Raw genomic sequence first — 72,030 nt, 5'->3', positions numbered from 1 at the left:
GTATGTACATCCATTAGGACTGGTGTAATATGCTGCTGGGGGCCGCTCCCAGTCGTAAGTCTAGCAGCTGCATTCTGGATTAGTTGTAGTTTCCAAGTCACCTTCAAAGGTAGTCCCTATTGTGCATTGCAGTAATCCAAGTGGGAGATAACCACACTGGCAAGACAGCGTGCAGGTGGGTAGGGTCTCAGCTGGCCTACCAGAAGGAGATGGTAGACAGCTGCCCTGGACACAGACTTGACCTGTGCCTCCATGGACAGCAAGCAGGGAGTCCAAAATGACACACAGACTGTGCACTTGGTCCTTCAAGACTACAGAGTCCCCGACACCCGCCAGCTCCTGTCCCTCAGAAACAGTACCTCTGTCTTGTTGGGATTCAGCCTCAATCTGTTAACTGCCATCCAGCCAACCACCTCCAGATACTCACACAGGACATTCAGTGCCTTCACTGATTCCAATTTAAAGGAGAGGTAGAGCTGGATATCACTCACAAAAAAACCCTGTTGATCTCTCACAGTGGTTTCATATAGATGTTAAAAAGCATGAGGGAGAGGATGGAGTACTGAGATATCCCACAAGTGAGCACTCAGCGATCCGAACACTAGCATTAGTAAAGATAGATAGAAAGATGATAGATGGATAAACATACTATTTACAGAGTACTTTAGAAAAGGATTGTTTCTGGCCGTTTTTGTGAAAACTTTAGAATCACAGCATGAAAACTAATTGTTCTGGCAATGCTTGATTATTTAATTTACTTAGCCTTTCCAAATCCACAAAATGTTCCTGAGACATTGTAGTCCTTAAATAATTAATAATTATTAATTAACTTAAGTTTGCTAAATGACCTCTCTGCAGAAGCTACTGTTCCTGGAATTCCTTTCAATCAGGACTGGAATTGAAAGGTAGGAAACAGGTTGAATTACTGCCCCCCCCCCAAAAGGTACGGTAATTGCTTCAGGTAGGCATTCAACAGCAAAATTTCCACATCAGTTGATTGTGTGACAACCACAAGGGGGGGAGGAGACGTTGAGTATTCTTCATGAACGTTTGCTTGTGTACCATTGTATTTTGCGGTCATATTTGCCCCATTATTGTAGGCTTGAGCTTGACAAACACTGACCATGTTTCATTTAATGTTATGAAATGAGCAATTTATTCAACTTTTGTTGCTACAACCTGCCTGCCAACTTGAGAAATCTTTCTTGAATCTCACACTCTATTTCTTTAAAAAGTATATATCTCAAAATAAATGTTGCTTGTTCAATATGGGAACAATCTGGCTTAGAATATACTCATATTGCAAAGTATTTTGCAGATGGCCTCTCAAGCAAAACACGTTGCTTCAAAAGATTCAATCCTTCCATTCTGTTCTGTTGCTTTTGTTGTGTTGTTGTATATTATGTTGGAATCCACCCACAGTGGCTGGAGCAACCCAGTTAGATGGGTCAGGTATAAATTGTTGTTGTTGTTGCCTTTTTAAGGTTTGGGGATCCTATGGGAAAGTTTCCACCACTTCCCATTAAAATCCCAGCCTTCAGCAGATACCAGTGCAGCCTTAGACACAGAAGTGATAATTTTGACTGCCTAGTTCCAAAATAATCAACATGGAAAGCAATATAAAGCTACTTTTGTTGACTCCAGACAAGGCACTCTTGTGCATGTGCTTCTCCATTAGTGCCCTGAAATTTTCAGGATGCTTTCTGGGAAAATTTGATTGCAGGTATCTTTTAGGAATGTTTTAGGCTCAGGGATGAGACTCTTTGTGATATACTTTTCTATTTGCTTTTGAGTTGGAAACTGAATTGTGATACATCCTATGCAAAGGTGGATCTAGGGGAGCATGTCTGGTACAGTTACATCAGATGCAGAGCTTCTGGGGTGCTGCAGCAGGTGCCCCAACAGAAGGCAAGAGACAGGGGGTGCTGAGTTTTGGCACTGCCACTGAAATTTGAGGTGCCAAGGCCTTCATCGCGATTACTCCTCTCACCTTCTAAGATCACTTCCCCATTTGTTTGTATGTCTTTTTCTTTGTCAGTCTCATTTTCTGAATATACCCCACTATCAAAATACTGTGCAAGGTTATCCAGATCAGCAGCTCCTTGTTTGGAGATAAGGTTGCCATCAGTTTCTTGCTCCAATTTCATGTTTGAGTATACTGATGAATTTTTTTTAAAAAATTGCAGTTAATACAACCTGAAAGAGCATTTTTTGACCCCCCTTTTCACTTTCTACAATATATTTTTCTCTTTCCTTTGGAGATGGAAACTCGCTTGTGATACAGCCAGTATCACAACTTACTTTATGATTCCTCTACTCACCTTCCAAATTCAGTTCCATATGTCAGGCATGTCCAACTTCAAGTATCCAGTATCAAAAACTGGCAGTGATTGACCCCACTCTCCCATAGTCGTTCTTCATATCTTCACTTTAGGGGCAAGGGATAAGGCGTTGTTGGTGAAAAAACCCTTTCTTAGCACAGATTCGTGGTAGATTCCATCATCTTCTTGCATGTATTGCCCAAATGGAGATGACACCTGATTAAGCCACAGGCCACTCTGCATGGAGGAGGAAGGAAAGGCACTCTCCTTTTATCAGCCTCGTCCCAAATGCAGAACATCAGCACCCTCGCACCCCACTTTCCTGCTCTCCTGAGGGGGACCACTGCACGCTCTTCTCGCCTCATGAGTGAGGCCATGCAGCACCCAGCGAGGACCGCCCAGCCAAGGGCGGCTTCCTTAGCAGAGCAAAGCGAGAGAGGCGTAAGCTCTGGAGCTCACAGGACAGCAAAAACGGAGGCACAGCTCTCTCCCTCCTGCAGATGAGCCCCTCACAAGCCCCATTTAACTCACTGGTGCACACTCTGGAGCTCATGGGAGGTGAAAGCAGAGATCAAGCTCTTTTCCTCCTGCAGCTGCCTCGTAAGCCCATGGGATGGTGAGAGCCCCAGCTGTGAGGGAGGAGCAAAGGCTGCCTGGCCATAGATAAATTGACCAAAATCCATCCAGCGATCGACCGTTAGATTGTAATCGATGTGTTGGACATGTCTGCCGTATGTCATATGTCTGTATGTCTCACATACTCAGTAAATCATGCAGTTCAAGTTGGAATTAACTCTTTATTATCAAAAACATTATCTTCACAGACGGCTGTGTATCAGACCAATGAGCACAGCAACTCATTTCCTGTGGGTCATACTCCATGTAATCAATTGCTGAGACTAAAGATCCCTGACTCCCTACACCTGTCTATGTCTCCTGCTCTCCAGGGTTTTTTTTACAAGCAATCAGAGACTTCCGCCCTTTTCATCCCTCTCCTGGTTCTTGTGGGGAGGTTGAAGGGGAACTTGTCATAGCAGCAGGAGGAGACACAAATGACTCTTCAACAGTCTGGCTCATCTTTGCCTTTTGACCTCCCTCCTACCATTTGCCATCTTCAGCTTCTGGATTTCTTTCTGCCATAGACTCTCCCAGCTCACTAAGAAGCTGTGGTGTCCCTCAAGCTTCTGACACCTCCTCTTCCCAGTCTTTCCCCTGTGACTTATGTAGGAATGCAGGGGCCACATTTCACCCTCACCACACAGGTTATCCACCCTTGGTTCATATTACAAAAGGGCTCTATATTCTCTCAATTCTTTCTCTCTGTTGGCTTCCCTTACTCAGCCAAGTGAGCAGGCTGGTGATTTTAGACAAAATTGTGAAACCACGTTTCTTCAGCAAGTTCATTATGAGTCTCCTCTTCATCAGCAGGTACACTGGGTGAGTACCACTTTGAGGCAATTAATATTTTGGCTGAAGTTAGATTCCCCACGAGCTTCAGTTGGCCAGAGCTTACATCAGCCTGCTGAACCAGGCTTTCTGTTGCAAAAACCCTGTTGTTGCAATGGCTAACCAGATGCCTGTGTAAAGCCTAAAAGCAGGACTGGACAGCAACACCACTCTGCCCACTTGTGAATCCCAGCAACAGACATTCAGACAGCAGCATAGCATGGGGGATCAGGGGACTGTGGCCCTGGGTGCAAATTTCTGAGGGAGTGCAACAAAGGCACCCTCATGACAGGTTCCCTTATCAAGGTCACAGGCACAGGGAGGCAAGCCATGCCTGGGTTGGGCCTTCAGGGCCAGTGAAGGGATACCTGCACATGCCCCGCCCCTGGGCCGGTTGGGAGGGAGGGAGTGGGAGGAAGAGGAAGGTCAGACAGCACTGCCAGAACCACGTGCATTGCCCAGAGTGCCTCACTGCAAGGACAGGAGGGCAAGGCGGCACAGCAGCGCTTATGGCTTCACCTTTCTCCTCTCATTACAATACTTGTTCTAGTCTGAATCAAAAACCCTCCTCCAACAGGAACGATGCCAGAACCCTACCTTTCTATCCTGCTTTTTCCACATACCTTCCACCTTATCCAGTCTCCTACTATGGGGACTAAAACCTTGGCCTGTCCCATCCCCAGAAGACACACTGTCAGATCCTGCCTAATCTGCTGTTGCCTGGCTATGCCTTGGCTGGTTTACAACACTTCTTTGTGAGAGCTAAAGGCTTCTTCACTGGAGAGGAGGGGCTGCTTTTTCTGAACTCTAACACCTCTCCCCCATCTGCAGATTCGACCCCTTGTACACTAACTGAGTCTGAGCCTTCTACTGTGTCCAAGGGGCCATGTTCTTGACACCCTGGTTAACTCTGCATTCCAGCAGACCACCAGGGAATCAGCTGCAAGGTCATCAACATGGGATAAAGCATCCCCTAACACACTCTGCTAAATTAGAACGGGATAAGGAACAACTGATTGGTTCAAAATTGGGAAAGGAGTACGACAAGGCTGTATATTGTCTCCCTGCTTATTTAACTTATATGCAGAATTCATCATGCAAAAGGCTGGACTGGATGAATCCGTAGCCGGAATTAAGATTGCCAGAATATCAACAACCTCAGATATGCAGATGACACAACATTGATGGCAGAAATTGACGAGGAATTAAAGAACCTTTTAATGAGGGTGAAAGAGGAGAGCACAAAATATGGTCTGAAGCTCAACATTAAAAAAACGAAGATCATGGCCACTGGTCCCATCACCTCCTGGCAAATAGAAGGGGAAGAAATGGAGGCAGTGAGAGATTTTACTTTCTTGGGCTCCATGATCACTGCAGATGGTGACAGCAGTCACGAAATTAAAAGATGCATGCTTCTTGGAAGAAAAGCAATGACAAATCTAGATAGCATCTTAAAAAGCAGGGGCATCACCTTGCCGACAAAGGTCCATATAGTTAAAGCTATGGTTTTGCCAGTAGTGATGTATGGAAGTGAGAGCTGGACCATAAAGAAGGCTGATCGCCGAAGAATTGATGCTTTTGATTTCTGGTGCTGGAGGAGACTCTTGAGAGTCCCGTGGACTGCAAGAAGATCAAACCTATCCATTCTTCAGGAAATCAGCCCTGAGTGCTCACTGGAAGGACAGATCGTGAAGCTGAGGCTCCAATACTTTGGCCGCCTCATGAGAAGAGAAAACTCCCTGGAAAAGACCCTGATGTTGGGAAAGATGGAGGGCACAAGGAGAAGGGGACGACAGAGGACAAGATGGTTGGACAGTGTTCTCAAAGCTACGAACATGAGTTTCACCGAACTGTGGGAGGCAGTGGAAGACAGGAGTGCCTGGCATGCTCTGGTCCATGGGGTCACAAAGAGTCAGACATGACTAAACGACTAAACGACTAAACAACAACACAACCACACTCTGGAACCTTTTGGAGCCATTAAGTGGCATAGGCGGGCCATTCGAATTGGTCCCACCTCCCTGCAGAGGGGAAGGGTCATAGAGAAGTCCAGTTGCACCAGGAAGTGATCCAACCATGGTACTTCTTTTGTTTTGCTTTTTCTTAGATCATCCACACCCATAGAGGGGAACACTAGGTTTAAGGCATCATGATCTTATACACCTCTATCATCTTGTCATTTGCCTTTCCTCTAAACTAAAATGCCCCAAATCTTGTAATCTTTCCTCACAGGGAGTTAGTCCTTCCCCTTCAGCATCATGATTCCCCATTTCTGAACCCTTTCCAACTCTACAATATCCTTTTTGGGTGGAGGCAACTGTACACAATATTGCAAGTACACTAATTGCAAGTAATCCAATCCAAACTCCTTTATTGGCATTAAACAACAAATATTTGTATACTGGTATTGTGATATCTTTCGTTTTATATTCAGTTCCTCTCACAGCGAGCCTAGGTAAGGAATTTGCCCTTTTCACAACTGCTGTATACAGAGCTGGTCTTTATTAACCTCTATCCAATACGACTTCAAGATCTTGTTCCCAGTCAGTCACTGCCTGTTCAGACTCCATGAGGGGATATGTGAAATTAAGTTTTTTGGTCACACGTCAAAATTCAAAGGTAAGATTTACAAATAGGAATTAATAACACCAGTTCAGTGAAAGGAGAGGTGCATGGAGAAAGAGCTTCAGGCAGAACTGAATTTCATCAGCATACTGATAGCACATTACTCTAAATACCTGACTGTCGTTATCACATAGTTTCAAATAAATGGTAAAAACAAGGAGGATACAATGGAAGCCTGAAGGACTCCAGAGCACAAGTTCTAAGGGGTCAAACAGAAATATATTATTACTCCTATCAGAAATCAGCTGTGGAAATGGGATCGGAATCATTTTATCACTATACCTTCCACTCCTGACTCACAGAACGGGTTCCTTAGCGTTGTTAATCCGGGAGGATTGTTCTTTCAGGGCTCTGCCAGCACCATCAATCCCTGTCATTGAATGTGTCAGTCTCGTGTGGGGTACCAAGGAGAGCTTGGCTGTCTGGCTGGTGTATTGACCACCTAGCACACCAGCAGCCACCCTGTCAGACCTGCTGGAGGTGGTGGTAGGCTGGGCCTTGGAGTTCCCAAACTTATTGGTTTTGGAGGACTTCAACATCCATGCCGATGCTGCCCCCCCGGACTCTGGACTTAGTGCCTTCCATGGCTACACTAGGGCTCTCCCAGTTTGTTTTGGGCCCCACTCATCAAGCAGACCACATGCTGGATTTGATCTTTGGTGCAGGCATGTGATCATGTCCCCCCCCCCCCGTGGAAGTGCCATGGAAGTGCCATGGTATGATCATTATGCTCTGAAAGGCAATATTGACTTCCCGCTCCTCCCCTGCTTTGGGCTTGCCCACAGAGGCTGATGGATCCTGATAGATTCCATCATGCAGGACCCTGCTCCCTCTGGCGACTCATTAGATGACCTTATCAAGGACTGAAACAACCGGTTCTTGGCAGCCATAGATGAGATCGCACCTAGGCCCACCACTTTTCTCCTTGACCCGTGCCCGTCTTGGCTGATTAGAGCATGTCCAGACATCGTGCGGGCCCCCCTGGTTGAAATCATCAATTTGTCCCTTGGCACGGGGATATTCCCAGGGGAGCTGAAGGAAGCAGCGGTGTGTCCGCTCTTAAAGAAAACTTCATTAGATCCTTTAGATCTATCCAATTACTGCCCAGTTTCAAATCTTTAATATCTGGGTAAGGTAATTGAGAGAGCGGTTGCTGAACAGCTTGGTAGGTTTCTGGAGGAAACATCAGCTTTAGATCAATTTCAGTCCAGTTTCTGTCCTGGTTTCGGGACCAAGACGGCTTTGGTCGCCCTAACAGATGACCTCCGTAGACAACTGGATTGAGGCGAGTCGGGACTGCTGATTCTTTTAGATTTGTCAGCAGCCTTTCACATGGTCAGTCCTGATCTTCTGGACCACTGCCTTGCCGACGTGGGGATTCAGGGCACAGCCTGACAATGGCTGCGCTCCTTCATCTCTGTCAGGGACAGAGGGTGGCGCTAGGGAGGGAGATGTCATCAGGCCACTCCTTGTTGTGTGGAGTGCCGCAGGGCACAATACTTTCCCTGATGCTTTTCAACATCTTTATGCACCCCCTCGCCCAGATTGTCCGGAGCTTTGGGCTGGGTTGTCACCAATACACTGATGACACTCAGCTCTATCTGCTGATGGACGGCCACCCCGACTCGGCCCCGGACACACTGACCAGGCTTACCGCAGGCCTGCATTCTGCTCATCATCGGGTGCGATTGCACAGGGAAGTCAAGGCAGACCTCCAGATGTGGCTGGAATTCCTGAGGGAGTTCAATGATGTATCCTTGTGGCAGGATACCTTGAATCTGCAATTTGATTTTCAGGTCCATTCGGATACTGCTGGCTCATTGGGTTTGGGGCTCTATTTCCGTGGATGCTGGTGCACTCAGACCATTGGCAAGACACTGCTATTACCCGCGATTTAAGCTTTCTTGAGTTTTTCCCCATTGTAGTAGCAGTGCACATCTGGACCAAGGAGTTCAAGTACCGGTGGGTCTGTTTCTCGTCAGATAAGCAGGCCATGGTGAGCATTTGGGCAAGGCAGTCATCCCGCTCCAGCAGAGTCTCTGCCCTCTTGCGCACGTTTGTGCTGCAATGCCTCAGGTTTAATATTGTGTTTTCCGCACGTTTTATTCCTGGCGCTAATAATGATATTGCTGATGCCCTATTCTGTTTTCAGATGGAGCGCTTCAGATCCCTGGCTCCAGGTGCCCAGAAGCTTTTGGAATATTTCCCAGTCCAACTTTGGAAACTTGGTAGCAGCTAGTTTTCCAGGGAGTGGTGGCATCTATTTCTCCTTCTACTTTGAGGTCTTACAAGAAGGCCTGGATGGACTTTTTAGCTTTCAGAGCACAGCTCACAACTAGTCCTAGCACAGATTCACCTTCTACACAGCAGGTGTTGCAGTATTTGGCTCACCTGCGTTTTTATGGGTCCATCTGAAGTCCATCTGAATTCAGTCGTCTGCCATTTCATTTTTCTATAAGTCCCTTTACTCCTGAGACCCTTGTGCAAAGTTTGTGGTGCACAAGGCTCTGAAGGGCTGGGCCAGATTGCGGCCAGCTAGGGTGCCAGGAAGACAGCCGGTTGCATTGGATATTATTTGCACTATGCGCAACATGCTGAGGCTAATTTGCTGGTCTACTTATGAAGTGAGACTCTTTTGGGCAGCATTTCCAATTGCATTTTTTGGTGCACTGTGTGTGGGTGAAGTGGTGCTGGAGTCAGCAGGTGGAGGGGCTCCTATGGGCTTGTTTTTGCAGAACATTCAGCTGTCTAGTGCTGATCTGAGGCTCACTATTCACAATTCAAAAACTGATCAGTTGGGTAGAGGCGCCTTGATGAGGCTGCCTGCCACTGGTAAGCCCGGCCCTTGTGCAGTTAAGGATGCCAAGAAATATTGTCACTTCGCCCACCTGGGGATGGTCCCTTCCTGGGGATGGATCCTTGTTAAGGAGGCATCAATTTGTTGCTCTAATGTGTAAGACTATCACAGCGTGCCGCCTGTCGGCCAGTGAGTTCACACCTCATTCCTTTCGTATTGGGGCAGCTACTACCGCTTCACATTGGGGCCTGTCCGTTGACAGGATTAAGGACCTAGGCCGCTGGAAATCTGAAGCATACAAGGCTTATGTTCAGATGTGGCGTTGAGGTGCAGTTGCTAATGTTATTTTGTTCATTCCTAGGTCTGCCTATCCTCCACGTCTGGATAGTTGGGCACAGCATTGTCCACTGGGTCAGCAAGAGGGCGGCATAGTCTGAATTTGGATGCAGGTTCAGGCTCCCTGACCACATTAGCGTCTTCTGGGTGTCCAGACGAGGAATGCCTTGGGAGGGGCTTCTCCCAATGGTGCAGACGAAGGTGTCTGCAGAGGCACGCCTGCGGTGGTGGTGGTGCAATTGGCGGAAGCCCCTGGCTGAGCTTGCGGTCCCGCTTGCAGGAGGACTTTCAAGAGTTGAAGGAGGCTCTTCCTTGACTCAAAATTTGGTCACTGATGGCAGTGACATGTGGCAAGGTAGCCAATGCCCAGCTGCCACTGGGAGGGCCAAGATGAGCACCCAGAGCACAGTGGCCCAAAAAGTTCTGGCCTTGGGCAGGGATTGTGAGCTGTCACCCAGGCATTACCTTCCGTGATGCATCCCTTTACAAGCTTGATGGGGTTCATCTGTCTGTGATTGGGAATGATTTTTTTGGCTGACCTCCGTGTCAGAAGGGTTAAGGGATTGGTTACAGGTGTGAGTGGTTGTCGGCGAGCACGGGGCTCGTGTGGAGGATAGGCTCTGGTTCAGGTGATAGGGATACGCTCTCACCATCCCTATGTGAAGGGTATTCCATTAAAGGAATCCAGGGACTCAATGGTTTGGTCAACCCAGTGAGGGGGTTTTGCCCGTGCCAGAGTCCAGGGGGACATCTGGCTGGTGGACATAACCTGTTCCCAGCTTTCCGCCTATGTGGATGTTCACCCTAGGCTGACCTATGCTAGTGCTCTGGGTCAGCGCTACCTGCAACGGTGCAGGCAGCTAGTCGAATCAGGGCCTATGCAAGCACTCACATGCTGTAATAAATAAAGTTGTGGCCTAAATTCTGCCAAAAACCAAACCAAAATTTGAGTCTTGTCAGAATTTGTTTAAAGGGAAGGTTTAAAGGTCTGAAATTACTATTTATTGAATTTATATCCCACCCTTCCTCCTCAAGGGGCCTAGGTCAGCAAAGAGGCATAAGATTGAAAAACAAAAATGAAGTAGAAACAGATTAATACATTCTAAAAACAATTACAATTCAAAACATACTTCCATCCAACAATATTGAGTGTGCCAGGAACAGTATTAAGTGATGGCCCCACTTAGGACTGAACCTAAGTATTTCCTGCTTAAACATTGTGTCAGTCAAATAAGAAAACTGGTTCATTCCTATCATGTAGGCATGTTTCTCTTGTGCAGCTTCGGGTTGTGTTGTCCAACCTGTTTTCAGTTGCTCTCCCACATGCTTCTCTGGTGTTTGTCTTCCTCTGGGGGCTATTCTTTAGAATGTGTGATTGTCCATGGACCCCCCCCCCCAAAAAAAACTTCATCCGAGCATGGAGCCATTGTTGTAGAGCAAGCCTTGAGTAAGATCGGCCCTATCAGCCCTACCACAGAGATCTGAAACTTTTATTTTCTCTCTCTTCTGAGCCTCAGGCAGCCACCCCTGTTAGGAGAGGAAGTGTCTGACACACACAAATCTCTGGGTCTCCTCACTTTCAAATTGATCCGTAGACCCAGAAAGCAGTGGTGCTGTGTTCGCATCCCTTTGGGGACCACATCTTCCACATGTGATCTGCAGCAACTGGTAGTAAGAGGCTTACTGCCTCTCATACTGGAAGGAAGGTAGCCATCATGACTACGTTTAAAAAGATACTGAGAAGGTACAAAACTGACAATGCAAAGGAGTGGTTCCATGGATACAAGCAGGTTCCAGGTTCACCTGATTGCTGGGAAGATAAAGAGATGTGTGTGTGACATGCCAATTGCTCATTACTTTGTTCCTTGTTGGGAATATGTTTGCTCCACAGGCATTGTGATAAAACAGAACTGGAGAAAGACTGGAAGGAATTCACTTCTTTAAAGTTCCAGTTAACTAACAATGAGGGTGCAGTTGGACTGGAAGAGGCATCTGGCTGGCTGCCACAGAAGTCCTAAAAATGATTGCATCCACAATCAAAAAGGAGCTTTGTGTTCCAATTTAAAAAAATAGGATTTCTGGGACAGCATGCACTCTCTGTTTCCATAATATCCCACCACTCCTTCCCAGCTGGAATTCTCAGGCACCTTTCCTTCGCCTATAAATTTCCCCAAGCCAGCTTCTTCTTCCACAGCTCACCTGATGGTTCGTTTCAAGTGCTCCTTGGCTTTTGATCGCTCTGGCATTATGAAGGCTTTCCTGAGTATGTGCGTTCTCTTTGTCCTAGTTTCTTCTGGTGAGTAGGAATGTTTCTCTTAATCATATCTGGATGGATGTTGGCAGGGGTCAGAATGGAAAGACTGAAATAGGTTTTTGGAAGAGAAAAGGAGCTGAAAATATGGATAAGAATAGGAGGATCTGAGAATCTGGACTCTAAATTTTGGAGAGGGGAGAAGACCAGCAAACTTCAGTTACATGTTCTAAGTTACAGACCTCATTTTGAAGTCTGGAAAGGAGCACTGCTTTTATGTTTATTTTCTTTTGACTGGGAGCTTGGTTGAGTTGAATGGGTTAGAGGTGGATTAAAGGAGCCAAGCAAACATGGTTCTGAGTGTTAAAAAGAGTGAAGACTATGGTTCATTCACAAGGATTTGTGAATGACCCATAGAATCTCAACTCAGTTTCAGCCGTAAGGAATCAGTGGCCCAGCAGAATAAAGGGACTGCTCCAAATTGCAAACAACTGAACTCAACCACAAGGCAGTGAGTCATTATTTCTTGCCATTCAGAGTAAAACAAGTGTAAATAGAAGAGTGGAGTATTAGGAGTTTAGATTGGGGCACAAATGTGTCCAACATGCATTATGGACATGAACCTCATACAAACCTCACATTCAGATGGTGTAGCAAATTTTGTAAAGGTGGCTGTTACACTAGTAGAGGGTATTTCTGTTACTTGAGGTCAGCTCAACAATGGGACAGATTCTTTCATATTTTTTCTTCCTGAAGTAGTGATTGGTGACACCAAATGGAGAAATGGGGAGTGGGTGGAATAAAACACAGGGATCTCAGGTGCTGCTTGACTTCAAGGTAAACAGTTGCGCTTCCTGTGCTGTTCTGGCTATCCTGTTTGGGATTGATACACTGTTCATGAAGACCTCATGCAGCCTGTAACAGGTTGCGTACCTGCCATCCCTGTGTTGGCAACTGGCAGTGTTTGGGAAGGAAGGTAGATGGGGAAGCATCTCCTGCTGCACCTTTCTTCCCATAACCTCCAGGCCCTCCCCATCTAGCCAACAGCTATTTGTTGGGCTGTTGGTAGTATACTTACCAGCACCAATAATGTGGCTGTGTATGGAAGTGTGTGATAGGACTTATGAAATCCTATCTAAAATGTCACTGCTCAAATGGTTGGTGATGGCAAGAACTGAGAACAACACTGGGACTATGAGAGGGAGGTTTGAATCTTCTTATCACCATGTGTTGAGGTGCAGGGAAATGTGCGTGAATGGGAATAAGGCTGTGCATCTGTCTGTGTCTGTGTATATTTGTGTGAGAGAGAGATAGAAGAGATGGTGTTTGTGTGTGTGTGTGTGTGTGTGTGTGTGTGTGTGTACACATGTGGAATCTTGAGATAAGTAAGATTCCTCGTGTCTGTTAATAGTGGTTTGCATCCAACAGCTGAGATCAAGGTCAGATTTCTCTCTGTGAATGTATGTAGATGTCATTTCTCAAGGAATGAGAAACCCATGGCACTGATTGTTTCTTACTCTTTCCTCCCAGATGTGTTGCATCAATGTTACTGGTATGTTTACCGTGGAAGGGGAGTGCCAGAGTTCTGTCATAATGGACAGGATAGCTGCATTTCAAATTTTACTCGATATAATTTAGGTGAGTGTAAAGCCTCTTAGTCCAATCAAAGCTGAATGTGTGGGCCCTGGATTATCAGGGAATAATAATAATAATAATGGATGATGTGGATGATGTGCATGTATGAATGCAAAATGACCAAAGACTGTGCTCTCGTCAAAATGTCAAGAAGTGCAACAATCCGGTGACAGCTTACATCTTCAAACTCTGATAGATACATTCTAAAATCAAATGAAGCCACAAGAGATCTATTTTTAAAAGAACAAACATTTATCTATCATCCATCTGTCTGTCTATCTCCCCACAAAGGCTTAATTGCAAAACATTTTTCATTTTGTGAGAGCCAGATTGAGGTGAAATCAAGGGAATCAAAAGAGTAAAGGGAAAAGGAAAGAGCAGGAAATAATACAACCTGCTGGGGCTCTTCAGGAAGTAGGAACAATATTGAGAAAGGACAAACCAACTCTCTTTTCTGTATCTCAGCAATGAATATTGTAACAATGCTGTAACAACAAATAATATTGTAGTGTAACCATAAAACAGGAATTTAATGTTTCTGGGGCATCTTGATTTGAATGAACTAACTCTGTCATGCCATAGTTTGAAAATTGGACTAGAGAGTCCATAGCCACAGGGCCCCATCCTTTCCCCCCATGAATCACTTGCCTGTTTTAAGCAAAGAGTGTAACATGCTAGGTGATTCTTAATTGTATTTCTATTACATCCACAAACTCCTTTAGTATCATTGGGTGCAGCTCATCGGGCGCTGGAGATTGGAATTGACTTAAAATAGCTAGTTGTTCCCTTACCACCTCTTTTCCTTTCTCGGGCTACAGCTCCCTCCTTACATTCTATATTATGTTATCAGCAGGTTAGGCACTTTTCTATTGGGTAAAGATGTTGTCACTCAGCAGCATTTATCTGACTTCTCTGTTGCATCAATATGTATACAGTGGTACCTTGGGTTACATACGCTTCAGGTTACATACGCTTCAGGTTACAGACTCTGCTAACAAATAAATAGTACCTTGGGTTAAGAACTTTGCTTCAGGATGAGAAGATAAATTGTGCTCCAGTGGCATGGCAGCAGCAGGAGGCCCCATTAGCTAAAGTGGCGCTTCAGGTTAAGAACAGTTTCAGGTTAAGAACGGACCTCCGGAATGAATTAAGTATTTAACCCGAGGTAACACTGTATTAGGAAGCATCATATAAATTTCAACTATTAGGGGGCTGGTTTGTAAAATTTTGGTTTTGAATTGTACCCTTTTCTTTTTTTTGTCTCTCTCACAGGTGATATGATATTTGAAACAGAAATGTGGGGATGCACTTCAGATTGTACCCCAGGGGATTACAGCTTTACTACACTAGAAGATAGATATTTCCGCCGTAGAATCCACTGCTGTCAGGGTGATTACTGCAATAACCAATCCGCACCTGGTAAATATCTGCATGCTTTTGAATCTACATACCCTGAGAATGAAGGTCATTTCAGTTTCAGGTTTCATCCTTGGGTACCCATAGAATAGACTAATGCTACTGTTCTAGACCAAGATTCTTCTCCTAGTTTGCATGGGAGAAAACAGCTAGCCTATGTTAACTGTTGATTGATCAAGAGCTTCAGACGACCCCTGAGAATGTGGAGAAAACACCCTGGATAAATTGGGGGATGAGAAAGAGAGAGAGAGAGAGAGAGAGAGAGAGAGAGAGAGAGAGAGAGAGAGAGAGAGAGAGAGAAGGAGAGAAGAACACATGTCCTCCTTGTTCCCTGATAGCCGTGCTGACCCTGGGTGTTATCCTGTTGTGCAGATCCGAGGAGGAAGTGAGGGGAACCATCTGTTGGTACTAACGGCCATCCAGAAAACTACAAAGCAGCACTGCTGAGGGATTGGGTTGAGGGTGCCCTCTGCCAAGGGTTTTTGCGGGGGGGGGGGAGGTCATCTTGTGTGGGTTGAATTGTCTGAGTGCACTCCTTGGTGGAAAGTATGAGAACCAGGTAGCAGATGTGTGCAGCTCCACCTATCCTTTGGTGGGAGATGGCAATTTATGAGAGCGCCTGTTTGCTGTTGGGAACAGTAGATCTCTGTGAGTCTTGGGTGGTAATTAGAATGGCTATTTCAATAAATGATGAGTTTCAATGTCTCCTTGGGTTTGTAATACTAATAATATTTGTACCCCACCCACCTGACTGGGTTGTCCCAGCCAAACTTAGTGTTTTCCAGCTTAAACAAAAACATAATAAAACATAAAATGTTAAAAACTTCCCAATACAGAGCTGTCTTTAGATGTCTTCTAAAGGTTGTTTAGTTACTTATCTCCATGACGTCTGATAGGAGAGCATTCCACAGGGTGGGTACCACTACCAAGAAGGCCCCTCTGCCTGCTTCCCCACAACCTCACTTATTGCAGTGAAGGAGCCACCAGAAAGCCCTTGGAACTGAACCTCAGTGTCCAGGCTGAATGATGGGGGTAGAGATGCTTCTTCAGGTATACTGGTTTGTGGCTGTTTATAGCTTTAAAGGCCAGCATCAAGACTTTGAATTATGCCCAGAAACATACTGGGAGCCAGTGTTTGTGTTAATTTTTTTATTCATTTTCAATAACAATCTTCCAATTAATATCAAATCAAATCAATGCATATTACAATAATAACAATACCACCATTTATATATTCCAATAATAAATAATTTTGGGGAATTCCCATGTTCTAGTTGTCTAGAGATATCCATCCTCATTCATATCTCTCATGTTTCGGCTTTTTTTCCAAATTCAAAACTAATATTATTCATCCTGATTCTCAGTCTAATCAGTCGTTTCTGTGGCTCACATCTTCTGTAGCAAAGTTTTTGTATTGTTAACACACAGCAGGCATTTGTTTTATTCATCTCCTTCTCTGTCCAATTATTTTGGTATTCAGTCCTCTTATCTCTCCTTTGACTGTCAAGTTCTCATTAATGGCAACAGGCTTTGTTCCAAAAATAGAGTTTATAAATGGCAAGTCAACAAATTCTCTCTGATGCCTCTTAATGAGCTGATATCTGCATATGTTTGTATAAAATGCTGTATTATGGGGCATGCTTCCCGGCTCTATATTATGTGAGAATTATTTGAATTCCTCCAAGATCAAAAGGACCCCCTCCAGCTCCTCCGGGCCCTAGAAGAGCTGGCAGGAATCCAGTGCTCTCCGTCCTTCTGTCCACAATTTCTTTCTGTCCACTGGCTGCTCCCACTCACCAATCCGGCAGCCCCACATAGTGTGCTGCAGTAGTCCAAGGGGGAGATAACCAGAGCATGCACCCCTCTGGCAGGAGAGTATACAGGCAGACAGGTTCTCAGCCTGCCTAACAAATGGATCTGGTAAACAGCTGCCCTGGACACAGAATTAACTTGTGCCTCCATGGACAGCTGTGAGTCCAGAATGAGGCCCAGGCCATGCACCTGGTCCTTCAGGGGCTTAGTTACTCCATTTAGGACCACGGAGCCCCCATACATGTCCACCCTCTGTCCCCCAGAAACAGTACTTCTATCTTGTTGACATTCAACCTCAATCCATTAGCTGCCATCAATACTTTTTTTTCCTGAGGGGAAGGAGTGAGTGGAGTTAGTGGTTGGTGACTGATTGAGATAGAGATACTGGAATGACTGGATGGGTGATGTGTTTTGTATGTATTAGCTGAAAAGACAGGGATGAGTCATATAAATATTATCATTTGTGCATATGTAAATCAGGATTAGGCTGTGGTGTGTAGTGTTTAGTGCATGAAGGAGGGGGTCCCTGACTCTAAAGATATTTCATAATGTGTTGCTGTGTTTTTAAAAATACAGTGGTACCTCAGGTTACAGACACTTCATGTTACAAACACTTCAGCTTACAGACTCCGCTATCGCGGAAATAGTACCTCGGGTTAAGAACTTTGCTTCAGGATGAGAACAGAAATTGCAAGGCGGAGACGCAGTGTCAGCGAGAGGCCCTATTAGCTAAAGTGGTACCTCAGGTTAAGAACAGTTTCAGGTTAAGAACAGACTTTCAGAACAAATTAAGTTCTTAACCCGGGGTACCACTGTAATATCATTGCAATGTATTGTAGTTACATTGAAAACTGCATTTTATTTTATTGTGGTTACTCAGTTTCACGCACACACACACACACACACACACACACAGAGAGAGAGAGAGAAATGGATGGCACTGTGGTCTAATCCACTGAGCCTCTTGGACTTGCCGATCGTAGGGTCAGCACCTCAAATCCATGCGATGGAATGAGCTCCCGTTGCTTTATTACAGCTCTTGCTAACCTAGCAGTTACAAAGCATTCCAGCAAAAGTAGATAAATTGCTACCACTGGGATGGAAAGGTAAACAGTGTTTTTGTGCAAATTCAACTGGACCTAACTGTCCAGGGGTCCCTTAAAAAAAACCACACACACACACACACACACACACAGAGAGAGAGAGAGAGAGAGAGAGAGAGAGAGAGAGAGAGAGAGAGACGGTTTTATGTATTGAGTGGTATATAAATATAATAAATACAACATGAAAACAAAATTTATTTATTTGAGAAATTTATATACTGCCCTTCATCAATAGGTCACAGGACAGTTTACAACACAGCAACAAAGTAAACAACATAGTATACCTTCATAACATTATATTCATAAATATAACTCAGAGTATTAAGTCATGTGTAATAATACATAATGGAATATAGTACATAATATATAACGCATAAAGAGCAGCTTTTCAACTTATTCACTTTGACAGCCAGGTAATAATCTCCACATCTCATCCCATTCAAAAAAGAAAAAATATTATCCATTCAGCTCAGATGCAACTATTAAACATAACACTTATTTATCAACAGCATGAAAGAGAAGAGAGAAAGAGAGTGAGAGAAAATAAGTGCAAAAGTAGCTCCTAATCTCTCTCCCCGTATGACAGACCATCTTCAGTTATCTTCTGGGAGCGTTCATTTTCTCACCTAGCCTTACAACCTGGTAAATCTCAGCTTTCCACAAGAATCTTGCCAAGTTGTTGATGCCAAGATGTTTCTTTGTCACCTCCTGCAGTAAGTCCAGCTCTCCTCTCAAGAGTGAAATTCACCCATAGTGTGGGTAGAGTCTCTCCAGTCTATCTCAGGACAGCAGCAACTAAAATTGCTCCCTTTTCTTCATAAACTGGTTGCCAGACTCTTCAACTGAATTGCATCAGTGAATGGTTCTAGAAGCAGAATGCAGTGGAAACACTGCACATATCTCATAGGATTAGACAACTGGAGCCTAGGAATTAAAATAGAGACATCTGGTCTGGATTCATGTGTTGATTCTAATGGTTGCTTTTGGCAGAGTCGGATCCGCCCTACAATGGTTTGGTGTGCCCAGGCTGCATTTCTTCCAGCTTTGAAGATTGTCAGGACTCAGAGACTGTCAGGTGTAGAGGTGAAGAGAATCTGTGCATAGAGTTTGTGATGGCTAATTGTAAGTACTGTGGTTAACCATTGAGTCAGAGGTGGGAGGTGGACACAGTTTGCTAAGGTGTGTGGGTGGGTTGCTGTCTCATTCAATCTGTGGCTTCCTGCAAGAAAACATATAGTATGTGTACGGGAAGGGGAGTTTCCCCCCAAAAAATATTAGCATTCCAATAGCCTTTGCTTTGCATATAATGTGAGCGGGTGGTGCTGTGGTCTAAACCACTGAGCCTCTTGGGTTTGCCGATTGGTAGGTCAGTGGTTGGAATCTGCGTGATGGGGTGAGCTCCCATTGCTCTGTCCCAGCTCCTGCCAACCTAGCAGTTCAAAAGCACTGCGGTGTGAGTAGATAAATATTGCTGCAGTGGGAAGGTAAATGTTGTTGCTGTATGCTCTGGCTTCCGTCATGGTGTCCTGTTGCACCAGAAGCAGTTTAGTCATGCTGGCCTCATGACCCAGAAAGCTGTCTGTGGACAAATGCCAGCTCCCTCAGCCTGAAAGCGAGATAAGCGCCAAAACCTCACAGTTGCCTTTTACTGGACTGAACCGTCCAGGGGTCCTTGACCATCTTTACCTATATGGATGAGACTAGGTGTTGGCAAGATCTACCTTGCCAGGGCTGGATCAGTCCCACGGAGCCCCTCCGTGAGTTGGATAGCGAGTGCGCATGAGCGTACCCACCTGCGATCTCTGGCATTTGCCTGAGTCTGCAGATGTGCAGATGCGATTTCCAGCATCCTCGCAAGTCTGCACATGTGAAGACACAATTTCTGGCATCTGCGTGCGTGATTTCCAACACCGCGGAAGCGAGTCCCTGTGCTGTGACGTGACGCGCCACAGTGCGGTGCAGGAACTCACCAAGCGGGTTGTTCAGTTCTGGCTCATAGCCAGTTCTGGCTCATAGCTCATAGCCAGTTAAACGGCTTCTGTGTCCCATGGGGCGCCTGGATGAGACTATGTGCTTCTGCCTCTGGTGTGTACATGTATATGTGAAAGAGACAAATAATCTGTTTGTTAAATTACAAGCACACACCCACATATATATATACATACACACACAGAGAGAGAAATTTAAAGAGCCTTAAAAAAAAAGCCATGGATTTTGAATTCCATATGCATGTGGGTTGGGCCCCTGCTACATAAGAACAAAGTTGACTTTTATTTATTTATTTATTTATTAGGATGTGATTTTAACATGTTTCTATATGCACAATACAGTTTATAATGATTAAAATGTTCCCATTCTGTCTCCTGCACCCTGTGACCTTGGTATGACTATGCTTTTTTCTCTTTATTAGATGGCTTTTATCGTTCTCATACGGCTTTCAAAGGCTGTGCAACACGGGATTTTTGCAGGCTGGCAAGGACATCAGTGACTTATGATTACACTTTTGACAGAATCAACCAAGCACAATGCTGTCATACTGCAGCACCACCAACCTTGAAGAGTAAAGAAGTCCAACCTTGATGAGTAATTAGAAGATAGCAAAGTCTTCCCCTTTGACATCCATGATTTGCAGCTGCATTGGGGGAGGAGATTGCTTGCCTGATATTGGGAGTGCAGAGAAAGGGGGTTTCACAGGACTGCAGAGTCCCCTATTTGGCATTTAGTGTAGGATGAATGGGATGGAGGGATGGATAAGCTAAAGTAGAAAAGTGGGGCTTGGGTACTCTTCCTCATGATATTACAGTGTATGCTTAAACTTCTCTTGATCATGATCACAATAAAATGGTATGGCAAATAAATCTGTGTTCTGTGTCTGTATTTGTCAAATAAAGAATAAGCTCTTTTTCTCATGTTGAAGCCCTCTGGACCTCTCATGGAAGGGGCACATGAAGAATTTGCCAAATAAAGAGTCTTTGATGGTGTTGGGGATGGTGGTGAAGGGCAGTCTTTGCAGAGGGAAGAAATGGGTATGGTTACAAAAGTCGGGTGGCAAGAGCCCAGGGCGTTCCAGGCACTCACACAAGGTTTGTGCTCCTTTGGAGAACTGAGACGTATCAGAGAATGTTGTGGCTTTAAGAAATGTGGTTTCTTTGCCTATTTAGACCTTCATAGGCCTTTTAAAGTGGCATTGTACCCCACAGCAGTGTGGGCGGCCTTCTAGCAGCCTGCTCATAGAGGATCTCAATTCTTTTTCCTCCTTCTTCCTCCAGTCACCCTTGTTCCAGGGGTAGTTACCCTGGCAACCTTCCAAATCCCTAGTCTCAGGGCAGAGGGAAGCAGTTGCAATGCTCATGTCCCTCAATTGCCATCTATTGTTCTTTGATTGCCATAGCTCAGCCACAGGAATTCTTCTGCAGCTTGCATTCTCCCTTTATATCCCAAACAAGCAAAATCTGGTGGTTTTAGATTAAGGATTGTTTTTTATTTCCTTTGTTTCTTTTTATGGCCTAAAAGAGACAGACATTGTGGGCTTGGATTTAATTTGTTTCTAAACAGTTAAAATAAGATCGGGAAAGGCTCAGGCAAAGGACATCAAATGGATGGCTATTTATTTATTTATTATTTATTTATTTGGAACCTACAGACACTAGATATAGATTGCCAGCAATGTAATTTTCTATTCTTTAGATACGGAATAATGGGTGAGCTTTTGGAAGAAGATGAAGGAAGGGGGAAAGGAGACTTGGTTTGAAAGACCCTAAACCTTTATTTTGTTTTTTTTTATATTTTTATTTTAATGAACATATATAAGTGGATAATACAAGGTCCTTTTGAAGAGGCTGAAGAAAGAGACACACTGCTGAGAGAGATGATTTTTGGGAATGAAAAAGGAGTCTTTAAAAACTTTTGTTTGAGTTAAAAAAAGAAAAAAAATGGAAAAGTTGGAATTAAAGGCTTTCTTATTTCATTTTCTCTTTTCCTATAGCCTGGGAAACTTTGTGAATAAGCTTCAGTCAATGGGAGAAAACAGAAAACAAGAAATCAAAGCAACAGATAAGGGGAAAGCACAGTGTGAGAAAGCAGAGCAAGAGAATAAGGATGAAATATAGTGATACAGTGTGGTTGGAAAAAGAATTGCAGGGGTTTTTCTATTTTGTGCTATTAAGGTAAAGCGGGGAATATGCAGAAGAAATAATTTTGAGGAGATATGGAAGGTGTTTGTAGAATTAGTACTGTTGAAATGGAAAGGGGTCAAACCATTGCAAGTGGTGTTGAAATTTTGGGAGGTCAGATAGTCATAATGAAATGGTCCCAGGGGTTGGGTGCACGTTTCCCCCCTTATTTATTTGTTTATTTATTATTCAGATGATCAGGAGTTTTCTTCATCAGGCATAGGCAAATTCGGCCCTACACATGTTTTGGGACTACAACTCCCATCACCCCTAGCTAACAGGACCAGTGGTCAGGGATGATGGGAATTGTAGTCCCAAAACATCTGGAGGGCCGTATTTGCCTACGCCTGGTCTTCATCATTCTAGAAAGCTGAAGGGCCAGGAAGGAGTTTGAGAGGGAATTGATGCATGAACAGCCTTAATTGGAGGAAAGTATAGGAGCACTTTGCCAAGACCCAGGAACAACAGGTTCAGCACAGTGTCACAAATTGCTAGAATTCTAATAGCACTATACCATAATTTAAAGCACAGTGTGGAAAACAAATTAAATCTCTTCCCCCTCCCAAGAACTCCAAAGACACGTGTCTCCTAAGCTGTGCCAACCTCAATTTCACTACCCTGGATGTGGGAAAATGAGTGCCATCAGGTCACACTAGAATTCAAAGCTCAGTGCTGAAATGGGATTAGATTTCCAGAAGCCCAGGCAATTTAGCCAGATTTCCCTGAGAGTCAGCCACATGAAATTTTGTGAAAGGGGAGAGGGGTGTCTTTCCACAGTTTCCTTTGTAGTACAGTAATAAAATGCACAGTGACTCGAGTGCTAGATGTCCTCGGCCCCATTAAATCCACTTGGCATAAAGAATATGGTCACTTGCCCTTTAAAATAAGTTGGTAATACTTAAGTGCAGGGGTAAAGGTAAAGGTACCCCTGCCCGTACGGGCCAGTTGTGTCACTTAAGAGGCCGGGGGCCAGCGCTGTCCGTAGACACTTCCAGGTCACGTGGCCAGTGTGACGAAGCGAGTGTGGTGAGCCAGCACCAGCGCAACACACAGAAACGCCGTTTACCTTCCCGCTATAGCGGTACCTATTTATCTACTTGCACTTTAGGGGTGCTTTCGAACTGCTAGGTGGGCAGGAGCTGGGACTGAAAGACAGGAGCTCACCCCGCCGCAGGGATTCGAACCACCAACCATGCGATCAGCAAGCCCTAGGCGCTGAGGTTTTACCCACAGCGCCACCTGCGTCCCTTAGAAGTGCAGGGGTAGGGGAGATCAATAACCAGAAAAGCTTGTGGACTTTAGGGGCTGGAATGTACCCTAACACAGCTATATGTCCTTTGCTTTTGTTTCACGAGTGATGGTTCTGAAAGCCAAAGGCAGCGTGAAAGAAGTGAACTTTGGCGTTTGGACAATGAGAGAGAGGGAGAGTGGCAGCATCACAGATCTCCAGGAGGAGTTTTCTTTGTGTAATGTTAGTATTATATATTTATACAATACAAACACACAAAATGCCTCTGAAATGAAAATAGCATTTTTTTTTCTAATTTTGAGGTACTGAACACAAAAACAACAATAAATTTGCCAATTGGCTCCTGTTTCAGAGATACAAAGATGGTCACGTATAAATGACCCAGTGTGCATTGTGTACATAATTTCATTGCCAACAATGTACTTCACTGTATTTCAAACTCCAGATTGCCACATATGGCATCATATTGCATCAGCCAAACTGCAAGTGCAAAAAGGCTGCTGTGCTGGAAAAGAAGATGCAGCAACTTCAGGGCTGCCTAGCCACACTTGGAACAGCATTTCATTTCATTTATTCTATTTCTATGCTGCTTTTCACATGAGTCACAAAGTGGCTTACAAACAAACAATAAATAACAGTAACCTAACAGAACATCACAATTAGAGCATTAATCACTTGGTATAATTGACAATGATCAGTAAAGCAACTACTAAACATAACAAAAGCAACGACCGTCTCTAAAACATTGTTAACAAAATAACTAAAAAAATGAAGCAGCACAACCAGAACAAAGGTCATATTATTAGATTCACAAAGCACTACAGCACTCATAATCCACAAAACAATATTAAAAACATCAACAAACTAAGCACTGCTGAATTCAAATAAACACACACACACGCCCCACCTTCATGACCCACAGTCTTCCAATAAGTTCATCGAAAGATGCAACCATATAAAGCCCACGGCAGCACCTCCATTCTGAAGGTTCCTAGAGGGCTAGATGCGGAATTTGGGTGCCCCCTACAGAGGTGGAATATTGCCCCATGACAGGAGACAAACCCCTAGAGCAGGGGTCTGCAACCCACGGCTCCGGAGCCACATGTGGCTCTTTTACACCTTTGCCGCGGCTCCGACGTCACCTTCCCGCCCGCTACATTGTAAGGGGCATGTACGCTGGTCACTGCATTGAAAGGGGGCATGTATGCTGGTCACTGTTTTGAAAGGGAGTGAAGAACACACACACACACAAAGGTAACTTATTAATTTAACGTTTATTTCTATGAGGAGGAATAATTCTGAGAAAAATGACAAAAAAGTTATTTTTATAATGACGAGTTTTGCGGCTCCCAGGTTTTTTTTCTTCGGAAATGGGTCCAAGTGGCTCTTTTTGTCTTAAAGGTTGCAGACTCCTGCCCTAGAGGAATGTGAAGCAAGACTTTCAGGAACCATGCTGTGTCACTGGGGCTGCAAAATCAATTCCACGCGCTCACCTTCGACACCCATTTTGGGCCAGTGGAGCTAGGTCAGTAGTTGCCAACCTCATGATACACTGAGTTGGCTGCAGAAGATTCCTCTAACCATCAGTGGATGAAGAGACAGGAGGATATGGATTTGGAAGAATTGTTTTCCATTCTTAATGATCCAAGACAACTGATAGTGGATAAGTGTGCTGATAGCCCACTTGCTACCTTCCAAGGAAATGGTTTCAGGGAAAGGGAATTGCAGTGTGGAAAAGGCAACTTTAGAGTAGGAAGGAGTAGGAAGTACTTAAGCCATAAGGTTCCTGCCTTCCAGAGGCAGTGGTGTTGATCGATTGGTTCAGTTCCTACCCTTTGGAGAAAACAAGCTTGCTCCATCTTCCACATGACAGCCATTTGGATATTTGAAAATGGCTATCATGTCTGCTCTCAGTCACCTCTTTTCCAGGCTAAACATACCAAACTCCCTCAAGGGTTTCCAGACCCTTGATCATCTTGGTCAGGTTAACAGTAGGACTGTATGAAATCCAAGTCATGAGATGAGTCATGCATTTTGCAGTAGACTGACTTCTCATCATGACATTTTAAAGGCATTGAAACATAACATTTTATGTACATTACATTTAAAACTTTAGAACCAATGTCCCCACTCTGAGGTTTATGTATATATTAAGAAGCATAGGAGATAAAATTGAATCCTGAGGATATCCTGAGTTTGGCATAGGCCTGGTACAGTACATCTGATTTATATTATTATTTACTGAATTTTAAAACAAAGTGGAAATAGATCAAAACATTTTGTCCTGGGGGCCAAATGCAGCCCCTGCATGCCTCTCCATAGCACTCAGGAGAGGGGGTTGCAGGTGGTACATCACGCCCCTGCCTAAGGCCAAAAAGGGGACCTTGGAGCCAAACAAGTGGAGTCAGAATATTGGGATATCAGAAAAAGTTATCCTCTATTATGTGAAGAGTAGCATTTGCTTTTTGTGTAAGCCTACACAGGCACTCCCCCCACTCAAACTCTCTCTCTCCAGTTCAGACCAAAATATCAAGAGCTGAAGCTCTGGGATGCCTGGAGGTTGGAGGATGTGTGCAAAAGCAGCAGCAGCAGCAGCAGCTGCAATACCATGTGCGTCACCTGCTAGGAAGGGAGGTGGAGCAGCCTAAATAAAGCACCTCTGCACCTCCGCTCTCCTTGGGGCTTCATCCGCCCTCACTGAAGTCCACTTCAGGTACAGTGGTGCCCCGCAAGACGAACGCCTCACAAAACGAAAAACTCGCAAGACGAAAAAGTTTTTCATTTTTGAATCATTCCGCAAGACAAATTTCCCTATGGGCTTGCTTCGCAAGAAGAAAGCCCATAGGGAAATCTCCGGGGACCTCTTTTAAATGCTGGCGGTGGGGAGCAAAGCCTTTCGCTCCCCTCCGGCCTTCAGAAGAGGTCCAGGAAGGCCGGCGGGGGCCGAAAGGCTTTGCTCCCCACCGCCAGCATTTTAAAAGCGGTCCGGGATAGCAGGGAATTGTGCTGCGCTTTCCCGCTATCCCGGACCGCTTTTAAAATGCTGGCCGTCGGGAGCAAAGACTTTCGCCCACCGCCGGCCTTTAGAAGAGGTCGGGGGACAGACTGTCCCCGGACCTGGTCTGAAGGCGGTTTCCATAGGAACGCATTGATTAATTTTCAATGCATTCCTATGGGAAACCGTGCTTCGCAAGACGAAAATCTCGCAAGATGAAAAGACTTGCGGAACGAATTAATTTCGTCTTGCGAGGCACCACTGTACTTCAGGTACTCCTCCCAAGCCACGAGGACTCTCCTGCTTTCTCCCATTATTTCCTGGTATCCTGTTTATTTATTTATTTATTTTCCAGTGCTACAAGCATACACAGTCGCGCTTGCATAATTTGGGAACCCTTGTATAAAATGCCACAACAATTCTTCCCCTGCCCCCTTCTCCTTTGGCCAACATGCCTCCGCCTACTACTAGACTACTACCACTGCTGCCGCAACTTCATCTTCTACTCATTATATGCTAATAATTATTAGTATATAATATTTTTTGTCTTGTTTTCCTCTCTCCCTTTTTGCAGATATAAAAACCCCCATTAATTTATAAATCACCCCTCCAAATTCTATCACAGATCAGGAGACAAGAAAAGACAAGAAATGGAAAATGAAAAAGGGGTCAACACATGCTCTTTCAATTTGGATTTTGTTTTATTTTTTACTTACCTATAGGACTGCAACAAGATAATCCTGTGGAAAACCTCATCCCCAAACAAGGAGCTGTTGATTTGGGTAATCATGCACAGTATTTCGATGAAGGGGCAGATGCAGAAACAGACTGATGGGGAAAGAAATTTGGAAGGAGAGAGGAGTAATCATAATGTAGGCCTTGAAACTTGACAGTGGTTAACCTTGGCTCCTCAAATTTCAGTGGCACCCTGTGCACCAAAATCTGCCCCCACATCTCTCACCTCTTGTTGCATGTCATAGTTGCAGCATATGCTGCAGCACCCCAGAAGCTCTGCACCTGATGGAAACGCACCAGTCATGCTCCCCTGGATCCATCTTTGCACTGAATGTATCACAATCAAGTATCCATCTCAAAAGCAAATAGAAAAGTATATTATGAACAGTCTCATCTCTCTGCCTAAAACATTCCCAGAACTAGCAAGATGCCTGCTGTCTTGGACAGGAGTTGACATCATTACAGAAGTGTCAATTTTGAAGTGCTTCTGCTTAAAACATTTTAACTTTTGTTCCATCTCCTGGTTTAATAACAATGATAGTCTAATAGTTTGTAACACTTTATTATCATCAGGCTTGTCAATCAAAGACTTTTTACAGTTTGCTATTTCTTTTAATATGTCTTTTGATCTTTCACCTTTTTTTGGTAAGCACTTTGCTATATGAAGGAGCCTCTAATAATCATATTCCTAGCACCCCATACTGTATTTAAATCTGTACAATTCTCTATACAGTGGTACCTCTAGTTATGGACTCGATCCGTTCCAGGGTGCCGTTCGCACCCCAAAAAGTCCGTAATTAGAGAGCCGCTTCTGTGCATGCGCATAGCGTGATAGAGGGCTTATGCGCTTGTGCAAAGTGCACAGAACGCTTCTACGCATGCACGCGTGGTGAAACCCGGAATCATACACTTCCGGGTTTGCCACGTTCGCAACCTGAAAAGACACAACATGAACCTAACGCAACACAAGATATGACTGTATTTAACTCAAAGAAGTCAGTCAAACATTAAAATCACTTTTGCATTATCCCAGTCTTTCTAACAAGCTGTCATTCAGCTTCCATCTAAAAGTGGTATTTTGTTGGCCTTTAATCATACTAAATATCAAATTTTGATCTGATAAAGTGCTCAGTTGTATTTCAGTGTTCTTAAAACCACATACTATGGACTTTGATACCCATAACAAGTCTAGTCTTCCAAGGCTCATTCCTGGAGGAAGCTGGAGCAAGAGGAGGCAGGTGGTCAGGAGTGTCTTAATCATTAAGAAAGCTGAAGAGTCAGGAAGAGCAGTGGGCCAAACAGGGAAGCATGAAGAGGCTTAGTTGGAGGAAAGTATAGGCCACGACAAGGAGCACTTTGCCAGCACCCGGGAACAACAGGTTCAGCACAGTGTCACAAATTGCTAGAATTCTAATTGCACTATATCATAATTTAAAGCACAGCGTTGAAAACAAATTAAATCTCTTCCCCCTCCCAAGAACTCCAAGGACACGTCCCCCCTAATGTGTGCCAGCCTCAGTTTCACCACCCTGGGAAAATAAGTCCCAACAGTCTATGCTAGATTTCAAAGCTCAGCACTGAAATTGGATTAGATTTCTGGAACCTCATGCTTTTCCCCCAGATTTCCACAGTGTCTTTCCACAGTGGAGGTGTAGAGAATTAGAGGGCACAATGTACCACATGTGGTGGGGTTGCAAAGAAATAAAGAACTTTTGGGAACTTATATACAATGAATATTTTAAAAAAACTGTTCAAAATAACATTTAATAAAAAACCTGAATCCTTCCTCTTAGGCATAATGGCATCAGACATCCCAAGGGAGAAAAGAAGGATCTTTTTGTATGCAATAATGGCAGCGAGTACGCTGATTGCCAAGGAGATAAAACTCCATCAAAAGAGGAGTGGCAAGTAGAAATGCTTGAATACATGGAACTAGCATATATGACAGAAAACCGGTCAACCCCAAAGTTCAAAACAGAATGGGAGATCTATAGACAATATTTTAAAGAATTTAAAGAATGCTTCGAATAACTCTCAGAATTGAATAAGGTATAAAGAAGTCACACAATATTTAATAAAGACAAAGTTTATTGAAAAATAAAGGCAAGTAATTAAGAAAACAAAGAACCCATATCAAGGAAGTTGGAAGTTGATGGTCGAAACATTTTTGTGAATTTGTGATGTCTTGTTCTACGGCTTTTTGTTCTTGCCCCCACTATTGAGGGGGCTGACAAAATGGGACACATTGACCTCATATGTGATGTTTTCACCCCCCCTTAATAATTTTTTTGGGGGAGTACCTCACCCTCCTCAGTTGGAGAACCTGTCTAGCTGTTGTATACTAGAAACTGGTACCCAGAGTCAGAGGCATGCTGCCCTTGAGCCATCAGGACTAGTAGTCTTTGTGAAGAGTTATTGTCTGTGGAACTAATAAATAATAATAAATGGCTTACACTCGAGTGAGTGTTGAGGTATAAGTGATAGGGTTGCATGGCTGTCAAGTTATCCCCACTTGCTTTGAATTTAATTCTTCCCAGAAGCCAAGAGAGAGAGAGAGAACCCAGAGAATGTCTCAGATAAATAGCTTGGGGGATGAGGCTCATTTTGAAGGATGAGGTTGGTGTGGGTGTTGAGGCCCAAGTTGACATGGCCTTAGGTAAGTGTTGTCAAAATAGATCAGATGACAGAGCGGAGGTACAATCCATTCTACTCTTGCTAGTACTGTGATGCAACAGGGGGACATCTGAATAAAGATTCAGCAAGGGATTTCAACCACGTGCTTTAAAGGCCTTAGAGTCCTAGGAAAACAGGCAGTCCATACTCATTGTGACATTGTGCCAGTGTGGTGTAGTGGTTAAGAGCGGTAGTCTTGTAATCTGGGAAACCAGGTTCGAGTCTCCGCTCCTCCACATGCAGCTGCTGGGTGACTTGGGCTAGTCACACTTCTTTGAAGTCTCTCAGCCCCACTTACCTCACAGAGTGTTTGTTGTGGGGGAGGAAGGGAAAGGAGAATGTTAGCTGCTTTGAGACTCCTGAAGGGGAGTGAAAGGCAGGATATCAAATCCAAACTCTTCTTCTTCTCTTCTTCTCTGGCACAGGTGCCCACTGCTGTAATAATATTATTATATTGTTGAACACCACCCCAATCTCTGAGCAGTGTGAGAGTTTAGGGGTTCCAGGTGTTTAAGCAGGGTGTGTGTTACCTTTGGGAATGAGGAAAAGCAGACAAACCACTTTATGATGGATGGTTTATCATTACAACCTGAGCCTAACCACAGCATTAATTCTTTGAAAGGGTCTTGTTTTGCCTGTATCAACAGCTTTGGATTAAAACAGCGCCCCCTCCAATATCATGGATCTTTGTGGGCACCCCCAATATTTTTTCCAAGCTCACGTCCCTGTTCTATAGTCAGCTTCATTAGATGTCATTGAGTTCTATCAGAGGCTTAGGAAGGTTAGGTGGTACCCGGTGATACGGAAAATTCCTTGTCACACACCCCACACTTATTTATTTATTTTGTCTATTTCATATTTTCTTACAAATGTGGTTTATGGACCTCTGATAACAAGTAGGCAACTGTGGACAGATACTTAAATCTACAGGGTGGATTGTGTTTTGGCTTGTGTTATTTTATTTATATTTATTGTTTATTTATTTAATAAAATTTATTTTAAAAAACCTGCAAAGTGGTTTACCAAAACAAACAAACCAAAAACACCACAGCAGTAAAATCAAGAAAAATTAACAATCCTACTTTAAAACATATAAAAGCTAAAATATTAAAATTAAAATTACTTCAACTTCCTAAGCATCTAGATATGCTTGCCTAAAGAAGAATAGGTGGGGAGTTCCAAAGGGCAGGTGCTGTCACAGTAAACAATTCAGCACACATATTATGTAGAACCTGTAGTAGTGCTTGAAATTCCTGAAGGGGAGGTTTTACTCATTGTGATTTCACCATGCTCTGTGTTATCTGAAAAGGAAAACATTTATTTAAAAAACAGGACTGCACAGCAGCAATCTAGTCTCATCATGATCAGTGGGACTTTTCCTGAGCTGACGGTGCATAAGATGGGCTGCAAACCTATGCACTCCTTGCATCCAACTTGTACCTAAAAATCTGCACAAGCCTGCAGAATTGTAGAGTTGGAAGGGACCCCTGAGGGTCATCTGGCCCAACCCCTGGGGCAATGCAGGAATCTCAACTAGACTATCCCTGACCGATGGCCATCCGTCTTCTGTTTTTCCCCTCAGCCAGGACACACAACAACGGAGACTGGAGGTGGGGGAAAGATAAATTTTGAAAATGGAGCAGATTTCTCAGGCATGGACAGGAACAGCTAGAAGACATTACATAGAGAGGAACCGCACACGGGTATCCCCGCATGCAACATAACAGGCAGGGAGCCAGCTCAGATAGAGAGAACAACATTGGGGGAGGGGAGGAGAAAAGAGTACCAAAGTCAGCCCATTTTATCCTCTTTGGGATGGTGGCGCTAGGGCTCTGGGACCACCCTCCCCAAAATATTTACTTTTCTTCAATGTATTGTTACCACTGTTATTCTATAGTACAGATCCTTTTTAAATTAAACACTTTCTCTAAAATTAAAATGGCAGAAGTAATCAGTAACATAGATATCAATGGAAAGGCAAGAGAATAGTCCCTAATAGATACAAAGGAGGCACAGATACACAAGCACACAGAAGCAAATAATCCAGTCTTGGGGAGAGGGGTGGGAATGTACAGCTTGCAGATTTTAGCCTTGAGATGGGTGACTCAAAGGGCTTAAAAAATAAGTCTTGTGTCTAGGAATATTTGTCTGCAAAAGAATCAGACTGGTTGTCAAAAGTGTGAACTTCATTAATAGACCCTATTTAAAGGAATTGGTCTGTTAGCCACAGAATTGCTTTGCTGATTTTTCTCATCTTCTTTTAATTACACAACTGCTTTTGGGGGGTCCTAGCTTCTTGCAGGGAAGATATGAGTGTGTGACTGGGGGGGGTCCTAGCTTCATGCAGGGGATACTGGGAACAAAGGGGAGGCCGGCCTGCCGAGCGCCCAGGGCGGTGCTGAGCTGCTCCTCCTGGCGCCACGCTTGGGCAAAATGGGGAGGATGCACTGCCATTGTCTCTCATGCTCCACTTTTGGAGGCAGCAGAGGCTTTTCAGAGAGGGAAATTTGGGCCTGAAGGGGGTGAGCAGGACAGGCAGCGGCCTTGGCAGGCTTCCCCAGCAGCCTGGAAAGTCAGGCTATGTGAAGAAAATGAGAGTAGGCCGAATAGATTTGGCCTTGCCTTGCCTTCGCCGAGCCCCCAACCCAGCCGGCCAATCGGCTGCAGGCAGGGGGCGGGGCAAAGGCAAGACAAGGCCTAATCTACTCGGCCTAGTCCCATTTTCTTCACATAGGCCGACTTTCCAGGACCTGGGAAGCCCAGAAGAGGGTAGGGCAGTAGGGAGGTTCATAAAAAACTTTTTTAAAAAATAAAATGCCTGCCCCAAAAGGTCTTGTTTTACTACAGTAGGGATTATATAGCTATATCTGAAATTTCATACACATCAGTTAATATCTTGACCCTGCTCCACTGATTGAAAATTCAGCCTTCACAACATAGGAAAATGGCCAAGTAAACAGCTATTTTCGTGGACGAGGGTCAAGATATTAATTGATATGCATGAAATTTCAGATGTAGTTATATAATCCCTAGTGTAGTAAGATAAGACCTTTGGAGCAGGCATCTTCAAAAAAAAAGGTTTTTTATGAACCGCCCTAGTAGGGCAGTAATTGTTCCTTGATAATTTGTAACCCCTCTCCTTGATAGAACATGGGGTGACATGCCACCCCACCCCCGCTCCTACGCCCCTGGTTCTAGTATTATGAGAAAGGGAAAGAAACTTTCATGACTGCATTGGTGTGAATCCTTATTCTTATTTGTCGATATCTCAGCTACCTTTGAATAAATCTTCCAATATCATGATGCCATTATAGAAATATTAGGAATATTGTGTACAGTCTTTTCCCTTTAAAGGATATTGTGTAGTTGTAAAAGCTTTAAAAAAGGAGAAGCCAAAGATCAAGAGCATGTCCCTAATGAGGAAAGGTTACAAAATTTGGGACTTTTCACTTCAAAAAAAAAAAAAAGGAAGTAAGAAGCATGAAGAGGTGTACAAAATTATGGATGGTGTGGAATAAATGGATGGAGAAAAGTTATTCTTCCTCTCTCATAACACTAGAATTTGTGGGCCGTCAATGAAACTATATGTTGGAAGATTCTAGACAGATGGAAGAAAGCACTGATTCAAATAACATATAGTTAAACTCTGGAATTGGCTCTCACGGGAAGTAAAGATCACCACCAACGTGGATTTGTTTGATTGAGGATTATCGAAAAAAATCATGGAGGATAACGTTATTAGTGGCTACTGACCCAGATGGTCATGTTGTATCCCAACTGTTGGAGGCAGTAGTCCTCTGAATGCAGGGGTGTAGCATGGGCTACTGGTGCCCAGAACATGACAGTTGTTGCACCCCCTGGTGGACTGGGCAGCAGTCCATCAGTTTGCTGGTCTGCATCTAATCAATGGAGTCACCAGGGAGCAGAGATAAGGCAGAGAAACGTGAAGCCCTGAGTGCCGCTGTGCTCTCTTGCCCTCCTGTCCTTGCAGTTAGGCACTCTGGGCAATGCAAGGGGTTCTAGCAGTGCTATCCAATCTTCCTCTTCCTCCCACTCCCTCCTTCTCAAGCCCAGAGGTGGGGGGCGTGCAGGCATCCCTTCACTGGTCACAAGGAGAAGGAGGTGACACCACTGCCCCAGCCCTGAAGGTCCAGCCCAGATGTGGCTTGCCTCCCTGCACCTGTGACCTCAATAACCTGCTGTGGGGATGCCTTTGTTGCACTCCCTCAGAAATTTGCACTCCGGGCCACAGCTGCCTGGTCCCCAATGCTATGCTACTGTCTGAATGTTTGTTGCTGGGAATCACAAGTGGGGAGAGTGGTGTTGCTGTCAAGTCCTGCTTTCAGGCTTTGCACAGGCATCTGGTTGGCCATTGTGACAACGGGGTTCTGGAACAGCTGACCTGGTTCAGCAGGTTGATGTAAGCTCTGGCCAACTGAAGCTCGTGGGGAATCTAACATCAGCCAAATTTTAATTGCCTCAGAGTCTTACTCATCCAGTGTACCTGCTGAAGAAGAATGGATTCATAATGTACTTGCTGAAAAAATAATTTTGTCTAAAATAACCTAGCTGCTCATTAGGCTGAGTAAGCGAAGCTAAAAGAGATAAAAAAAATTGAGAGACTATGGTGCCCTTTTGTAATTTGTACCAGGGGTGAATAACCTATGTCCTTGGGGTCAAATGCAGCCCCTGCATTCCCACATAAGTTAGAGGGAGAAGACTGGGAAGAGGAGGTAGCTTCATAGTCAGCTGGGAGATTCTATGGCAGAAAGAAGTCTAGAAGCTGGCAAGTGGGAGGAGGGAGGTCAAAGGGCAAGATGAGCCTGGCTGTTGGAGAGTCATGGGTGTCTCCCCCTCCTGTTGTGACAAGTTCCTCTTCCTCCTCCCCACAAAAAACAGAAGAGGGATGAATAGGATGGAAGTCTCTGATTGCTTGGAAAAAACCCTGGAAAGTAGGAGACATAGACAGGTGTGGGGAGTCAGGGATCTTTAATCTCAGCAACTGATTCCCAAAGGGAATGAGTTGCTGTGCTCACTGGTCTGACACACAGTGAAGTCTGTGAAGATCATGTTTTTGCTAATAAAGAGTGAATTCCAATTTGAACTGTGTGGTTTACTGAGTATGTGAGACATACAGACAAATGACATATTGCAGACATGTCCAACACATCGATCGCTATCGACCGGTCGATTGCTGGATGGATTTTGATCGATTGCACTATGGCTAGGCAGAGCAGACTTTGCTCCTCCGTCACAACTGGGGCTCTCACTGTCCCATTGGCTAACGAGGCAACTGCAGGAGGAATAGAGTTCAATCTCTGCTTTTACCTCCCATTAGCTCCAGAGCGTGCGCCAGCAGGCTGGATGGGGCTTGTGAGGGGAGGGAGAGAGCTGCGCCTCCGCTATTGCTGTCCTGTGAGCACCAGAGCTTTGCTCTCTCACTTCGCTCTGCTAAGGAAACCTCCCTTGGCTGGGCAGCCCTTACTGGGTGCTTCAGGGCCTCGCTCGTAGGGGGGGCATGCAGCAGTCTGCCTCAGGAGCAAACTAAAGGTGGTGCGAAGGTGCTGATGTTCTGCATTTGGGACAAGGTTGGCTAAAAGGAGAGCGCCTTTCCTTCCTCCTCCATGCAGAGCATCCTGTGGCTTAATCAGCAGTCATCTTCATTTTAGGCAATGCATGGAAGAAGGCGATGAAATAAATCCGCGCTAAGGAAAGAAAGGGGTTTTTCCTTGCCACCAACAATGCCTTATTGTTTGCCTCTAAACAAAGAAACTGAAGTATGACAATGTGAAAGTGTGGTAGATCACTTCCAGTTTTTGATACTGGATAGTAGTTCACAGCCCACGTGAAGTTGGACATGCCTGACATATGGAACTGAATTTGGAAGGTAAGTAGAGGAATCATAAAGTAGACCTTGCCACTGGCTGTATCACAACCGAGTTTCTATCTCCAAAGGAAATAGAAATTTATATTGCAAAAAGTCCCCTTCATGGATCACTGCCTTGCCATGGCGAAGGGGCGTGAATAACTCAGAGAAACTATGAGCTATGCCATGCAGGGCCACCCAAGATGTGGAGAGTTTTGACCAAACGTGATCCACCTGGAGCAGGAACCGGCAAGCCACTCCAGTATCCCTGCCAAGAAAACTCTATGGACAAAGGCAACAGGCATATAAAAGTTATGATGCTGGAAGATGAGCCCCTCAGGTCAGAAGGCGTCCAACATGCTACTGAGGGAGAGTGGAGGACAAGTACAAGTAGATTCAGAGCTGATGAAGCGGTTGGGCCAAAGCCAAAAGGACGCTCAGTTGCGGATATGCCTGGAAGCGAAAGGAAAGTCCAATGCTGTAAAGAAAAATATTGCATAGGAACCTGGAATGTAAGAACTATGAACCTTGGTAAGTTGGATGTGGTCAAAAATGAGATGGCAAGAATAAATACAGTGGTGCCTCGCAAGACGAAATTAATTCGTTCCGCAAGTCTCTTCGTCTTGCGAGTTTTTCGTCTTGCGATGCACGGTTTTCCATAGGAATGCATTGAAAATCAATTAATGCGTTCCTATGGAAAAAGCCTTCCCCCGACCTCTTCTGGCGGGCGGCATTTTAAAATCGCCCGGGACAGCGGAGGACTTCTCCGCTGTCCGGGGCGATTTAAAAGCCCCTGGGAAGGCAGGCAGGGGGGACAAAGGCTTTCCCGCCCGGCCGCCCGGCTTCGGGACATCGTTCCGATGCCGGGTGGCTGGGGGAGGCGTTCCTGCCCCACCGCCCGGCATCGGGACGATGCCCCGAAGCCGGGCGGCTGGGGGAGGCGTTCCTGCCCCACCGCCCGGCATCGGGACGATGCCCCGAAGCCGGGCGGCTGGGGGAGGCGTTCCTGCCCCACCGCCCGGCATCGGGATGATGCCCCGAAGCCGGGCGGCTGGGGGAGGCGTTCCTGCCCCACCGCCCGGCATCGGGATGATGCCCCGAAGCCGGGCGGGGGGGGGAGGCTTTCCCGCCCGGCCGCCCGGCTTCGGGACATCGTTCCGATGCCGGGCGGCTGGGGGAGGCGTTCCTGCCCCACCGCCCGGCATCGGGACGATGCCCCGAAGCCGGGCGGCTGGGGGAGGCGTTCCTGCCCCACCGCCCGGCATCGGGACGATGCCCCGAAGCCGGGCGGCTGGGGGAGGCGTTCCTGCCCCACCGCCCGGCATCGGGACGATGCCCCGAAGCCGGGCGGCTGGGGGAGGCGTTCCTGCCCCACCGCCCGGCATCGGGATGATGCCCCGAAGCCGGGCGGCTGGGGGAGGCGTTCCTGCCCCACCGCCCGGCATCGGGATGATGCCCCGAAGCCGGGCGGGGGGGGAGGCTTTCCCGCCCGGCCGCCCGGCTTCGGGACATCGTTCCGATGCCGGGCGGCTGGGGGAGGCGTTCCTGCCCCACCGCCCGGCATCGGGACGATGCCCCGAAGCCGGGCGGCTGGGGGAGGCGTTCCTGCCCCACCGCCCGGCATCGGGACGATGCCCCGAAGCCGGGCGGCTGGGGGAGGCGTTCCTGCCCCACCGCCCGGCATCGGGATGATGCCCCGAAGCCGGGCGGCTGGGGGAGGCGTTCCTGCCCCACCGCCCGGCATCGGGATGATGCCCTGAAGCCGGGCGGGGGGGGAGGCTTTCCCGCCCGGCCACCCGGCTTCGGGACATCGTTCCGATGCCGGGCGGCTGGGGGAGGCGTTCCTGCCCCACCGCCCGGCATCGGGACGATGCCCCGAAGCCGGGCGGCTGGGGGAGGCGTTCCTGCCCCACCGCCCGGCATCGGGATGATGCCCCGAAGCCGGGCGGGGGGGGAGGCTTTCCCGCCCGGCCGCCCGGCTTCGGGACATCGTTCCGATGCCGGGCGGCTGGGGGAGGCGTTCCTGCCCCACCGCCCGGCATCGGGATGATGCCCCGAAGCCGGGCGGGGGGGGAGGCTTTCCCGCCCGGCCGCCCGGCTTCGGGACATCGTTCCGATGCCGGGCGGCTGGGGGAGGCGTTCCTGCCCCACCGCCCGGCATAGGGACGATGCCCCGAAGCCGGGCGGCGGGGGGAGGCTTTCCCGCCCGGCCGCCCGGCTTCGGGACATCGTTCCGATGCCGGGCGGCTGGGGGAGGCGTTCCTGCCCCACCGCCCGGCATCGGGACGATGCCCCGAAGCCGGGCGGCTGGGGGAGGCGTTCCTGCCCCACCGCCCGGCATCGGGATGATGCCCCAAAGCCGGGCGGGGGGGAGGCTTTCCCGCCCGGCCGCCCGGCTTCGGGACATCGTTCCGATGCCGGGCGGCTGGGGGAGGCTTTCCTGCCCCACCGCCTGGCATCGGGACGATGCCCCAAAGCCGGGCGGCGGGGGGAGGCTTTCCCGCCCGGCCGCCCGGCTTCGGGACATCGTTCCGATGCCGGGCGGCTGGGGGAGGCGTTCCTGCCCCGAAGCCGGGCGGCGGGGGGAGGCTTTCCCGCCCGGCCGCCCGGCTTCGGGACATCGTTCCGATGCCGGGCGGCTGGGGGAGGCGTTCCTGCCCCACCGCCCGGCATCGGGACGATGCCCCGAAGCCGGGCGGCGGGGGGAGGCTTTCCCGCCCGGCCGCCCGGCTTCAGGACATCGTTCCGATGCCGGGCGGCTGGGGGAGGCGTTCCTGCCCCACCGCCCGGCATCAGGACGATGCCCCGAAGCCGGGCGGCGGGGGGAGGCTTCAAAAGCCGTCCGGGGGCTTTTAAATCGCCCCGGACAGTCCCGGGGCGATTTAAAAGCCCCCGGTTAGGCAGGCAGGGGGGGCAAAAGTCTTTGCCCCCCCTGCCTGCCTTCAAAAGCCGTCCGGGATAGCGGGAAGCGCTTCCCTGCTATCCCGGACCGCTTTTAAAATGCTGGCGGTGGGGAGCAAAGCCTTTCGCCCCCGCCGGCCTTCCTGGACCTCTTCTGAAGTCCGGAGGGGGGGGAAGGCTTTGCTCCCCACCGCCAGCATTTAAAAAAAGGTCCCCGAGATTTCCCTATGGGCTTTCGTCTTGCGATGCAAGCCCATAGGGAAAATCGTCTAGCGAAGCGTCGCAAAAACCGAAAAACCCTTTCGTCTTGCGGGTTTTTCGTCTTGCGAGGCATTCGTCTAGCGGGGCACCACTGTATTGACATCCTGGGCATCAGTGAACTAAAATGGATGGGAATGGGCGAATTCAGTTTGGATGACCATCATATCAACTACTGTGGGCAGGAATCCCGTAAAAGAAATGGAGTGGCCTTCATAGTCAACAAAAGAGTGGCAAAAGCTGTACTGGGATGCAATCTCAAAAATGATAGAATGATCTCAATACGAATCCAAGGCAGACCTTTTAACATCACAGTAATCCAAGTTTATGCACCAACCACTGCTGCTGAAGAAACTGAAATTGACCAATTCTATGAAGACTTACAACACCTTATAGAAATGACACCAAAGAAGGATGTTCTTCTCATTATAGGGGATTGGAATGCTAAAGTAGGGATTCAAGAGATAAAAGGAACAACTGGCAAGTTCGGCCTTGGAGTTCAAAATGAAGCAGGGCAAAGGCTAATAGAGTTCTGCCAAGAGAACAAGCTGGTCATCACAAACACTCTTTTCCAACAACACAAGAGACAACTCTACACATCGACATCACCAGATGGGCAGCATCAAAATCAGACTGATTACATTCTCTGCAGCCAAAGATGGAGAAGCTCTATACAGTCAGCAAAAACAAGACCTGGAGCTGACTGTGGCTCAGATCATCAGCTTCTTATAGCAAAATTCAAGCTTAAACTGAAGAAAGTAGGGAAAACCACTGGGCCGGTAAGATACAATCTAAATCAAATCCCTTATGAATACACAGTGGAAGTGAGAACAGGTTTAAGGATTTAGATTTGGTGGACAGAGTGCCTGAAGAACTATGGATGGAGGCTCGTAACATTATACAGGAGGCAGCAACTAAAACCATCCCAATGAAAAGGAAATGCAAGAAAGCAAAGTGGCTGTCTAAGGAGGCCTTACAAATAGCAGGGGAGAGAAGGCAAGCAAAATGCGAGGGAGATAGTAAAAGATACAGGAAATTGAATGCAGGTTTCCAAAAAAATAGCAAGGAGAGATAAGAAGGCCTTCTTAAACGAGCAATGCAAAGAAATAGAGGAAAACAATAGAATGGGAAAAACCAGAGATCTGTTCAAGAAAATTGGACATATGAAAGGAACATTTCGTACAAAGATTACCATAATAAAAGACAAAAGTGGAAAGGACCTAACAGAAGCAGAAGACATCAAGAAGAGGTGGCAAGAATACACAGAGGAATTATACCAGAAAGATATGGATGTCTCATACACCCCAGATAGTGTGGTTGCTGACCTTGAGCCAGACATCCTGGAGAGTGAAGTCAAATGGGCCTTAGAAAGCACTGCTAATAACAAGGCCAGTGGAAGTGATGATATTCCAGCTGAGCTATTTAAAATTTTAAACAATGATGCTGTCAAGGTGCTACACTCAATATGTCAGCAAATTTGGAAAACTCAGCAGTGGCCAGAGGATTGGAGAAGATCAGCCTACATCCCAAAGAAGGGCAGTGCCAAAGAATGCTCCAACTACCGCACAATTGCACTCATTTCACACGCTAGCAAGGTTATGCTTAAAATTCTACAAGGCAGGCTTAAGCAGTATGTGGACCGAGAACTCCCAGAAGTGCAAGCTGGATTTCGAAGGGGCAGAGGAACCAGAGACCAAATTGCAAACATGCGCTGGATTGTGGAGAAAGCTAGAGAGTTCCAGAAAGACATCTACTTCTGCTTCATTGACTATGCAAAAGTTTTTGACTGAGTCAACTGATTGGTTCAAAATTGGGAAAGGAGTACGGCAAGGCTGTATATTGTCTCCCTGCTTATTTAACTTATATGCAGAATTCGCCATGCGAAAGGCTGGGCTGGATTAATCACAAGCTGGAATTAAGAAATATCAACAACCTCAGATATGCAGATGACACAACCTTGATGGCGGAAAGTGAGGAGGAATTAAAGAACCTTTTAATGAGGGTGAAAGAGGAGAGCGCAAAATATGGTCTGAAGCTCAACATAAAAAAACTAAGATCATGGCCACTGGTCCCATCACCTTCTGGCAAACAGAAGGGGAAGAAATGGAGGCAGTGAGAGATTTTACTTTCTTGGGCTCCATGATCACTACAGATGCTGACAGCAGTCACGAAATTAAAAGACGCCTGCTCCTTGGGAGAAAGGCGATGGCAAACCTAGACAGCATTTTAAAAAGCAGAGATATCACCTTGCCAACAAAGGTCCGTATAGTTAAAGCCATGGTTTTCCCAGTAGTAATGTATGGAAGTGAGAGCTGGACCATCAAGAAGGCTGATCGCCGAAGAATTGATGCTTTTGAATTATGGTGCTGGAGGAGACTCTTGAGAGTCCCATGGACTGCAAGAAGATCAAACGTATCCATTCTTAAGGAAATTAGCCCTGGGTGCTCACTGGAAGGACAGATCGTGAAGCTGAGGCTCCAATACTTTGGCCACCTCATGAGAAGAGAAGATTCCCTGGAAAAGACCCTGATGTTGGGAAAGATGGAGGGCACAAGGAGAAGGGGACGACAGAGGACGAGATGGTTGGACAATGTTCTTGAAGCGACAAACATGAGTCTGACCAAACTGCGGGAGGCAATGGAAGACAGGGGTGCCTGGCGTGCTCTGGTCCATGGGGTCACGAAGAGTCGGGCACGACTAAACGACTAAACAACAACAACCTTTACCAGTCGTCTTTAATTTTATGTGTCCAATCTTGGAAGGAGTCTATCTCAAAAAGGCCCATTTTTTCCACCCAGACTTTCCTATACTTGGGAGTAAAAACTCCAATTTTTCTTCTTTATACTTTTTCAAGTCTGGATGTCCCAAATGTTCCTACTTCCAACTTCGTCCAATTCTTGATTGTCCTTGTTGTTCTTGTAGATCTCTCTCCTCTTCCCCCCCCCCTTTTCCCTTCCTGTTTACCTGCACAGATGTTCCAATTCCAAAAGCTTCTAAGTTTCTCTGCAAAGGCTCTGTTATTCAGGAACAAAACATAATGCCAAGTTCCTTCCATTCTTCAATAGATAAGTCTATTGTCTGCTTTAAGTGTGTGAGCCTCTGTAGCCAAAATAGTGTTCCATTTCTGCAGTTTCCCAGGAGATAAAGAGTTCTGATCAAATTCAATGCCAACAACTTGTAATGTCCCTCAGCTCCTCTAGGTGGATTGCAGTAACTCAGTTCTCTTCCAGATCACAACCACCAGACATAGTAACTTGTTATTCCTTGTTTTAAACATTTTAAATCCAAATTGTAACAAATGTAACCGGTAAAGTCCTCGCAACAAAGTTCTTTTTGTTCTTCTGCTTTGACAGCTCTTTGACAGCTGTCAAAGCCTCTCTTTGTCTTCTCCCGGCGCTCTTGTTGGCAAGGTGATGTCTCTACTTCTCAAGATGCTGTCTAGGCCTGTCATTGCCCTTCTCCCAAGAAGCAGGCGTCTTTTAATTTCGTGGCTGCTGTCACCATCTGCAGTGATCATGGAGCCCATGAAAGTAAAATCTCTCACTACCTCCATTTCTTCCCCTTCTATTTGCCAGGAGGTGATGGGACCAGTGGCCATGATCTTCGTTTTTTTGATGTTGAGCTTCAGACCATATTTTGCGCTCTCCTCTTTCACCCTCATTAAAAGGTCCTTTAATTCCTCCTCACTTTCTGCCATCAAGGTTGTGTCATCTGCATATCTGAGGTTGTTGATATTTCTTCCGGCAATCTTAATTCCGGCTAGGGATTCATCCAGCCCAGCCTTTCGCATGATGAATTCTGCATATAAGTTAAATAAGCAGGGAGACAAAATACAGCCTTGTCGTACTCCTTTCCCAATTTTGAACCAATCAGTTGTTCCATATCCAGTTCTAACTGTAGCTTCTTGTCCCACATAGAGATTTCTCAGGAGACAGATGAGGTGATCTGGCACTCCCATTTCTTTAAGAACTTGCCATAGTTTGCCGTGGTCGACACAGTCAAAGGCTTTTGCATAGTCAATGAAGCAGAAGTAGATGTCTTTCTGGAACTCTCTAGCTTTCTCCATAATCCAGCGCATGTTTGCAATTTGGTCTCTGGTTCCTCTGCCTCTTCTAAATCCAGCTTGCACTTCTGGGAGTTCTCGGTCCACATACTGCTTGAGCCTTCCTTGTAGAATTTTAAGCATAACCTTGCTAGCGTGTGAAATGAGTGCAATTGTGCGGTAGTTGGAGCATTCTTTGGCACTGCCCTTCTTTGGGATTGGGATGTAGACTGATCTTCTCCAATCTTCTGGCCACTGCTGAGTTTTCCAAACTTGCTGGCATATTGAGTGTAGCACCTTAACAGCATCATCTTTTAAAATTTTAAATAGTTCAGCTGGAATACCATCACTTCCACTGGCCTTGTTATTTGCAGTGCTTTTTAAGGCCCATTTGACTTCACTTTCCAGGATGTCTGGCTCAAGGTCAGCAACCACACTACCTGGGGTATACGAGACATCCATTTCTTTCTGGTATAATTCCTCTGTGTATTCTTGCCACCTCTTCTTGATGTCTTCTGCTTCTGTTAGGTCCTTTCCACTTTTGTCCTTTATTATGGAAATCTTTGTACGAAATGTTCCTTTCATATCTCCAATTTTCTTGAACAGATCTCTGGTTCTTCCCATTCTATTGCTTTCCTCTATTTCTTTGCATTGCTCGTTTAAGAAGGTCTTCTTGTCTCTCCTTGCTATTCTTTGGAAATCTGCATTCAATTTCCTGTATCTTTCACCATCTCCCTCGCATTTTGCTTGCCTTCTCTCCCCCGCTATTTGTAAGGCCTCATTGGACAGCCACTTTGCTTTCTTGCATTTCCTTTTCATTGGGATGGTTTTCGTTGCTGCCTCCTGTATAATGTTACGAGCCTCCATCCATAGTTCTTCAGGCATTCTGTCCACCAAATCTAAATCCTTAAACCTGTTCCTCACTTCCACTGTGTATTCATAAGGGATTTGACTTAGATTGTATCTTACCGGCCCAGTGGTTTTTCCTACTTTCTTCAGTTTAAGCTTGAATTTTGCTATAAGAAGCTGATGATCTGAGCCACAGTCAGCTCCAGGTCTTGTTTTTGCTGACTGTATAGAGCTTCTCCATCTTTGGCTGCAGAGAATATAATCCATCTGATTTCGATGCTGCCCATCTGGTGATGTCGATGTGTAGAGTCGTCTCTTGTGTTGTTGGAAAAGCGTGTTTGTGATGACCAGCTTGTTCTCTTGGCAGAACTCTATTAGCCTTTGCCCTGCTTCATTTTGAACTCCAAGGCCGAACTTGCCAGTTGTTCCTTTTATCTCTTGAATCCCTACTTTAGCATTCCAATCCCCTATAATGAGAAGAACATCCTTCTTTGGTGTCATTTCTATAAGGTGTTGTAAGTCTTCATAGAATTGGTCAATTTCAGTTTCTTCAGCAGCAGTGGTTGGTGCATAAACTTGGATTACTGTGATGTTAAAAGGTCTGCCTTGGATTCGTATTGAGATCATTCTATCATTTTTGAGATTGCATCCCAGTACAGCTTTCTCCACTCTTTTGTTGACTATGAGGGCCACTCCATTTCTTTTACGGGTTTCTTGCCCACAGTAGTAGATATGATGGTCATCCGAACTGAATTCACCCATTCCCGTCCATTTTAGTTCACTGATGCCCAGGATGTCAATATTTATTCTTGCCATCTCATTTTTGACCACCTCCAACTTACCCAGGTTCATGGTTCTTACATTCCAGGTTCCTATGCAATATTTTTCTTTACAGCATTGGACTTTCCTTTCGCTTCCAGGCATATCCGCAACTGAGCGTCCTTTCGGCTTTGGCCCAGCCGCTTCATCAGCTCTGGATCTACTTGTACTTGCCCTCCGCTCTTCCCCAGTAGCATGTTGGACGCCTTCCGACCTGAGGGGCTCATCTTCCAGCGTCATATCTTTTATATGCCTGTTGTCTTTGTCCATGGAGTTTTCTTGGCAGGGATACTGGAGTGGCTTGCCGGTTCCTCCTCCAGGTGGATCACGTTTGGTCAAAACTCTCCACTATGACTTGTTCATCTTGGGTGCCCTGCTCGGCATAGTTCATAGCTTCTCTGAGTTCTTCAAGCCCCTTCGCCACGGCAAGGCAGTGATCCATGAAGGGGTAAAGGACTATGGCTTAAATAAAAGTGGGAGCTCCAGGAAGACATCAGATTTGATAAATATTGGGAACGCAACCGGGAAAAGGGGGAGGGAAATTTGGAATCCAAAGGGCGTAAAATTATATTTTATTTTATTATATTTTAATTTATCATGTATATGAAAGGGGAGAACGCGTGGTATGGAACAGGTCGATTTTAGGAGGTGGGTAAATATTTTTAAATTGGGTCAATGGCAATAAGCTTAAATCTGGGATAAGAAATTGCTGAATTTATTTGTAAGAATTGGAATACAAGAGAGGGAGGGGAGGGGAAGTCCTGGAAAGAGGTTACGGAAAATAAGATCTTGAAGTGGGATGTTATGTTTTATATTTTGTTATAATTGGAAATGCCTAATAAATATTATATTAAAAAAAAATAGAAATAACATCTTTGGAAGCACGCTCATCTTTATCGTAGAAATTCTGTCCCAAAAGGACAGTTTCATTCTACCCCACACCTCCAGATCATTTCTTATACCCTTCCAAACCTGTACATAATTATTCTGGAACAGGTCAATGTTTTTAGGAGTTAACCAAATTCCCAGGTATTTTACCTTTTTCACCACCTCTATCTCTGTCTGTTGTTGCATTATCTCTATCATATTTTGCTCCATATTTTTAACCTTTTAGTTTTTTTCTTGTTCAGTCTAAACCCGGCCACATTTCCAAATTGTTCAGTCTCCTCCAATACTTCTTTTACGCTTTCCATTGGTTCTTCAATCGTTATTACCAGATCATCGGCAAAGGCTTTAACTTTATATTCGTTCTGACCTACTGTCACCCCTTTTATTGATCTATTTAGTCTAATCGCACTTAAAAAGACCTCCAGGACCGTTATAAATAACAATGGAGAGAGCAGACAACCCTGTCTTGTTCCTTTAGATATTTTTATATCTTCTGTAATTACATTGTTAACTATCAGTTTAGCTCTCTGTTCTGTATATATTGCCTTGATTCCATTAAAAAACTCTTTCCCCACATCCATGTACAGTGGTGCCTCGCAAGACGAAAATAATTCGTTCCACGAGTCTCTTCGTCTAGCGGTTTTTTCGTCTTGCGAAGCACGGCCATTAGCGGCTTAGCGCTATTAGCGGCTTAGAGGCTTAGCGGCTATTAGTGGCTTAGCGGCTTAGCGGCTATTAGTGGCTTAGCGGCTTAGTGGCTTAGCGGCTATTAGCGGCTTAGCGGCTTAGAAAAAGGGGGGGAAGGGAAAAAACTCGCAAGAACTCGCAAGGCGTTTTCGTCTTGCGAAGCAAGCCCATAGGGAAATTCGTCTTGCGAAGCACCTCAAAAACAGAAAACTATTTCGTCTAGCGAGTTTTTCGTCTTGTGAGGCATTCTTCTTGCAGGGCACCACTGTATTCCAAATTTTTCAACATACAGTCCCATACTATGTTATCAAAGTCATTTTCTGCGTCCACAAACATTAATATCGCTTGTTTCTCATTCCTGGCAGTCAGATATTCCAAAATATTAATTATATTCCTCACATTATCTTTCATTTGTCTGCCTGGCAGGAACCCTGCTTGGTCTTTATGGATGATTCTTATCAATATCTTTTTCATTCTCTTCGCCAAAATCCCCGCAAATATTTTGTAATCTGTATTCAACAGTGAAATAGGCCTATAATTTTTAACTTGTGTTAAGTCCGAGTCTTGTTTTGGAATCAAAGTAATAAATGCTTCTTTCCACGTTTCTGGGATCTCTCTTACTTTTAAAATATTGTTCATGACTTCTTTCAATGGTATCATCAAAACGTTTCTCATTTCTTTATAGTAACCTGATGTAAATCCATCTGGTCCTGGGGCCTTTCCCCTCTTCAATTCTTTTATAACCTCTTTAATCTCATCAATTTCTATTGGGGCATTCAGGTGGTCTTTTTGTTCGGTCGGGATCTTCTGCACCTTTTTATCTTTTAAAAATCTTTCTCTTTTCTTCATATTATTCCTTTCCTTATTTCTATATAGTTGCCTGTAAAAATCCAAGAATCCTTTTCTAATTTCTTTTGGATTGGCTGTCTCTTCACCATTTACAATGATTTTGTTGATTGTGTTCTGTTCATTTCTCTTTTTAATTTGCCACGCAAGCCATTTACCTGATTTGTTAGTGAAGTCAAAGTTTTTCTGTCGCAACATTTTAATATTCCATTCTAGTTCTTTGTTTATTATCATTGCAAATTGAGTTTGTAGAATCTTAATTTCTTGCTTAATTTTTAAGTTGTTTGGTTTTTTGATTAATTTTTGCCCATTGTCCATAATCTGCTTTCAAATTTCTTTTTTCCCTTTTCCCCTGTGTTTATTCTTCAATGAATTCTGCTGAATAAAAAATCCTCTCATAACTGCTTTGCTTGCGTCCCAAACAATGTTCATCTTTGTACCTTTATTGATGTTTTCAATAAAGTATTCAGTTAATTTCTTTTGTGCTTTTCCTATGATATTCTGGTCATCCAACAGATAGTCGTTGATTCTCCATCTAAAAGTTCTGTCTTTAAAGCCTTTTAATTCCAATTTTATTGGGTTATGATCTGAAATTACTTTAGGTTGTATTTCAATTTGTTGGATTCTTGGAGTCAGTTCATTTGAAACCCATATTTGATCGATTCTTGACATTGACTGATTTGGTTCTGAGTAGTACGTAAATTGCTTCTCCAATGGGTGTCTACGTCTCCAAATGTCAATCAAATTACAGTTCTTAGTCATTGTAAAGAAAGTCTTAGGTAGTTTCCCTTCTATGTTTGTTCCTTCTCTTAGCCTGTCCATTTCCAATGAAACCACTCCATTCATATCTCCCATTATTATGATTTTCTGATCCATATATTCAAATAATTTTTCTTCCAAAACTTTATATAAATCAGTCTTATTTCCATTAGGTGCATAGATCCCGACAATTATTAAATTTTCTCCTTGCCATTTGATCTGAACTGCTATAATTCTTCCTTCTTCATCTTTAAATATTTGTTGGGATTCAATTTTGTTTTTGATATATAAGACAACCCCCTTTTTTTCTCTTTATCCGAAGATATAAATTCATTCCCTAGTCTTTCGTTGATCAAAATTTTCCTATGTCTCCTTGCCACGTGTGTTTCTTGTAGGCATATAATGTCCAAATTTTTCTTTTTTAAGAATTGTTCAATTTTATTTTGTTTCTTCTTATCATTCATCCCATTAATATTCCAATTCCATAATTTTAACGCCATGGTAGATTCCAATTAAATAAATTTAGTTTAATTTCCATACAACTCTTCTCCTTCTTCTTCTTCTTCTTCTTCTTCTTCTTCTTCTTCTTCTTCTTCTTCAGACTTCTTTCCTTTCTCTTCTTCTTCTTCTTCCCCTGATTCTGACTCTTCCTTAGATCCTGCTCCTCCTTCTGCACCTTTAACCTCTTCTTCCACTTGTAGTTCCTTGTACCTTCTCGTAAATTTCCCTATTTCTTCTGGGCTTGTCAATCTGCACTTCTTGGTTTTATAGAAAAATGAAATTCCCTCTGGGAATTCCCATTTGAATTCAATCTTGTTTTTCTTGAGAATCTGCACCAGTGGCTTATATGGGTCTCTATGTTTCAACAACCTTATTGGAATGTCTTTAAAGATAATTATATAATTTCCATCTATGTATAATCTTTTCTCTCTATTCTTCTGCTGTATCAGATTTCTCATCTCTCTATCCTTAAACGTAATTAAACAGTCTCCTGGAAATTTCCTTACCTTAGTTGTTCTTACTCTCATTCTAAATGCATTTTGTACTGTTTTTGCAACTTCTTCTACTGATAGCTCCAACCACTGCACAATTTCCATTATCAATCTCTCTTTGATATTTTCATTCTGTATTTCCGGCACAGGTCTCAGCCTCCGGTTCACTTCCCTCTGTCTCAGTACGTTCATGGCAATTGCATCTTTGATTTCTTCCTGAGATTTGTTTATTTCTATCATTTCCACCTTCATCCTTTCTTCCTCTCATTTCACTTCCCTCATCTCCAATTTTCTCTTTTTCAGCCCCTCTTCTAATGACTGTGTTCTTTTAGATGCCTCTTTTATTTGCCCTTTCAGTTCATTAACTGTCTCATCAATTTTTTTATCCATTTTCCCAATTTTGCTATCCACTTGTTCTAATTTTGTTTCCAAATTATTTTCACTTTGTTTAATTTCTGCAAACATTTTCAATATTTCTGCTTTGAAATCTGTTTCTTGCTTAGATGCTCTCCTGTCTGTTGGCGTCCCCCCTCCATCCCTTTCTTCTATTGATGTGTCATTTTCAACCAAATATCACTTAACACTGATCACATAACAGGTTCCCCACTTATTCAGATACAGCACAGGTAAATGTCCTAAATTATCCCAAATTATCAAATACAATCACTTAAAATATATTCAAACTTGCTAATAAAATTTAACCAATTTTCAATTTCAAATTGTAATATATCACTTTTGGAGAAAAAAGAAAAAAGTAGGATAGTAAAAAAAGAAAGGGAATGAGGGGGAAAGTATCAGAGATGGTAAAAACAAGGTCTTTTTGCAAATAGAGATGTCTCTCAGTTTAAACCCCAAAATAAAAATTAACTGATCCCCCTTTAGTAATTTGGGGGGGATAAAGGATAAATCGAAGTCGAGTCCAAAATTAAAATCCAATCTTCTTGCCCCCAGTTGGGCTAATCCTTAGTTGGGTTATTCCTTCTAAATTTAAACTTGTATCAATTGTAATCCAAATGAGATTATAATCCAAACGAAGTTGTAATCCAAACAAGTCAGATTGTAGTCCTAATGAGTTTATATTGTAATCCAAAATACATCCAGTTTATGATTTGACGATAAAGTGGATTTGGTTCTTTAAAATAAATCCAGATTCAGGTTATAATGTAATCCAAATAAAATAAGATGACCCCTCCAAAATGATATTAAAAAGGAGCTAGGAGAGCATTGAAATTTGCATCTAAATTGTTTGTTTAATATTCATAAAATTGTTGAATATCTGCAGAAATCAACCATTATTATTCCAGGGGGGAAATACAGTACAGAAAGGGAGAGGAGCCAAGGTCACTTCAAAAACATTCCACTGACATTGAAAAGAACCCTGAAAAACAAGTTGTACTGACTCATTCCATCCACTAGAGGGTCAGTACCCAAGTCTGGTAGGTATGAATTAATAAGTCCAAATAAGCAAACCAACTATTTTCCAACTTTAATTTTAGTGAGCCAATTTTAAAAATTTAGTTGATAAGGAGAGTGAAAAAAAAAGGATGTATTAATTCCACTTCGCTGCAACTGCAGCCTTTCCAAAGCTTGCTTCTATTTTGCCATCAACAATGGAGTCGGAGACTGTCCTTCCGTTTCTCTATTCTTTGTCTTTAAAAACGAAAGTGGAAAGACAAAGAACTTTGCTCTTTATATGTCCTCCGTTACATCAAAGACCTCTATTCACCACAATAATAGCTTTCTGTTCCCCCCTTTTATTAGTAGCCTTGTACTTCTTTATAACTTCTGCAAAAGTTACTTTTAACTTCTTTACTTTGTTTCTAAAAGTTATGAGGGAAACGGAAACAATAGCTGCTAGCGGCAACTTACTTTCATTTTCCAGCTCTGCATGTATTGCTGCGTCCAAGCTGATTCCAGATGACAGCTGAACTCAAATAAATCCTTATTATTTCGGAGCCTTCCTTATATCCACATTGTCTAATTTGTAGTTTAGTTGGGTCCAAATTTCTTAGTTTTGAGAGCGGAGCGCTGTTCCTTGCAAGCTCGGGGCTTCGCTATTCGGATGCAGCAATGGCTTCCTGATAGCCCGCTATCCCTTTCCGCCGTACTCTTCACCCCTTTTGGGGTGACGGCTGGACGGGCAGCTTTTTGGGCACTGCCAGGAACCAGAGACTCTGGACACCCTCCAGAGGCTTAATAGGGGGCTACCGCACCCTGTAGCATCCCTTTTCTATCCAAAATAGCTGGGATCCCTCTCACCGAAAAATCCCTCGCTTGTGACGGGATCACGCTCCACTGGAAGTCTCCCCGGTCCAGCTCTCACTTCCGTACATCACTATTGGGAAGTACCTCACTGTACAACAGTGTACCTCACTGTATTTCAAACTCCTGATTGTGAGATATGACATCCTAGTGCATCAGCCAAAGTGCAAGTGCAAAATGGTTGCTGTGCTGGAAGAGAAGATGCAGGAACTTGAGGGCTGCCTAGCCACGCTTTGAGCTACATTTCATTTCATTTATTATGTTTCCATGCTGCTTTTCACTCACATGAGTCACAAAGCGGCTTACAAACAAACAATAAAGAACAGTAATCTGAAAGAACATCACAATTAGACCATTAATCAGTTAGAATAATTGACAATGATCAGTAAAACAACTACAAAACATAACAAAAGCAATAATCGTCTCTAAAACACTATTAACAAAGTAACTAAAAAAACCACAAAACAGCACAACCAGAACAAAAGTCAGAAGATTCACAAAACACAACAGAACTCATAATTCGCAAAACAATACAGTGGTTCCTCAGGTTAAGTACTCAATTCATTCCAGAGCTCCGTTCTTAACCTGAAACTGTTAAAATCTTGACATCTGATTTATTATTACTATTTATTGAATTGATATCCCACCCTTCCTCCTAAAGGGGCCGAGGTCAACAAAGAGGCATAAAACTAAAAAAAAAAAAAAAGTAGAAACAGATTAATACAATACATCTGGCTGGCTGCCACAGAAGTCCTAAAACAGATTGCATCCAAAGGGAGCTTTGTCTTCCAATTTAAAAAAAAAACATAATTTCTGGAATAGTATGTAATCTGTATTTCCAAAATATCCTACCACTCCTTCTCTGCTGGAACTCCCAGGCACCTTTCCTTCGCCTATAAATTTTCCCAAGCCAGCTTCATCTTCCACAGGTCGCCTGGTGGTTCGTTCCAAGTGCTCCTTGGCTTTTGATAGCTCTGGCATTATGAAGGCCTTCCTGAGTATGTGCTTTCTCTTCGTCCTAGTTTCTTCTGGTGAGTAGGAAGGTTTCTCTTAATCAGTGCTTTTTTTTTCTAAAAAAATTTTTTTAGGGGTACTCACATTTTCCTACTCATACAGTGGACCCTCGGATTACGTTACCTTCAGGTTACCTTCAGGTAACGTAATCACTGGGTTGGGAACGCAGCAACCTGGAAGTGTATACTTCAAGGTTTTGCCCAGCGCACATGCGCAGAAGCACTCTGCACACTGCACGCATGCACAGAAGGACACCTCTAGTTATGAAATTTTCGGGATACGGCCGGGCCTCCGGAACAGATCCCATTTATAACCGGAGGTACCACTGTTTTAAAATACTGCCCTTCAATGAGGACAAACTAAGATTCACAAAATGTTTAGGGGTATGCATCCCCCTGCATCCCCACCCCGCTCCCAGCTGACTGCTCTCAATCATATCGGGATGGTTGTTAGCGGCGGTCAGATTGGGAAAGCTGAAATAGGTTTTGGAAGACAAAAGGAGCTGAAAATATGGATAAGAATGGGAGGATCTGAGAATCTGGACTCTAAATTCTGGAGAGGGGAGAAGACCAGTAAACTTCAGATACATGTTGTAAGTTACAGGTCTCATTTTGAAGTCTGGAAAGGAAGTCTGCTTTTATGTTTATTTTCTTTTGATTGGGAGATGAGTTGAGTTGAGTATAATGGGTTAGAAGTGCATTAAAGGAGCCAAGAGAACATGGTTCTGAGGGTTAGAAAAGAGTGAAGACTATGGTTCATTCACAAGGATTTGTGAATGATGCATAGAATCTCAACTCAGTTTCAGCCGTAAGGAATCAGTGGCCCAACGGAATAAAGGGACTGCTCCAAATTGCATACAACTGAACTCAACCAAAAGGCAGTGAGTCATTATCTCTTGCTATTCAGAGTAAAACAAGTGTAAATAGAAGAGTGGAGTATTAGGAGTTTAGATTGGGGCACAAATGTGTCCAACATGCATTATGGACATGAACCTCATACAAACCTCACATTCAGATGGTGTAGCAAATTTTGTAAAGGTGGCTGTTACACTAGTAGAGGGTATGTCTGTTTCTTGAGGTTAGCTCAACAATGGGACTCTCAGTTTCTTTCAGATTTTTTCTTCCTGAAGCAGTGATTGGTGACACCAAATGGAGAAATGGGGAGTGGGTGGAATAAAACACAGGGATCTCAGGTGCAGCATGACTTCAAGGTAAACAGTTGCACTTCCTGTGCTGTTCTGGCTACCCTGTTTGGGATTGATACACTTTTCATGAAGACCTCATGCAGCCTGTAATAGGTTGCCTACCTGCCATCCCTGCTGCACCTTTCTTCCCATAACCTCCAGGCCCTCCCCATCTAGCCAACAGCTATTTGTTGGGCTGTTGGTAGCACACTTACCAGCACCAGTAATGTGGCTGTGTATGGAAGTGTGTGATAGGACTTATGAAATCCTATCTTAAAAGTCACTACTCAAATGATTGCTGATGACAAGAACTGAGAACAACATTGGGACTGTGAGAGGGAGGTTTGAATCTTCTCATCACCATGTGTTGAGGTGCAGGGAAATGTGTGTAAATAGGAATAAGGCTGTGCATCTGTCTGTGTCTGTGTATATTTGTGTGTGAGAGAGATAGACACATGCAGCCTCTGCCCCACCATTAGAAATGGATCTTGAGATAACTAAGATTCCTCATGTCTGGTAATAGTGGTTTGAATCCAAGAGCTGAGATCAAAGAAAGATTTCTCTCTGTGAATGTACGTAGATGTCATTTCTCAAGGAATGAGAAACTCATGGCAATGAGTGTTTCCTACGCTTTCCTTCCAGATGTGCCACATCTATGTTACAATTTTTTTTACTATCGAATGGGAGTTTCAGAGGTCTGTCCTAATGGAGAGGACAGCTGCTTTTCTGATTTTACTGAAAATGAATTAGGTGAGTGTAAAACCTTTTAGCCCAATCATAGCTGAGTGTGTAGGCCCTAGATTATTTGGGGATGATGTGCATGTATGAATGCAAAATGACCACAGAGTGTGCTCTTGCCAAAATGTCAAGAAACATAGCCTTTTTTCAGTGTAGAAACCTTTCATGCATAGTGTGTGCTGCCGCAACTCACCTGTATTTCCTTGTTCATGCTTTCTTCTTTAAAGTCACATTCCACAACATTTAGAAGTCTACATGGAGAGGCTGAAAATTATTATTATTATTATTATTATTATTATTATTATTATTATTATTATTACTATTAATTTATTTACACTCCACCTTTCCCCCTGACGAGACCCATGGCGGCTTACAGACAAAAACAAGAACCTCTAAAAACATAGACAAATCAACCATATTGCCAAGCAGGCCTGCAATATGGTGACAGCTCACATCCTCAAACTCTGACAGGTACACTCTAACATCAACTGAAGCCACAAGGGATCTATTTTTAAAATAACAAACATCTATCATCTATCTGTCTGTCTATTTCCCCACAAAAGCTTCCTTGCAAAACATTTTTAATTTTTGAGAGCCAGATTGAGGCAAGATCAAGGGAATGAAAAGAGTAGAGGGAAAAGGAAAGAGCAGGAAATAATACAATCTGCTGGGGCTCTTCAGGAAGTAAGAACATTATAGAGAAAGGACAAACCAACTTTCTTTTCTGTATCTCAGCAATAAATATTGTTACAATGCTGTAACAACAAATAATATTGTAGTGTAACCATAAAACAGGAATGTAAAGTTTCTGGGGCATCATTACTTGAATGAATTAACTCTGTCATGCCATAGTTTGAAATTTGAGCTAGTGAGTCTGTAGCCACAGGGTCCCCAAACCTTTCCTCCCATGACTAACTCGCCTGTTTTAAGCAAAGAGTGTAATATGCTAGATGATTCTTAATTGTAATTTTATTACATCCACAAACTCCTTTAGTATCATTGGGTGCAGCTCATCGGACACTGGAGATTGGAATTGCTTTAAAATACAGTGGTGCCCCGCAAGACGAACGCCTCGCAAGACGGAAAACCCGCTATACGAAAGGGTTTTCTGTTTTGGAGGCGCTTCACAAAACGAATTTCCCTATGGACTTGCTTCGCAAGACGAAATGTCTTGCGAGTTCCTGCGGGTTCCCCCCCCTTTCTCCCCCTTTTCCTAAGCCGCTTATCAGCTGATCCGCTAAAAGCCGCTAAACTGCTAATAGCGCTAATCCGCTAAGCTGTCAATGGGCTTGCTTCGCAAGACGAAAAAACCGCTAGACGAAGAGCCTCACGGAACGGATTAATTTCGTCTTGCGAGGCACCACTGTAGCTAGGTGTTCCCTTACCATGTCTTTTCCTATATTGGGTTTCAGCTCCCTCCTGACATCCTTTATTATGTTATCAGCAGGTTGGGCGTCGTTTTTCTTTTGGGTAAAGATGTTGTCACTCAGCAACAATTATCTGACCTCTCCAAGCAGAGGTCCTACTACTGGCTTGTTCATCCTCTTGTTTCAAACATAACCAGAGAAACTACACACACACACTTTGCATTGTTGCATCAATATGTATATTAGGAAGCATCATATAAATTTCAATTATTAGGGGGTTGGTTTGAAAAATTTTGGTTTTGCATTGTACCTGTTTCTTTCTTTGTCTCTCTCACAGGTGATGATATAGAAGACATATATCTATGGGGATGCACTACAAATTGCACCTCAGGGAATTACAGCTTTACTACACTAAATGATGCTTCTTTCTACCGTACAACCCACTGCTGTCAGGATAGTTACTGCAATAACCAAAGCATACCAGGTAATATCTGCAGGCTTTTGAATCTTCCCCAGAAGCGGCTTAGTCATGCTGGCCACATGACCCGGAAAAACTGTCTGTGGAAGCGGACAAATGCCGGTTCCCTCGGCCTGTATAGCGAGATGAGCGCCACAACCCCAAAGTTGTTCGTGATTGGACCTAATGGTCAAGGGTCCCTTTACCTTTACCCCTGAAAAAGAACATCATTCTGGTTTCAGGTTTCATCCTTGGGTACCCATAGAATAAACTAAAGATACTGATCTAGGCCAAGATTATTTTTCCTAGTTTGCATGGGAGGTGGTTAGAATCAGCCTCACCACATGTTTCTTGAAAACAGGCAGCCTGTGTAAACAACTGATTAGCTCAGAGCTTCAGATGGCCCCTAAGGATGTGAATAGAAAAACCTGGATAAATTGGGGGATTAGAGAGAGAGATAAGAACGCATGTCCTTCTTGTTCCCTGATAGCCGTGCTGACCCTGAGCGTTATCCTGTTGGGCCAATCTAAGGAGGAAGTGAGGGGAAGCATCTGTTGGTACTAATGGCCCAGGCATGGCTAACTTGGCCCTCCAGCTATTTTGTGACTACAACTCCCATCATCCCTGACCACTGGTCCTGTTAGCTAGGGATGATGGGAGTTGTAGTCCCAAAACAGCTGGAGGGCCACTACCAAGAAGGCCCCTCTGCCTACTACCCCGCAACCTCACTTATTGCAGTGAAGGAGCCACCAGAAAGCCCTTGGAACTGAACCTCAGTGTCCAGGCTGAATGATGGAGGTAGAGATGCTTCTTCAGGTATACTGGATTGTGGCTGTTTATAGCTTTAAAGGCCAGCACCAAGACTTTGAATTATGCCCAGAAAGGTACTGGGAGCCAGTGTTATGTGTTTCCGGCGGCTGCTCCCAGTCACCAATCTGGCAGCCTCACATAGAGTGTGCTGCCGTAGTCCAAGTGGGAGATAACCAGAGCATGCACCCCTCTGGCAGGACAGTGCACAGGCAAGTAGGTCTCAGCTTGTGTACCAGATGGAACTGGTAAATAGCTGCCCTGAACACAGAATTAACTTGTTCCTCCATGGACAGCTGTGAGTCCAGAATAACCCCCAGGCTGTGCACCTGGTCCTTCAGGGGCATAGTTACTCCATTTAGGACCAGGAAGCCCCCCCCATGCCCACCCTCTATCCCCCAGAAACAGCACTTCTATCTTGTTGACGTTCAGCCTCAATCCATTAGCTGTCATCCATACATTTTTTTCCTGAAGGAAAGGAGTGAGTGGGGTTAGTGGTTGGTGACTGATTGAGATAGAGATACTGGAGTGACTGGGTGCATGATGTGTTTTGTATGTATTAGCTGAACAGACTGGGATGAGTCATATTAAATATTATCATTTGTGCAGATGTAAGGCAGGATTTGACTGTGGTGTGTAGTGTTTAGTCCATGAAAGAAGGGATCCCTGACTCTAAAGATATTTCAAAATGTGTTGCTCTTTTTAAAATATATATATATATTATTGCAATGTATTGTAGTTATATTGAAAACTGCATTTTATTTTATTGTGGTTACTCAGTTTCATTCATATATATATATATATATATATATATATATATATATATGCAGGTTTTGGTGTCCTCGGGTGTCTTCCCGTGTAAAAGTTGGGGTGTCTAGGCGACGTTTCGACGAGGTCTCACTCGTCATCTTCAGGCTGGTGCTTTCGGCTTCTTGTTACTGGAACAGAGCAGGATCTCAGTGTTTGAGTTCCTATAAATACTGTTGAGGGGGTGTGGTGTATAGCCTCCAATGTTCTGGGCAGAGAGGAAGTTCCCAGGCTAGTGTGCCTTTTCTTCAGAAATGGTGTTTCCATGTGCTGTGGCTTCCGTCATAGTGTCTTGTTTTGCCAGAAGTAGCTTAGTCATGCTGGCCACATGACCCAGAAAACTGTTTGTGGACAAATGCCGGCTCCCTCAGCCTGACAGTGAGGTTAGCGCCACAACCTCATAGTCGTCTTTGACTGGACTTAGCCATCCAGGGGTCCTCTACCTTCTTTACCTATATGGATGAGACTGTGTGCTTCTGTCCCTGGTTTGTATGTGTGTATGAGAAAGAAACAAATAATCTGTTTGGTGAATTACATTTATATAAATATATATAGGGAAAGCACATTTTAATGAACCTTAAAAATACAGACAACCTTAAAGCAGCCATGGATTTTGAATTCCATATCCATATGGGTTGGGGCCCTGCTACATAAGAACCAAGTTCTTTTTCTGGATTTAAACATCAGTGTGATATTAGGATGCATATTGTTCTATATGCACAATACAGTTTATAATGATTAAAATGTTCCCATTCTCTGTCTTCTGCACCCTGTGACCCTGGTACTACCCAAGGATTTGTATGACTATGCTTTTTTTCTCTTTACTAGATGGCAGTAATCATTCTGATAAGGTGTTCAAAGGCTGTGCAACACGGGATTTTTGCAGGCTGGCAAGGACATCAGTGACTTATGATTACACTTTTGACAGAATCAACCAAGCACAATGCTGTCATACTGCAGCACCACCAACCTTGAAGAGTAAAGAAGTCCAACCTTGATGAGTAATTAGAAGATAGCAAAGTCTTCCCCTTTGACATCCATGATTTGCAGCTGCATTGGGGGAGGAGATTGCTTGCCTGATATTGGGAGTGCAGAGAAAGGGGGTTTCACAGGACTGCAGAGTCCCCTATTTGGCATTTAGTGTAGGATGAATGGGATGGAGGGATGGATAAGCTAAAGTAGAAAAGTGGGGCTTGGGGACTTTTCCTCATGATATTATAATGTATGGTTAAACTTCTCTTGATCATGATCACAATAAAATGATGTGGCAAATAAAACTGTGTTCTGTGTCTGTATTTGTCAAATAAAGAATAAGCTCTTTTTCTCATGTTGAAGCCCTCTGGACCTCTCATGGAGGGGGCACATGAATAATTCACCAAATAAAGGTTCTTTGGTGGTGTTGGGGATGGTGCTGAAGGGCAGTCTTTGCAGAGGGAAGAAATGGGTATTGTTACAAAAGTCGGGTGGCAAGAGCCCAGGGCGTTCCAGGCACTCACACAAGGTGTGTGCTCCTTTGGGGAACTGAGACATATCAGAGAATGTTGTGGCTTTAAGAAATATGGTTTATTCGCCTATTTAGACCTTCAGGTGAAGCATAGGCCTTTTAAGGTGGCATTGTACCACAGAGCAGTGTGGGCGGCCTTCTAGCAGCCTGCTCATAGAGGATCTCAATTCTTTTTCCTCCTTCTTCCTCCAGTCACCCTTGTTCCAGGGGTAGTTACCCTGGCAACCTTCCAAATCCCTAGTTTCAGGCAGAGGAAAGGAGTTGCATTGTTCATGTCCCTCAATTGCCATATATTGTTCTTTGATGGCCATAGCTCAGCCACAGGAATTTTTCTGCAGCTTGCATTCTCCCTTTATATCCCAAACAAGCAAAATCTGCTGGTTTTTAAATTAAGGATTGTTTTTTATTTCCTTTGTTCCTTTTTATTTCCTTTGTTCCTATTTATTTATTTATTTATTTATTTGGATCTGAGAGAGACTAGATCTAGACTGCAGGCGATGTAATTTTCTATTCTTTATATACCGATTAATGGGTGACCTTTCAGAAGAAGATGAAGGAAGGTGGAAAGGAGACTTGGTTTGAAAACCCTAAACCTTTTATATATATATATATATATATATATTTGCTTTTTTATTTTTTAATTTTTATAAAAAATTTTATTGCATTTTCAATTTACAAAATCAGAAATATAAAACCTTAGAAAAAGAGAAAGAAAAAAAGAAGAAGAAGAACAGACAAAGAAAGAAGAAAAAAAAGAACAATCCAACTTTCAAATACATTTTTACGTTACTAGCTGGACTTCCCCACATCTTCCTCACCCTGCATTCTTTACAATAAAACATATCAGCAAATTATTACCTTGTTTCGTACCTTATTTATATCTTTCAAAATATTTTACTTCTAAATTTAAAGTACTTTTGTCAATTATTTGTACCTTAAAATAATACATAAAATAACTTTAAATTTCAACTTTTTCTTACTTATAGCTTAATCTTCTGTTTTCCCAATCTAGTTGCAGGAGCTAAAGTTTCCAAATCATGCAGATTCTTAACATTCATATAACTTGTAATATTTTTGTAAATAGTCCTTAAATTTTTTCCAGTCCTCTTCCATTGTTTCTTCTCCCAAGTCTCGGATTCTGCCCGTCATTTCAGCCAGTTCCATATAGTCCATCAACTGCGTCTGCCACTCTTCCAGCGTGGGAAGATCTTGTGTCTTCCAATGTTTTGCAATGAGTATTCTTGCTGCTGTAGTTGCATACATAAAAAAAGTTCTATCCTTCTTTAACACCTTTTGGTCCACAATGCCCAATAGGAAGGCCTCTGGTTTCTTAGGAAAGGTGTATCTAAACACCTTTTTTAACTCATTATAGATCATTTCCCAGAAGGCCTTCACTTTTGGGCAAGTCCACCAAAGGTGAAAGAATGTCCCTTCAGCCCCCTTACATTTCCAACATTTATTATCAGACCGATGATATATTTTTGCAAGTTTGACTGGGGTCATGTACCACCTATATATCATTTTCATAATATTTTCCTTCAGGGCACTACATGCCGTGAATTTCATTCCAGTGGTCCATAACCTTTCCCAGTCTTCAAACATGATGTTGTACCCAATATCTTGAGCCCATTTTATCATGGCTGATTTGACTATCTCATCCTGAGTGTTCCATTTAAGCAGCAAGTTGTACATTCTTGAAAGTACCTTGGTCTTGGGTTCTAACAATTCTGTCTCTAATTTCGATTTTTCCACCTGGAATCCTATTTTTTTGTCCGATTTGAAAACCTCTTGAATTTGAGCATAATGTCTGTCTGTTAAAAAAGTTAAAAACCCAATAAAATTTTTATTAAAAAAAAAAAAAAAGAATTTGAGCATAATGAAACCAGTCTTGCACCCTATTCTTTAATTTTTCAAAGCTCTGTAACCTCCAATTGTCTCCAGTTTTTTCTATTATTTCCCAATATTTCGGCCATCCGGCCTCCATATTGGGTCTTTTTCGAACCTTGGCCTCCACTGGTGATAACCACCTCGGGGTCTTACCTTCTAATAAGTCTTTATATTTTGTCCAGACCATAAATATAGCTTTCCTGACAATATGGTTTTTAAACATTTTATGAACCTTTACCTTGTCGTACCACAAGTATGCATGCCATCCAAAAGCGTTATTATACCCTTCCAGATCAAGGACATCTGTGTTCTCAAGAAGTAACCAGTCTTTCATCCAGCAGAAAGCCGCAGCTTCATAATATAACCTTAAATCTGGCAGGGCAACCCCCCCCCCCCTTTTGCATCAGTTAATATTTTAAATTTTATTCGGGGCTTTTTGCCCTGCCAGACAAACCTAGAAATATCTTTCTGCCACTTCCCAAAACATTCCACTCTGTCCACGATCTGTAGGGTCTGAAACAGAAATAACATCTTCGGCAATACATTCATCTTTATAACTGCAATTCGACCCAGCAAGGAAAGTTTCAATCTTTACCAAATCTCTAAATCTTTCTTAATTTCTGACCAGCATTTTTCATAATTATCCTTAAATAGATTTAGATTTTTGGAAGACAGGTTTACCCCTAGGTATTTTACCTTTTTAACAACATTTAACTCTGTCTCTTTCTGAAACTCATCTATTTCCAAAGGTGTCAAGTTTTTTCCCCAAAACCTTAGTTTTTTGCTTGTTCAATTTAAACCCCGCTATCCGACCAAATTCATGAATTAATTCTAACACTCTCTTCGTACTAGATTCTGGCTCCTGTAGTGTTAAAACCAAATCATCTGCAAAAGCTTTCAGTTTAAATTGTTTCACTCCGACCTGTATTCCTTGTACCAACCGGTCTTCCCTAATCATGTTCAAAAGCACCTCCAGAACAGAGATAAATAACAGAGGGGATAGGGGGCAACCTTGTCATGTTCCTTTTTCAATTTTAAACTCTTCTGTCACCACATTGTTGACTATCAATTTTGCTTTCTGCTCTGAATAAATTGCTTCTATTCCATTTTCAAACCCCCGTCCCACTCCCATCCCTTCCAAGTTTTTCTTCATAAACCTCCAAGAGATGTTATCAAAGGCCTTCTCCGCATCAACAAAAATTAACACTGATTTTGTATTAATGTTAGTTTGCAAAAGTTCCAAAATGTCAATAATGTTTCTAGTGTTATCAGACAAATGTCTTCCTCGGAGAAAGCCTGCCTGATCCTTGTGAATTACTTCATTTAATACTTTTTTAAATCTACTTGCCAAAATATCTGCAAAAATTTTGTAATCTACATTTAGGAGTGAGATGGGACGGTAGTTCTTAAGTTGAGTTTTTTCGGTTTCCACTTTAGGGATTGTAGCACCCTGCTTGTGGTTAACGCTTAGCTGGAATGAAATATTCAACGCAGCAATAGAGAAATTAAAATAATAATTTATTTGTCAGACAAATAAATGAGAGGCACAGTGGTATATGGTTACCAAGCTCTGGCCTGGGCTCCTGCCGTTATGGCCAGCACTTATATTCCCTCAGCCCAGCCTCCTTGCTCCTCCTTTGGCTGCCTCTGTCCAATCAGCCTGGTTGAAATTCCCATTGGCTGTTTGCTAGAACCAATCACAAAAGATACACCCATTTCATATTACCTTTTATGGGAGACAAAAGCTATATATTCTTCTATCTATAAATGACAAATAAGTAGTCATTTATCTTACATTTATCTCAACAAGGAACCTTAATTACCAGCTCACCTCTTGCCCTCCTTGCCCTATTGCCCTCCAAAACAGATTGTTAATAGTTTTAAATTTTTATCTTAAACAGATGTCAGAGATCTTGAGTTTATCATTGAAAGATCTCCTTCTTTTGGAGGTCTTTAAACAAAAGGCCTGACAACCATATATCAGGAGTGCTCGATGGCGTCTCCTGTCTGGCAGGGGGCTGGGCTCATTTGCCCCTCTGGTCTCCTATTGCAATATGACTCTATGAAATAAGAATTTAACATTTCTTTCTTTCTAGATCCTTTGCATAATTACATTTAAGCTAATATATTTCATACATTATAATAGGTAGCCTTTTAACAGAATAAACCTTCTCAAAGTAAAAAGGAACAGTTTACAGCCTCAAAATAAAATAGGAAGAAATCTCTTCTTCTGTTTACACCCCCCTTCCAGCCAGTTGCTTTCTTTTCCATTTGCCCTTGGCCTTTTTAACCTTAGGAAGAAGATATGGCTCATTTTACTATTTACCAACGCTTAATTTGTAGGGTCAGTGTAACCTTGCTCTTAGCCTGTAATTCCCTTTTTACGACTTTGAGAATTGTTTTCTGCTATAAATCAAGGGGCCCCTTGTCCAGGAGAATAAACATCTTGCCAAGGTTCTTAGGCAGCTGGTCTTCTGCCTGGCATGAAACATTTGAAAATCTTTAAGCTCATTTTAAAATACAGATCCTGATTAATATATAAGCTTTGATAAAAATGCAGGCTATGATTAGATGCCTCAGGATCAATGTGATGAAGGCTTCTTTCCACGATTCCGGTGCTTTCTTCCCCTCTAAAATCTGGTTGCATACCTCCATTAATGGTTGTATCAAAAAGTCTTTCAATGTCTTATAATACTTGGAGGTAAGCCCATCTGGGCCTGGAGATTTGCCTAGTTGCATATTCTGAATGGCACCCTCTATTTCTTGTTGTGTTATTTTGTGATTCAGGATTGTTCTCTTTTCCTGAGCAAGTTTTGGTAGTCCATTTGTTTTCAAAAATTGGTCTATCTCGGTCCCTTCTTGTGGCCCTTGAGTGTAAAGCTTTTTAAAATATCTCTGGAAACACTTCCTAATTTCTTCGGGTTTCTGAATATCTCTCCCTTCAATCTCTAAGTTAGTAACTGTATTCAATTTTTGTCTCTTTTTCAACTGCCATGCTAATAGTTTCCCACACTTATTAGCTGATTCAAATGATCTTTGTTTCATTTGTTTAATTTTCCACTCCACTTCTTGATTTATCAAATTCGCATACTGTGCTTGATAAAATTTAATCTCTCTCAAGATCTCCTTCGATTTTGGTTTGGATCTCAACTTTTTCTCTCCATCTCTTATCTTGTCTAAGATCTTATCTTTTTTCCCATTCCAAAATCTTTTCTTTATCGTATTCTGTTGTATCAAAAACCCTCTCATGACTGCTATATTTGCTTTTTTATGAACATATATATGTGGATAATAGAAGGGCCTTTTGAAGAGGCTGAAGAAAGAGACACACTGCTGAGAGAGATGATTTTGGGAAATGGAAAAGGAGACATTGAAAACCTTTGTTTGAGTTTAAAAAAGAAAAAATGGAAAAGTTGGGATTAAAAGCTTTCTTATTTCATTTTCTCTTTTCCCGTAGCCTGGGAAACTTTGTGGATAAGCTGCAGTCAATGGGAGAAAGCAGGAAATAAGAAATCAAAACAACAGATAAGGGGGGAAGCACAGTGTGAGAAAGGAGAGCAAGAGAATAAGGATGAAATATAGTGATAGAGTGTGGCTGGAAAAATAATTGCAGGGGTTTTTCTATTTTGTGCTATTAAGGTAAGGTAAGGTAAGGTAAGGTAAGGTAAGGTAAGGGGAATATGTAGGAGAAATAATTTTGAGGAGATATGGAAGGTGTTTGTAGAATTTGTACTGTTGAAATGGAAAGGAGTCAAACCATCTCAAGAGGTGTTGAAATTTTGGGAGGTCGGATAGTAACAATGGAATGGTCTCAGGGGTTGGGTGCATGTTTTCCCCCTTATTTATTTATTATTCATGTGGAGGACCAAGTTCTCCTATGCCTGGTCTTTATCATTCTAGAAAGCTGAAGAGTCTGAAAGGAGTTTGAGAGGGAATTGATGCATGAACAGCCTTAATTGGAGGAAAGCATAGGAACACTTTGCCAACACCCAGGAACAACAGGTTCAGTACAGTGTCACAAATTGCTAGAATTCTAATAGCACTATATCATGATTTAAAGCACAGTGTGAAAAACAAATTAAATCTCTTACCTCTCCCAAGAACCCCAAGGATACGTCTCTCCTAAGCTGTGCCAACCTCAATTTCACTACCCTGGATGTGGGGAAATGAGTGCCATCAGGTCACACTAGAATTCAAAGCTCAGCGCTGAAATGGGATTAGATTTCTAGAAGCCCAGGCAATTTTGCCAGATTTCCCTGAGAGTCAGCCGCATGAAATTTTGTGATAGGGGAGAGGGGTGTCTTTCCACAGTTTCCTTTGTAGTACAGTAATAAAATGCACAGTGACTCGAGTGCTAGATGTCCTCGGCCCCATTAAATCCACTTGGCATAAAGCAGTGTTTTTCAACCTTTTTTGGGCAAAGGCACACTTGTTTCATGAAAAAAATCATGAGGCACACCACCATTAGAAAATGTTAAAAAAATTAACTCTGTGCCTATATTGACTATATATAAAGTAATTCTCTTGAATAGGAATCAAATAAACACAAAGAAAGTATTTTATAATTACTTTATTATGAAATAGTAAGTAAACAGAAATATGAAAAATTATAAAATACTTTATTTTTAAATCTTTTGAATTTTTCAATTTTTCCCACGGCACACCAGGCAACATCTTGTGGCACACTAGTGTGCCGCGGAACAGTGGTTGAAAAACACTTGCATAAAGAATATGGTCACTTGCTCTTTAAAATAAGTTGGTAATAGTTATGTGCAGGGTTAGGGGAGATCATTAACCAGAAAAGCTTGTGGACTTTAGGGGCTGGAATATACCCTAACACAGCTATATGTCCTTTGCTTTCGTTTCACTAGTGATGGTTCTGAAAGCCAAAGGCAGTGTGAAAGAAGTGAACTTTGGTGTTTGGATAATGAGAGAGAGGGACAGTGGCAGCATCACAGATGTCTAGGAGGATTTTTCTTTCTTTAATATTAGTATTATATATTTAAACAATATATAATTTTGATATAGAACTGACTTTTTAAGCTTAGGCCCTTCAATGTGTGTCTTCTAAATATCCATATCCTGGGAATCACATGGAGAAGGGGGAGAGTGCTTTTTTCCACCTTTCATGCATTCAGTTGAGTCATTAAACGTTGAACAATCAAATAACTAGAGATGATACAAGGTGTTTTTGTGAGTGAGTGAGTGAGTGAGTGAGTGTATATGTGAACCAGGCCTGTGGTTCTGCCTAAAAGAGCCTGTTGAGTCTGCTAACATATAATGGGCTTGCTCCACATAATCTCGCATGACTCAATGCCCGTCAACTTTATTGGGTGGGGCAGTGCTGCTGGCTGGGGATTTAAATGCCAGAATTGGCCAATCAGACGAAGCGTTATATGCTCATTTCCATGAGGTACCTCCCATTTCTGAAGAAGCCCATTCTATTCCCCCAAGGCTCTCAAAAGACAAGGGCTGCAACTACGCAGGCCTATGCCTTCTACGTTTTTCCAACAATCTGGATCTGACTGTATTAAATGGTTGTGTCGACAGAAAACCCAGTGGGGAATTTACATTTATATCCAACATGGGAGCCTCCACTATCGATTACGTCCTGGTGTCATCTAACCTTTTGAGCAGAGCACGGGAATGTAAAGTGGTGGAGAGGGTTGACAGCGACCATTTACCGCTCTGTTTAATACTGGATGTAAGAAAAGATTTACTTTGCTCTGATAAACTTGTAGCCCCATGTTTCGAAAACATGGAGCTAAGATACTCACGTATTAAATGGTCCAGCAAATTGAGTGATGAAATATCGGAAAGACTTCACTCAGATACTTTTCTTGCTAGAAAGAAGAACCTCGTTAATTCCCCAACTCCTGAGGCTAGATTAGACATGTTCCGGGAACTGATTTCGTCCCTACAACCTTATCTGACCAACAAAAAAACGCCATGGCAATCTCTACACTCTAATAAATCCAAACCCTGGTTTGACCAAGAATGCATGGCTATGAAACGCCTCCTGCTGGATAAGTACAGGAACTATAAATCAGCGAACTTACCTTCGCTTCCATTAGACTGGTTTGAGTTAAAACGCAGTTATAAAGCTTTGATTAACAAGAAAAAGCTCCAGGCACAAAGGGAGGAATGGCAGTGCCTAGTGGAGGCCTCCCAAAGGAAAGATTCTGCCACGTTTTGGAAAACAATTGCAAAAAGCTGGAGAGACTCCCCGATTGAAATCGAATACTCTATACCCGCTGGAGCATGGGAGGCCTATTTCCTCTCATTATATTCATCAAATCAACTGGCCCCAGTTCTGCTTCCTGCTTCAAGTGAATTTGGCAAGGAATGGCCCCCTGTAACCACAGAAGAAATTACTGGCCTTATTCAATCTCTTAAATCAGGGAAAGCCCCGGGTGCTGACAATATCCCACCAGAAATTCTTAAGGCAAATGTTGAATGGTGGGCCCCTGTGCTAGCCGCCTTGTTCACTAGTATAAATCAAGCGGCTATTATCCCCGAGGACTGGAGTTTAGCCATCATCATTCCAATATTCAAGCAAGGAAACAGAACTGAGCCAGCTAACTACAGACCAATCAGTCTATTAAGTATTATTAGCAAACTGTACGCTGCTCATTTATGTGATAAATTAGTGGAGTGGATGGAAAGAGAGCATATTCTATCAGAAGCTCAAGCTGGCTTTAGAGCAAAGCGTTCAACTATAGACCAGGCCCTTATCCTTCAACACCTGGCAGATAAATACTCTAGAAAAGGGGGGTCTCTATATGCAGCTTTTGTGGATTTTAAATCGGCTTTTGATCTAATACCAAGGGATAGACTCTGGGAAAAGCTTGGCGCTACAAACATAGATAAACGCTTATTACGCCTTATCCGTGGTCTATACGAAAACACCAGGGTGAGGGTAAGATGCGATCGGTCAGGCCATCTAACTAAAGAAATTCAAACGCACTATGGGGTTAAACAAGGATGTGTCCTCGCGCCAACGCTATTTAATTTCTACATCAACTCTCTAGCAGTAAATATGGCGAAAGAAAATGCCCACCCTCCCAAACTGGCAGGTTTGCCCCTCCCGGTGCTTCTGTATGCGGACGACGCAGTCCTACTCTCCTTTTCCTGCGTTGGCTTGAGGAAGCTTTTGAGATCACTTGCTGACTATTGTCAAGCGGAACAACTATCAATAAATTACAGCAAATCTAAAATTATGGTGTTTTCAAAAAAAAGAAGGAAACACAAATGGAGAATTAATGGTCAACCTATTGACCAGGTAGCAACTTTCAAATACCTGGGAATAACTTTTCAGTAAAGGGTCTCGTGGCACCAACAGATGAAAAACGCCATTGCCAATGCAGGAAGGGCCAATAAAGCCCTAACAAGATTTTTTTCACGGGAAAGGGGGTAAATACGTTCCGGCGGCCTCCCAGGTTTTTGCTGCAAAAATACTCCCACAACTCACTTATGGATCCCAGGTTTGCAGTTTTAAAAATTTTGCGCCTATGGAGGCATTTCAAACAAAATTCTATCGGTGTTTATTGGGGACCCCCCCCCCTGTGTATCTAATATAGCTGTCCGCTTAGAAGTTGGACAACCACCCGTTAACACGCGGTTGTGGAGTCTAAAGATACACTACTGGTTAAAACTTATCCCCCCCCCCCAGCCGGTTTGGCTCCTTTAACACTCTTAGACACCTTTCATTCTACCTGGAAAGCTTCCCTGTTTGAAAATATAAGAAGCTTGGGATTCTCCCCGCAGATCTTGATAGCGGCAGGATATGAGAGAGCCAGAAGTCAAGTGCTTCAACGCATTAGGGACATAGAGCTGCAATGTCATATGGGCAAAATGGATAAACAAGCCACAATTAGAGACTTTGGGAGAGGGTTTTCACCCGCAAATTATCTGGCTGATTTACAAATACCTAAGTACAGACACTCCTTTACCCTGGCCAGATTTAATGTTCTGCCCTCTGCCCTGCTGCTAGGCAGATATGAGGGCAAACCATATGAGTCACGTGTTTGCCCATGTGGCTCATCGGAAGTGGAAACAAGTCTGCATGTATTGCTGCACTGTAGTTACTACGAGGATCTACGCCTGACCTTTATTGCCCCAGTTCTACAAAAGCTTAAAAATGAACCAGAACTCCAACGTATGAGAGCCTTGGTAGAAGATAGGGTTCCTGAAATTACGATCAATGTTGCCAAATTCTGTGTAGCCACTATTAGGCGCAGGAAACAAGAGCTTTCCAATATCAATATGCAGGCGAAGGCAAATACTTAAATTTATTTATACTGTCTAATTTTAAATTGCTGTTGTGGCCTAATTTGTATTGAAATTGTCCTTTGTTTTTTCCGGTGTTATGCTTCGCTGACTAGCTGTATGAGTTAATCTGGTCTGTGACCGTTTAATAAAATTTGATTTGGGTGGGGTGATGCCCCCTCGGGCCCTAGGAATTGGCTCCTATGTACATGGTGCTGTAACACACCCCTGTATTTTCTTTATCCAGATGTTTTGCTGTTTAGACTCACTTTACATAGCACTTAGAAGTTGTCACAGTGTAGCAAAGAACCCTCATAACTGTCAGTTGTTTATTACTATTACCATTATTATTATTATTATTATTATTTTATTATATTCCAATTTGTATACCACCCTTTATCAAAAGATCCCAGGGCCATGTACAAGATTACAAATAACTCACAAAACATCAGTGATAAAAAACATAGTAAAAAGCATACTGACAGACAACCCAATAGCAAAATAATCATAATAACGACATATGAGTGAGTGCAGACCACAGCACAGTTTTTTCGGTATGATTTAGTGATGGTCTGTATGAACTTTTCTCCCATTTGGTATTTTCAGAAAACTTCAGGGATAATAAGCAAAGGGCTTGTCAGAACCCAAGGACAGGAGGGCCAATGCTTTTGGTGTATGTGAGCAACTACAAATAACATCAGATCTTCCGGGAGCCGTGATTTGGACTGCTACAATGTCTGGCTGGTCAGAAGCAAAGGAGGTAGGTGGGGCTTCACTTTCAGGCCTTTTAGCACACTCTAGGCTGCCATTTTGGAAAAAAATACAGACTGCACTGTCCTCCATTTGCAGGCCAGTGAAGTTGTGGCCTAAATTCTGCCAAAAATAAAAACGAAAATTTGAGTCAAGTGTGAATTTATTTGGAGGGGGGCGAGGTCTCTGGGTCTGAACACGCAAATGGTAATTTATGGACCTAATAGGTATCTAAAGCCATTTGCACATAACAAATAGGAGCCTATGCAACACAAAACACTGTTGCTGTGTGTAGGTTTTATTTTATTTGTTTTTTATCTTATATTTTGGAAATTTCAATCCAGTTTTTTCCCTTTATTTTTTTATTAATATTTTTTTTGGCCCCCAAGTAGTATACCTTGTTTAGCTTCTATGTAAATCTGGCACTGTATGTGGGTTGGATCCATGTGTTAACTGTGGTCAGTGCTTTTGGCAGTGTATCATCTTAATGAAGAGAATGGGTGAAAGTGTGAGGCCTATCATTATTCTGGCTCAAAAGCTTGTCCAAACCAAAAAACTGTCAATTGTCGTGGTGATGAGACTCAAAGCATTTCGTTTGCCATTGTTCACAGTAAGTAGCACTGCCAGCCAAGGAGTGGGAGAGGAGAAACCCAGCCTGCCAAGGTGGGTGGGTTGCTTTGCGTGCTGAGGTCCCCAAGACACCCCTACCCAATAACTCACACATCACACATTAATTTTGTTTAAGGTTTTTGGCATAAGTTTGGCCACAACTTTATTATCATACAAATTGTGAGTGGTTGTTTAGGCATTGGTTATGACTAGCTGTCCCCCCCCCCCCCGCCTTGGGGGACAGCACTGACTCCCTAGTCAGTGCGGAGGAACAAGATCAGGGTCAACTGGAGCTGTGACACAGACCCTCAGCTAATCCCTGCATGTCCCTTGGAACTTACGCGGCCCGCACCCTGCCCTCAGGGTTTGGACAAAGGGGATGGTAAGCTCCAGAATTCCTTTAATGGAATACCTGTTCAGCAGCAGCGTTGGAGGGGCAGGCCCAGCCAATCCATACCCCTCCACCAACCAATTTTAACCAATGCCTAACCGCCACTTGAGCCCTTACCGCCAACCACTCACAGATCCAACCACACCCTCAGCGCATCCAACCAAACATCGTTCCCCTCCGGGGAAAGATGAACCCCATCAGCCCTGAATAATTCAGCCCTGAATAATTCAGCAGCCTTGAACGAAATCCGAGGGTGGGGGATCACACACCCGCCCAAACTAACCACCTTCCTGCTTGCCGCGGAATTAATCCGCTTCCTAACATGTTCGGTGGCAGCTGGGCAAGGGCTACCCCGCCAAACGCGGCGTTGAAGCAACTGTGACCAAATTAATTTAGAAGTAGGCACCATGGCCGCCAAATCCCCCAAGTCCTGTAAAATAGCAGCACGCAGCCCATAGCAGGAAGAGGAAACCATATCATTCTCCCCGAGCTGCAGCACGATCGCCGTAGGCGGGCCAAACAGGATGACACGCCTGTCCATGAGAGTTCCTTCCAGAGTATCCCCCTTCTGGAAATCCAGGACACCTGCACATGCTGCGGAAGGCCCAGGCCAACTCCCAGTCCAGACTGATGAGCTCTGCCAGCAGCCCAATGCACAATACTGTGCCCCACTATCCAGATATGAATAGTGTCCAGACCTAGGGTTAAAACACAAGTGTAAGTACATATGCACATTACTTCCGCACATAAACTTTAAACGCATCCGACCTCCAGCGACCCAGGTCTTTAATCCTTTTTGCCGATAAACCCCAATGTGCAGCTGTCGTTGCAGCACCAATTCGGAAGGAGTGAGGAGCAAATTCCGAAGCCTTGAGGCCACAAGCCGCAACTACCTTACGCAACACCTTTGTGAATTGATGCCGCACCAATGGGTGCCCATTTTCGTGGATAAACAGGGGCCCCTCGCCCGCCGGACGCCAGGCCAAATACCTCTTGAGGTCTTTCACCGGGCAAGGGCCACTCTCCCCCGTCGCCGAGAGTCTAATCACGGCTCCCCTGCCAAGCTGATCCGTCTTAGAATTTCTAATATGAATCTGCAGGTCTGATGGGGACATGCTCACGTCTTGCAACAGCAAACCCCTAGAACCTCCATCCTTGTTGGGCTCAAGGACAACCTCTCCTATCCTCAAGGCCCCAAAGAAAGCCAAGGAGAAGGCTGCAGAAAATAGACGAGCCTCAAACTTGCACCAACAGATGCTCTGCAGTTTAATGCACATCTGTGCCAGCAGCTCCAATGTGATGGGCCGTCTGGGAGTAATCCTAGAGGGAGTGAGTCGTCCCCAACTCTCCAAAGCCCTGCGCACCACAGATTTCCCACACGGATCCTTGTTAAAAGTTGCCCTACTAAAAAAGGAAATCGCTGCCGAATGAAGTCGCAGCGTCCTGGCTGCCCTGCGCATCTGGAATAGATATGCCAAATACTTGAGCACCTGGGAGGTAGAATGGGGGGTGG

The 72,030-nt window shown here is 43.8% G+C and overlaps 1 protein-coding gene across 3 annotated transcripts; it reads left to right on the top strand.

Moving 5' to 3' along the window:
- The first annotated feature begins 11,557 nt into the window (after positions 1-11,557).
- Positions 11,558-58,364, top strand: LOC309376163 (phospholipase A2 inhibitor gamma subunit B-like). Of its 3 annotated transcripts, none has more exons than XM_081922393.1 (5): positions 11,558-11,821; positions 13,307-13,414; positions 14,684-14,830; positions 18,733-18,864; positions 57,937-58,364. In XM_081922393.1, exons 1-5 carry the CDS (start codon positions 11,728-11,730, stop codon positions 58,104-58,106), a joined length of 651 nt encoding a protein of 216 aa, XP_081778519.1. In that variant the 5' UTR covers positions 11,558-11,727; the 3' UTR covers positions 58,107-58,364. The 3 variants fall into 3 exon arrangements, 2 of the variants coding, with proteins under 2 accessions (XP_081778519.1, XP_081778518.1); XM_081922392.1 differs by lacking the exon at positions 57,937-58,364 and adding an exon at positions 20,153-20,511; XR_014171069.1 differs by lacking the exons at positions 11,558-11,821; positions 57,937-58,364 and adding exons at positions 13,187-13,215; positions 20,153-20,511.
- Positions 58,365-72,030: the final 13,666 nt, after the last annotated feature.

The sequence above is a fragment of the Podarcis melisellensis genome (assembly GCF_964234715.1).
Source record: "Podarcis melisellensis genome assembly, chromosome: 8".
NCBI lineage: Eukaryota > Metazoa > Chordata > Lepidosauria > Squamata > Lacertidae > Podarcis > Podarcis melisellensis.
The sequence above is the reverse complement of the archived record's forward strand: the minus strand, read 5'-3'. Positions and strand labels throughout refer to the sequence as shown.

Excerpts from the sequence above, each read along its gene's own strand:
- LOC309376163 (XM_081922393.1), top strand. The coding sequence starts at position 11,728 with ATGGTTCGTTTCAAGTGCTCCTTGGCTTTTGATCGCTCTGGCATTATG. Across the intron at positions 11,822-13,306 it reads CTTTGTCCTAGTTTCTTCTG|ATGTGTTGCATCAATGTTAC; the intron begins GTGAGTAGGAAT and ends CTTTCCTCCCAG. Across the intron at positions 18,865-57,936 it reads AGAGTTTGTGATGGCTAATT|ATGGCAGTAATCATTCTGAT; the intron begins GTAAGTACTGTG and ends TCTCTTTACTAG.